The sequence below is a fragment of the Sinohyriopsis cumingii genome, chromosome 6, assembly GCF_028554795.1.
Source record: "Sinohyriopsis cumingii isolate HCF-2022 chromosome 6, ASM2855479v2, whole genome shotgun sequence".
Taxonomy (NCBI): domain Eukaryota; kingdom Metazoa; phylum Mollusca; class Bivalvia; order Unionida; family Unionidae; genus Sinohyriopsis; species Sinohyriopsis cumingii.
The window spans coordinates 73974091-74046179 of record NC_142966.1 but is presented as its reverse complement, the minus strand read 5'-3'; the positions used below and the strand labels follow the sequence as shown (position 1 = coordinate 74046179).

General features: G+C 38.4%; 1 protein-coding gene across 3 annotated transcripts; it reads left to right on the top strand.

Annotated features, from left to right (window-relative positions):
* Positions 1-13880: 13880 nt before the first annotated feature.
* LOC149797213 (uncharacterized) lies at positions 13881-70415 on the top strand. 3 transcript variants are annotated; one of them, XM_089961897.1, is made up of 10 exons: positions 13881-14042; positions 15463-15834; positions 25579-25944; positions 26658-26912; positions 54847-54950; positions 62214-62274; positions 63333-63458; positions 64429-64593; positions 69522-69689; positions 70048-70415. In XM_089961897.1, exons 1-10 carry the CDS (start codon positions 13979-13981, stop codon positions 70251-70253), a joined length of 1887 nt encoding a protein of 628 aa, XP_089818023.1. In that variant the 5' UTR covers positions 13881-13978; the 3' UTR covers positions 70254-70415. The 3 variants fall into 3 exon arrangements, with proteins under 3 accessions (XP_089818023.1, XP_089818024.1, XP_089818022.1); XM_089961898.1 differs by having other exon boundaries at positions 64426-64593; positions 69525-69689; XM_089961896.1 differs by having other exon boundaries at positions 64426-64593.
* The last annotated feature ends 1674 nt before the right edge of the window (positions 70416-72089 follow it).

Here is a 72089-nt window from a genome sequence, read left to right as displayed (position 1 = left end):
GACTCATAACATTGTCCCATTTTGTCGTTATAGTCAGTAATGTAGTGCTAAAGTAAGAAGTGAGAGAACGAAATATCGAATTGAGGGAATGCAATTTACTTACAGACAGGGGGCGGGGGAGGGGGCGGAACGAGGGAGGGTCAATGGGGAACGTAAGTAAGGGACAGACGTTCCCACAGCACTGCACCCCTGACTGAAGTATCAGAAATTCATAGTAATTATGGATGTTTCTCCCAGCATATTATATGCAACACCAAGAATAGCGACCACACTCATTAAGTCTGTAATAGAAAACGAAGATAAAAGTGGGTGCGGTTATGGAAGACTTTCGATAATACGTTTACCTATGCGAAAATAGAAAACGTTGGTGAAAAATGTAAGAACTACAAGACGTTTGAATTTGGCAGATTCAAATGTGCATAGAGTGGCCATAAACGAGCTGACTTAGTAACCAAAGGTATTCAATAATATGACTAACAAACTGAATAAAGAGACCTCTTAATGAGACACTGACCCATCCACCCAACCATCCACACTTTCATGTGAATATTCAAAGACTTTATTATAGGCCAGGTCACTAAAACCTGTTTATAGACACACAACAGTACCATAACATATTTAAACACAAAGAATACAGATACGGTTAAATAGGGTATGACGCTTTAGTTCTTAACAACACACAACATGCATAAGGTATCACGGTACCAATTGTTTTTCCATATACCTCAATGCTAATGTTTTGTGAAATAAATATACTTTCTGTCCTACTTGGGCATGCATGTCACACGCTGTCATATAGAACAATGCTAGATTGTCAATTTGACAATGACATAACCAGGTACTCCATTGCATTTAAGAGAGATAACTCTACTGGAACTAGACAAGGGTAAGAGTTATCTAGTCACAACAAGCACATTTTCAGTCATGTGTACCATATTTTAAAAAAATCATAAAAAATACAAAATATGATCTAGATAGAAATTAACACAAACTCACATGTTGCCAAGAGGCTCAACTTTTTTTTAAGCCAAACAGAAAGTACAAGTCTTACATAATGCACCAATCACAGCTAGTTTTGTTCTTTAATTCTGAATACAATGTTCCATACACCTTAAGCTCCGCCCACCTGGACTTGCGCAATTGGTACCGTTATACCTATAGCAAACCTTAATTTTTCCAATAATCTGTGAAATAGTTCGGGACTGTATAAGTAACAAATATACTTAGTCTCACTTGTGAAAAACAATTTGATGAGGTACTAACCTATGTCTTATATGAATGTGTATAGAAATGTCATTGAGCTGTTTGAACTATTGTTTTCATACTTTTGCTTCACCATCAAAATCATCTTTTGAAATAAAATGAATTCTTTCAACTATGAGTTGTATCTTATTCATATCAGCAATTATTGAACTTCACATAGGTGATATGGGATAAATCACATTATATCATATTATGTAATAACTAGGTCAAAGGTCAATGTACCAAATAGTATGCACCTGTCCTACTTCAAAATGTACAATTCACCTAAAAGAAAGGAATTTATATTTGTTTGGTAGGTGCAGAACTTAACATCAGAGACAGGTGGACATGACCCAATCTTATTATAAAGTATAAGCTTTGACCACTTTACACTATCTACAGATACAAGAGGTCACTAACCACCAGTCCTCACACAAAGGTCCACCTACCCATCCTCTTTGTAACACAAATAGTAAGCTTTCCTCCTTTGTAATGTGAATAAAATTGTTTCAATAAGCCAGTCAGTCACCAAATATAGTAAATCGCAGTTTCTAAGTGGTTATGTTTGGATTGGGAGGTGAAATTAGGGGAATAAAATACAGAAAAATGCCAAATATAAACACTAAGTATAGCACATCAAATGGAGTTAAAAACAGGAGGAAAGTGTTTATCTAAAAGGGAGAGGTAGCTTATGATAAAGGAATTAAAGGTGGCAAAATCAGCAATGCGAAAAATGAGAAGTGAAAGTTTGATGACCTTACCTTGGACAAATATATGGGGCAGGGCCCAACAGGTCCAAGGACAGCCCAAAGGCAACTGTGCTATAACATCCCTTACAGGACCCAAATTTCAAGTGAAGTTGTGTTCATTTCCATCTAATATAAAAGGGTGAATAATTTAGATAATATAGATACATATAAAGTATATTTCTTCTACATAAGAATTTAATAATAATTGGCATAAGATAGAGAGAAACTTATCTCAGAGCCAAGCAGAACATACCTTATCAGTTTTTAAACTTGTAAACTTTACTGTGAGAAATTATCAAATTGCTTCTACTTACATTTGCATCAAGATTGAGGGCTAATATAATACTTCACAAATCTTCTCTTTATTTTCATAATCAGTCACTGAAAATGTGAGATTTTATTTCCTTGAAATGTTATGACTGGTGTAAGGGAGATAACTGAATGATATACATAAGGTGTGGTAACCTTGAATACATTATCCATGTAATATAGATGAGTTCATCAACAACCTGTATTAACTTCATTGCAATTAAATTATCTCAAAATACATTACTGACAAAGTGAGAACCTAACATTTAGACTCCTATGTTTAGTGGAGACCTCAAGAGTCATGTAATTTTAATTTCTAAGATGACGCAGCTCTTTCATATCACATAGTTCATATTTTCTACAATGCCGGCATGTAGAGTGCAGCCTTCCATAACCATGCAGATATCATCTCATGCCAATTTGGATTCTTGCGATGGGATGCAAAGTTTCAAGAACAGTGTGGATTTGAATGGAATGAATACGCACTGTGTGACTAAAATGGTTATCATTCTGTAATGTTGGACCAAACATGGAAATTCCACAGGAGCAGCTTGACAGAAAGAAATAGGATTAATTGAAAGTCAATAGTAGATTATAATTGGGCTTATACAAGTGCCAATGGGAAATGCTGACTTAAGGAAACTGTTCTTGTTTGTTGGTATTCACTGCTACTTCAACAAAAGGGAATGCAAGAGAACTGAACTAACTACATGAACAATTTCAAAGCAGGAGAGTGTAAAAAAAAAGGGACAATTAGAGCAGGACAATTCAAATCAAAATGGGAAGGAATACCAAATCCTTAATAAATTACCTAAAAATTACTCATGCCAGAACATCCCACATGGTACAAGTGATCTATCTACAAGTGTACTTAGAATGTTCTCTATCCTGGTTTATGGCATGCCTTACAAGAACAAGATAGTTGTTTTTGTACACATGATTTTTCATCTTTTGCAGGTACAATAGCCAATATTTGGCCAAAATCAACTATATTATGTTTACATAACTTATTTTGTTGCATGCATTCCAATCTAGGAGGTAACAGCACATACATAAAGGCATCAGGTAACACAAGTCTATATCTATCATAGCTATAGTTATCAAAAGTCCCCATCCAAAGCCATCTTGTGCTATTTTCTAAAGATTTCATACATTTTATTCTTAAAGAACTTTCAATATTTGACCAAAAGTGTTCAGCATACATTTGTTTTCCTACATCAAACTAGTATAGTTCATAAATGCCGCCCACATGTATGCGTTTCTATGGAAACACTGTGAGGCTATTCTTTCCTTTAGGTATCACGGTACCAATTGTTTTTCCATATACCTCAATGCTAATGTTTTGTGAAATAAATATACTTTCTGTCCTACTTGGGCATGCATGTCACACGCTGTCATATAGAACAATGCTAGATTGTCAATTTGACAATGACATAACCAGGTACTCCATTGCATTTAAGAGAGATAACTCTACTGGAACTAGACAAGGGTAAGAGTTATCTAGTCACAACAAGCACATTTTCAGTCATGTGTACCATATTTTAAAAAAATCATAAAAAATACAAAATATGATCTAGATAGAAATTAACACAAACTCACATGTTGCCAAGAGGCTCAACTTTTTTTTAAGCCAAACAGAAAGTACAAGTCTTACATAATGCACCAATCACAGCTAGTTTTGTTCTTTAATTCTGAATACAATGTTCCATACACCTTAAGCTCCGCCCACCTGGACTTGCGCAATTGGTACCGTTATACCATAAGACACAAATGTGCTTTTTTTGTTTTTTGTGGCACATATGAAACGTATCTGTCCGTATTTTAATGTTCTGGTTGGCTCAGAAAAGGAGACGCCAATAATAGAAGGGGTTAATGCACGTCACACAGGATCACTAAAACAAATAAAAATCAACCTTTGGTTTACACGAGAAGGACATCGTCTTCGTGCCAGTATTAGTTATTTTGTATATAATTTATTTTCACTGAGTAAGGCACATCTCACCTATGCTTCAGTAGCCATCATTTGGTATTGTTTAACAGTCCAATCAGTTAGGAATTCCTTGGCTTAAGCATACCACTCAAACACACCCAACCACCACATGCATATTTACTCACTGAATTAAATTCATCGCTTCCGATTATTTGAGATTTAGTAATAATTTGTTACATCACAGGCGCCAAGAAGGAGGTCATTTGATTAAACGTTTCATTTAGGATCTATCTGAATAACTTAACCACTATAAAACATCGTACACTTCAACAGTATTCAGCAAGACCTCTTTTTAATATCAATCTCCTGCCAATTTTTTGTGTGCACCGTACGGCATCAATCGCGAATAAAATGCACTAGACAGTGCATACAGTGCATATCTTTAGAAACCAATTGTCTTAGAATGGATTACTTCGACAGCGCGTCATTTAGTTCAAGTGATCATTCACATACCCCATCAAAGTAAATCCTCTTTTTAAAATAAATAATGGAACGTTGTCACAACTGGCAGATTCAAGAATCGATCCTGAAACTAAAAGCAAAAACAAATCATTAGGAAACCTCGTGGGAGTAGCTCTTAATGCGGTTTCATAAATAGTTCCCTGTCAAAATTGTATCCTAATGCCGAAGCTAAAATAAAAACAAAATGCCAAATCATCCAAACGACGGTAACAGACCCAAACAGAAGTGCCGTATGGTCACAAGTTCACACGAGAAAAGGAAGCCCGAGGAAGAAAGGTTCCAAGAAAAAAAAAAAGTACATATCCTGCTGGAAAGAGTGGTTCTACTGCAACGACATGTACGTGTTTCAGAAAACCCTGGCCGCTCCCTGACTGTGTCTACTCATTCAGCCACTGTCGATATCTTTGCCTTTTAAGATGTTGCCTGCTAAAGCTGATTAAACATCCGTATCGCTATTCCCAATATTATGAAAAACTGCAATCCCATCACAAAAGGAATTTCTCCTTTTCAGCTTCGCCCAAGACAAAAGCCCCATACAAAACATGAATGTTACAAAGCTTACTGGAGTTCTCCAAACACAAATTGTCACAGTTTAATTAGTTAAAAAAACGTCATTGTTGAGTGCTGCCCTTAGTAAAGATAATACGACGTGATGACACTCAGTAGAGAAAATTCCATTATAAAATGAAAGTGGGATATACGATTCGCTTCAGTGATATTGTTCCTGAAACAAACCATGTCACCAAGAAAAAATGCATACAAACCTCGTCGTCCCAAGACAACCTTCTTCCCGAAAAGTGAAAAGAATGGGACTTCCTCCTCGTTTAGCCTACATTTTGATGTTTTGTCGTTACTGACTTTATTGAACCCTCAAAAAAAAATCAAAAAGGGCAGCCAAATTCTGTTGACATTGTCCCCAACTCCAAAAGGAGAAAAAATGAAAGCATTTGTCAAACAGATTATATCGACACCTTTTTCAGCAAAAGGAAAAAGAAAGACTGGAAGACAGACTGAAAAGACATCGCAAAGATAGTCACTTCCCGGCAACGACTCATACTTTTATTCCTCGAAAGACATATCAAGCCTCGTCTAAACCAAACACCACAAACATCTAAGAGTATTTTCGAAGGGTAACTTACTGAGAGTTAACAACAATTACAGTTACACATATGACATAAATACATTCGCTAGCATTTCCATCTTCACGAAACATACTGTCGAATACAAACATTGTATGGTTCTGGTAAACCCAAAAATGTGTTTTTACCAGATGTGCGACAATGGTTACAAGACCAATCGACGTATAAGTTCAACAAAGCCATTGGCCGAAACTTTTCAGAAGTCAAACCAAAGTAGCTGGCATCGATCACAAATTGCAAGCAGATTTAGCTGATGTCATTCACTTGGCAGCGTGCGATCGTGATTAAAATGTTTGTTTGGTGTTAAGACGTTTTCTAAGTCATCTTGGTTAGATCCTTTGACTTCTAAAACAAGTTTAGAGTTAGTACTAGGTTTAAGCCAGCTTTTGAAACAGTAGCATTCACGTTGTACGATGGCAAGCAGGCAAAGGCAACGAATTTATGAACCAAGCTTTTCATAAAGAAATGAAAAGACATCCTTTCTCGTCACTGAAAATCCTGACATCAAACTCCATTGTACCGTCATAATATCGGATGCGCACCCAAAGAAGCGAACCCTGAAAACAAAGTGATGGGGTTTGAAATTTGTTTGGAACGTAACCTACACCCTCCAAGAAAAAGAAGTGGCATTAAAGACCGGAGATTGCTTTCACGCTGGAAGAAAACTAACGTACAATTAACAAAGGTTATTTACCTAACTAGACAAGATAATTGTTTGCGTTACTGGCAAGTGCGTGGACCGGATTAGTCATTTAATCAAAACCCTGGAGAAAACTCGCAAAAGCGTGCTAAGCGAGTATCATAACATTGCCCATTGTCTTAAAATGCATTTTGCGGATTGTAGATTAATCCTCATTACTTTATGTCCCGATTTGCTTTCTCTTTTGGGTGATACCCGACCAGGCTACCCTGAAAACCATTCACAACAGCAAATGATTCTACTAGTATTTTCGTTACGCTGTGCAATTGAATGAAGAACTTAGTTTATTGCTCATGAACTCAGACGTGGTGGAGTACATCGTGGTGGGAAACATAGTCGCTCCGTTACTCTGAGTAATTTCTTTTTAGTGTGGATTCTGTAATCGCTGCTTACGAGGAAAACACAAACAAGCATAACGCATCACTTGTAAGATGATATTGTACATCTTAATCCTCCTACTCTCCGTAAATCATATTTTGATAGTGTCATCATTATTATCAAAGGAGATCTTGGTCAAAATACTATAGTGTCGAAGGGAAAAGTCACAGTCATACTACCATTTCGAAAACGATTCTCTAGTTCAATTGAAAAACAAACGTGTCCTGTGTCGCAGTGAGTCGCTTAACATAGAGGACAAGGATTAGGAGATATGTTAAAATCAGCTTTTTGCAAGGGTTAATCTATATGTGGTGACTGCGTGATTGCATGCTTTAAAAGATGCCACTTTGACGGAAGGAAAATTACTTCTTCAAAACGTCCTCATTGACAAAATCCCAAAGAGGCCTTTATGACAGCTGGAACAGACGTCTTGCTTGAAAGTGGAGATAACAGCTTGCTATTCCGAGATATTCCTATAAATTCACACTTTGGGCCAAGGAATTACTACTTGTATTACCCCAAATCAAGGACGAGGCACAGAGAGAGAGAGAGAGAGAGAGAGAGAGAGAGGTTGCAATCATTCAGATCTCATAAACAGGTTCAGAAACATTATATAAAATGAAGAATAACAAGAACCGCTCATCAATTCGATTTTTTATTACTAATTGAAAAAAGAAGATAATATTGATACACCTAGATTGTTGCGAATGTTCAAAGTCAGATCTCTTATTATAATAAGAATTATTGGTTTACTGACTCAATGTTTCTACATGCTTTCACATGACTCGTAAACAAGGTCTGACTGGGATATTAAACAACGTCTTGATTACATCTTACAATGTTAGATAAAAGTCAGGTGTGCCAAGCTCAATCAACAACAGCTTATCAAGGATAAAAGTCAGGTTTGCAAAACTCTATTCAAACAGTTAATCAAGGATAAGAGTCAGGTATGCAAAAGCTCAATCAACAACAGTTAATCAAGCATAAAAGTCAGGTATGCAAAAGCCCAATCAACAACCGTTAATCAAGAATAAACGTCGAGCACACAATATAAATGAAATAAATATAACAAGAGTGCATTCAAAAAGATGTTTGAGAGACAGCTGTACGGTTTCCACAACAGCAATCACCCGAGTATTAATCACAGGTAAACACTGAAGTTCAGAAATTTAAATATTAATAACAATGATCTTCAGAGTTTGCCGCTAAAGTACCTAACCGTGAAAAATTAAAACACTATATACTAAGTCTTAGCTACCCGCTACAACACAACAGGGTTACATCTATTATTCCGTGAGTGAACTGGAGTTCAAACAATACGACAGGATAATGTTATATTTCTAAATTTATAAGTTTTATAAGACTGTAAATAAAGCATAGAACCCTGAGTGAGGAAACTATAAAACAATCATGAAGATTTTTCAATATACATTCAAACCATTTATTGAATTAATCCCGGAGTGATGCAGCATGTCGTTGTAAGTACAACAACTAGGTTACATCGACGATCACGATTTAGTCAACGAAAGCATAATGTGATGTGACATTTTATACACCAATCACATCAGGGAAATCTCATAAACTCGAGATCACAATTGCGTAGTTACGCGTGCATTATCCTTTCCCAAAAATTTAATTGCGACCATTTGGGCAGTGGGGGTATTTCCCGTGAATAATTTGTTCGTGTTACCGGAGGGTGATGGTGCAACTTGGTACATGGTTGAACTTTTCACAAGGGTGTACGACATTTAATATATTAAAAATGAGAAGTTTGTTACAGACTGGCAAAGATTTTACTATTTACATACGACTACACTGATCCACACTCATCTGTGGCATTTCGATTAAATGTACGCCTACAGCAGTTAACATCGCATGGTGTTGCTGAAAAATAATTAACTGTTGGCCTGAAGATAAAAGCGGAATTTACCCAGCCCAAATATTTATATGATTACATCTATGCTTGTATCAACGATTGTATAGTATTCCTACCGGGCGAAAGATCTAATAAAAGAAATTGTAAATAGTCAGAAAATAACTCCCCACTCATTTTCTGCTAAACATCATAAGCTAGATTTGAAACACCGCCAAATCATTATATGCCTAAAGCTCTATGTCTAGTCTTCACACTCAATAAATTTATGCTGAGAAGAAAACAACTAAAAAAAAAACACCTAGTCAATTAAAGAGCCATTCGATACACACACACACACACACACACACACACACACACACACACACACACAAGGTGTTTACGGACTTACTCAACCCAGCATACGATGACCGATCCGAATGACTGGTCGGATGAGATCAATTAGAAGACCCAACGGCCATGTAGGCGGTTCAGCAATGCACTGTTGAGTTCAGAGGCTATGTCCGATCACAAAAGAACGATCTAGTCATCAACTTCAGCCAAATAATTTTCCAGCCATAATGACTTATCTTGCCACTGGACTCGGACATCTGTCGCGGAAGGGGTAAGGTTGTTCAGCGCAACAGCTTCTTCACCATAATCACTTACACGCTCAGGTTTTTTTGTGTGTAATGTTCTTCACTCAAATCCCTGAGTCCTCCTTCTTTCTACTCTGCGCGTCTTTAAAATCCAACGGCGAAGGGGGAGGGACGAAGCGACAGGTAGAGGTTAGTATTGGCAGTCGTAGTTCCAAATCTACACGGATGCGGTCTGCGGGCAAGTTGTGGTTTTTCGTAGAACCAGTTGAGCAAAGAAGTCTGGGTGCATACCAGTCGACTGAGCAGTCCTGTTTAGGCCAGCACAGCTCACCATAGTAAGGGAAGGGTCTAGGAAATTTGCCTTTCCTATAAACTAACTGGATGGCTATCCACGATTGGCAGTTAACCCTTAATTCGGTCGACACCAAAAAGCATAAACAAAACAAAGACATTCTCGGTACATGGAACGTACGCACATAAATGGACAAAGAAAACACATTCTCGGTACATGGAATGTACGCACACTCATGGGCAAAGAAGATACGCCGAGGCCTCATAGAAAAGATACGCCCAGGCCTCAGAGAAGAACAGACCTGATAGCCAGAGAACTCGGCCGATACAAGATTGACATTACCGCTCTTAGCGAGACATTTCTAGCCGATATATGATCTGTCGGTGAACCCGAGGGTGGCTATACATTCTTCTGGAATGGGAAAACAAAAGACGAACAAAGAATCCAAGGAGTCGGTTTTGCCATTCGTACTGCACTTCTGTGTGGTTCCTACACATGCGAACGAACGCTTGGTGCAACTCCGCGTCCCCCCCTCTCTATGTCACGGTATATAACCATCATCAGTTCGTATGCCCCCACGTTCATTACCAGCGAAGAAGACAAAGAGGCCTTCTGCGAAAGTTTCAGTGCCCTCGTAAAAGCTACCTCAGACAGCAACAAACTCGCCGTACTCGGCAATTTTACCTCCCGAGTGGGCCACGACTAAGAAAGCTGGAATGAAGTATTGGAACAGCATGGAATCGAAAAAATGAAAACGAATGGACTGCTTCAACTGTAGATGTGTGCAGAGAATAATCTGACTATCGCTTACACACTCATTTTCAGAAGAGCAAGCAAAAAGCGACTTGGTTACATCCCAGATCCAAACAATGGCATCTGATCGACTATATCATTAGAGATGTCCGCGATGTACGGATAACAAGAGCCTTGAGGGGAGGCGAGTGCTGGACGGACCACCGATTAGTCAGGGATATCTTTGATCACAACATTTTTACCGCCACAGCGCAAAAAAAGGCGAAGCTCACCCGAATCAAGTTCAACACTGCAAGGCTAATTCAGCCTCAGGTGAGACAGCAATATAAAGCTCACCTTGTAAACCTACTGCGCACAGATCTCTGACTGATGACCCAACCTCAAAGTCGAACTAGCTCAAGGACATGTTAAGTGAGTCTGCGAAGGTCATCCTTGGACCCAAAAGAGTTCACCAAGATTGGTTCGACGAAAATAACGAAGCGATCAGCATCTTCCTTCAACAAAAGCGAAAGGCTTATAGGCTTTTACCAGTTTACTCAAGGACAAAGAGAGTATCACCGAATGTTGGAAGGAACTCTTCTCCTACCTACTTGACATGCCTTCTATCGGATGCTCTGTAGCCTTAGACGCAATTGTCCAAAAGCCAACTATCTCGGACCTGGACTTGCCCCGTACCCCAAAAGAAGTCGATCGAGTCATCAAAATAACCAGCTTTGGCAAGGCATCAGGCGCAAACGGAATTCATGTTGAGCATTTCAAAGCAGCTGGCCATAAGGGACTTAAGGCACTTCACAGCATCCTGGTCAGCATTTGGGAAGAGGAATACATGCCACAGGAGTTTCAAGACACAATTGATTGTCACCTTATTCAACAAAAAAGGGAACATAGCTGACTACAGAAACTATCAAGGCATGTCACTCTTATCGATTACAAGCAAGATGATGGCGCGTGTCTTCCTAACCGTGTGGTCGCTAATGTTTCGGTAGCCATACTGCCGCAGGCCTAAAGTGGCTTCAGACCAGATCGGAACACGATAGACATGATCTTCACAGTGAGACAAGTACAGGAACAGTGCGTTGAACAAAACATGAACTTCTAAGGTTTCTTCATAAACCTCACAACGACCTTCGATACGATCAACAGAGATGCAACATGAGTCAACTTAGCACGACTCGTTTGCCATAGGAAGTTCATTAATTCGATGCGACTTTTCCGCGACAGCATGACATGAATCGTTCTCTACAACGGGAATGTCTCCAAGGCATTCAACGTTTCTAACGGCGTGAAGCTGGACTGCGTTCTCACCCCAGTATTATTCAACCTATTCTTCAAATGTGTCCTGAACCTTACTACAGGTGATCTTCAGAAAGAAGTGTACATAAAGTACTGAACGGATGGTTCTCTCTTCGACCTTCGTTGACTGAATGCCCGGTCCAAATTGATGGAGAAACTTATTTTTGAAGCACTTTTCGAGGATTATTGTGCTGTCATGGAACACACGGAAGCAGATCTCCAGATCATCGTTGCTCGCTTCTCCGCAGCCTAGAGACTCTTCGGACTCCCTATCAGTCTGAACAAGACAGAGATGTTTCACCATCGCCCCCCGATGGTGACTATCGAAGACACACAACTGAAAGTTGTCGATCATTTTAAGCAGCTTGGAAGCATCGTATCTTCCGATGGATTGCCAGACAAAGAGATAACGGCATTCTTCAGCAGCACAAGTCTATCATTTGGACGTCTCCGCTCTCACGTGTTGAATTACAGATATATCAAACTGTCCACCAAGATAAAGGTTATAAGGCGGTAGTGCTAATAAGCCTCCTATATGGATATGAGACCTGGGCCACATACAAGAAGCATATCAAGCAGCTTAAGCGCTTCCACACAAGAGCCGTGTGTGGATTACGGGTATCAGATGACTTGCCAGATGGACAAACCTAGAAGTGCTGGATAGAGCAGGCTTAACCAGTATCTAAATGATGCTCATGAGAGCCCAATTCGGGTGGGAGGGTCATGTCATCCGCATGAAGGAATCCCGAATGCCACGTCAGATCATATACATACATACATACATACATACATACATACATACATACATACATACACACACATACATTCATACATACCTACATACGTACGTACGTACATGCATGCATGCATGCAATCCCGCACTCACGGACACACACACACACACACACACACACACACACATACATACATACATACATACATACAGAGAGAGAGAGAGAGAGAGAGAGAGCGAGAGAGAGAGGTTATTAGTGTTTGTTTCTTGCCAAAATTCCAGCGTTAAAGCAGTGGGGTGGGAATGACGGTAGAGTTCTTTCAGTAGCTGACTCTTCAGTATGTATGTATGTATGTATGTATGTATCAAGTTTAGAAAATCGAAAGTCTACGTTTATATCAATATTTTGTATATGATTATGTGCGTTTGCATGTATGCAATTATACCTACACTTAAATCATTCTTATGAACCGTTTTGCCTTTTGAAAATGGTTAGGTAGTTACTTACAAATAATTTCAACATTACTTTGATTTTGTGCAGTTTTAGATTCTTAAAGTTTTAGAACTTTGCCTTTGACTTATACCATTAGTTCAGTGTTGAACTTATGTACCTTTAGGAGTTAATACATACATGCATCTTAAGTGTTTGCGTATGTGTTGGTTTGTATTTTGGAAATTACTGTGATTATTCACAGTGGTGTATTTGTCATGTTGACAATAAACTAGGCAAAGGTTACAACACCCCTTTCTATAAACCCCACCCCAATCCTTATAACAATAAAAAAGACTGAAGATTTATTCACCAAAGAAAGACACTAGCCTGGCTTATAAGGATAACAGAAAAATGGCAATTGCGATTTTAAATATTATGAATAAATTTACTCGAACTAAGTATGGAAGAAACACACACTAAAGACTACATCGTCAGTAATGTCCTGATGCAGATAATATATTTGCCGCAAACAGTGATATATAAATTAGATAAGAAATACATCTAGAACTTACAACATATTAAGGATTTACATGATCGAACCTTAATTATTTCTTAGTCCATATTTTGAAAGACATTGTTTAATAACGTTACTACGATTCATTAAGTCATGCTTGCGATTGAAACCATATTTGTACGTATATCGAATACCAGAATATGATTTTATGTAATTCTATAAGAGTTTCCTAAAAGCATTGTATTCAAATAAAAAATTAGTAATTCACGTATTAGAGGAAGGTTTTGTCATCAAGCACCGTTGTTCATAGCCCAAGCAAAAATGAAAGTTATCACAATTCTTATTCTTAGAAAACGTAGGTAATTGAGACAAATCACCCGTAACGTCTATTGTCAGTATTCTACCTTAGCGCGTATTCCATAGCGATAAAGTATTTATCCAACAGACATGACGATGACACGTGACATTCTTAAAAAGCAGGGATAGCGACCGAAGGGACAGTCAGTATTATGGATTATTTATGGAAGAAATAAACTGATAATGGAAAATGCACGTGGAATTCTCATTATGTTCTTGTTGACGACATTTCTACAAAACTCAACAGGTAATAATCTTGAACTATTTGTTTAAATTTTCCTAACTAATTTCGATTCTGGTTACCGTCAAAGGTATTAGTATGTGATTTTGAATCGGAAGGAACAGCTTGTAAGAAAACGCAATAGTTGATATAACATGCGGTCTATTGTAACCATAAACACAATACACACAGCTGAACAGTAACGTAATAAGTGTGTGTGTGTGTGTGTGTGTGTGTGTGTGTGCGATTTGGATTGTTAACGTAGCTTTAACAATGATTCACTCATATCGCTATGATGTCTACAGTGTGGCCATTTATAGGGATGCCTAGCACTGGGGCATCATGCCGCAGACATGTAGCATGATTTCCCACCCAGTCACATTATCCTGACACCAGGCCATCTAATCCTAACAGTAACATCCTTACGCTTAGCGCCTAGAGAGGCAACTGGTAGTATCATTTTTATAAGTATTTGGTATGAGTTGGCCGGGGTTCGAACCCGTGACCTCCCGCATCGGAGACGGACGCTCTAAACACCAGGCCATTGGAGCGGTCCAATCCACATGATGATAATCCAATGAGAAGATATATTTACAGTTTCTACATTTAGACAAGGTACACGTAACAAACGATACGTTAACCTAAACGAATAAGCCATCAAAGGGTATAATCATCTAGGCATTCTGCAATAAATATCTTATTAAAGTGATGAGAGATAAAAATAACAAATACAATTATTTGTGGTATGTCAAATTAATAGATTAACCGCAAAGTTGAAGAGAGGGTCAAACCCGCCATGACAGCAGTGGCATACTATGGGTAAATGACGACCTGGTCGTCGACGTTGTCCCCGCGAACAATGTTCATCAAGTTTAACTTTATCAGCCGTTTTGGAGCCCCAAGAACCATGACGCCCCGGGCAAACCCTCACTTTCCCTCTCCTCTACTGCACGGTGGCAGCTCGTCACAGTTTTTAACTTTGGCCGTTCACACAATAAATCAATCTCGGGCAAACTGCGGCCTGCGGGCGGCATCCGGCACGCGATCTGATTTTATCCGCGCCTTGGAGAAATTTTCGAGGCCTGCCCTAGGTAAACCTCAAAGTTAAAGTTTGAGATTAACCCAATGTTAAAGTTTCATTTAGCTAAATATAAGCAATAAATAACGACATATACACCCACCCAAACCAACACCCAACACACCCACACACCCACCCACACACACACACACACACATATATATATATATATATATATATATATATATATATATATATATATATATATATATATATATATATATATATATATATATATATATATATATATATATATATATATATATATATAAGGTCATTCGACAATATACGGATTATTTTTTATTTACCGATACAGTTGCAAATTAAGTCATTTGCACCATTCAAGTGTCAAGTTTGCCTTTTTTCTAGGTCAAGTTTTGTCGGATGAAACTTTATTTCAACAGAATTCCTGCTATGGAGCTAATGCCGATTTTTCTATCGTTAACGCCAACTGTTCTGCAGATAAAGTAATAGCCGTAAGTAGAGTTCAAGCTGGAGCTAAATTAAACAACAGCAGTTGCCCTATTGTACTGGATGAAAACACAACCGTAGACTTTGAGAACTGTTGTAAGATTACTGCGGATGACTGTGTTGTAAATGTATCGACGACGATCTGGCACACTCTATGCTCAGGGAATGAGTCTTGCTTAGCAGCACAGGCTGTTAACATTCCGTCAAATTGCACATCGATGTTCCGATCCAACACAAGCAACATGCAACTCGACTATTACTGTATTAACAGTAAGTATACTAAATAATTTGCATATATAATATCTTCATAAGTTTCATATCTCGTATACTGAAATCAGTACATCTGCCTTGATGATGTTTAAATGCCACAAAAGACACTTTGCTATAATATTTGCTTGAGTTTATTTGAAATCCCTGCAACTTATCCATCATTAGCATTACCAACTTGTATCATCATAAATTGGAACATAGTAAAGTTGTAGATCTTATATCATTATGTCAAGTAAGCTAGATCCATGTTCATATTAAAATATACTGTATAAATTAGCCGACTGAAGATGACTGTGTGTAAATGTTTCCGCCTTGTCAGATGAAGACAGTATGAAGGTGGCGGCTCGTTTCCAGACCACTGTCTAACATAGCCAAACATTTTACACAGAAAAATATGTAAACACTTGTATATTACCTAGGAAAAATTAGAAAATGATCAGATAGCAAATCAGAGGTACGAAGCGAACAGCGGAGCAGTTCCGTATATGATGATGGTGTGGGGAATAGCTGCAAAATCAGAAGTGCAGATGACAAATAACTTTGTATCAAGATAATTGTAAACTATTAATAGACTGCTCTACTACAATTAGAACTATGCTGACGATATGCTGATTGAAATAAGGGGAAACAACCATGCCAGATAAACCAGTTGAAGGGACTGATAATGCGAAATATTGAAACACACGAAGACCTTGAATTAGAACAGTAGAATATGGCCTCACGTGTTACCATTTTGTCTCATAATGGTGTGCGTTTGTTATTTCAATTTATTTACTTTTTACTTCCATCTGATCTAATACACTACAATACGACTGGCTAGTGTGTGCTACTGTAACTAAACTTCTGTTGAGTGTTTATGCAGCAATTATTCCCTATTACAATACTCATCAATTAAAAATGTAACCGCAGATATCTAAATCAGGCAAAGGAATGAACATATTGATGTTTCTTGACGCTTACATAGCTCAGGATTACTGGGAGATTCAAATTTTTGTTCAGTAATACAATACAAACGTCTAAATTTATTCAGGTTGTAATAAAATCGATATGTGCGTTCTGCATGGATGTTTGGCTGATGTAAACCCTTCTCTTAGTTCAGTAGTAAAATAAAATAGACTATATTGAATTAGGTTGAAACAAAATCGACGTGTGTGTATGTGTGCTTGTGAACATGACAAACTAATGCAGCTATATACCTTCGAAGTTATCTGAGATTAATTGAAGTTTACTCGAGACTTCCGTAGGGTTCCATGAGATATCAGGCCTCAACATATACAACCCGAACTATTGTCGCATCTTTGTCGAAGACATATGTTTATGATATTTTACCTTGTAAATTATCACTTCGAGTGTATGTAGCATCTGTCAGGCTTTAAACAGAAACTGAAACGAAAATTACCTAATGAATATTAGAATCAGTCAATTTCTTTTCTCGAAAATATAAACAAGGAGTAGTTTTCAAATTCTGCATTCTACGAATTCACTTTGCACCATCTCTATAGATATTAGACAGCTTCTTTTTGCATCGGAATGTATTTTAGACTTGCTGACTCTCCAGTTATTCTGAGACATTGATGCAGTTTGTATATGCTTGGATTCTAAAAATAATATTTTCAGGCAAGATGCGATACAATCCCCGGTCCAAGTTGTGGCACTGTTTTGGCAAGGTTATTTGTGTCTTCTGCCAATTTGGGACCAATTGAGACAAGTCTAATCCTATCCCCTCCTTCTTGGCTGAACGCGCGTGAATAGGGGCCGTCCATTTAGTACGTACGCATGGAGGGGGGAGGAGTTAACCCAAATGCATACGCTTGCGTATGGGGAGCCGATCTACTGATGATGTACGTACGCATAGGAAACGGGCTGGGTGGGTGGTGAAACCTCGATAATAATTTGTCTAATACGTAACGTGTTCGACTGGGTTCAGTCGTTGTTTGAATTTTAGCGGACACTTGACAAACTTTGTAAAGTTACGTAGCTTATTTCTTTGATGCAGCCAAACATTCAGCGTCGGTGGACTGTCTGTTTTATTAAACACGTTAATATCAATAATCCTTGACCGTTTCGGCGTGGATTAAATATAAGCCGTTCTATAAAATTCGGAGTGGGGGTGGGATGCGTCAAGCGTACGTACACAGGTGGGGTGTAAAGAAGTACGCATGTGTACAGGAAGAGGTCAAGTTTGCCAGATTTTTGCGTACCTATTAAATGGATGGTCTCTTAAGGCGCCTTCTGCTCTGCTTCACGAACACCCAACTCAAATTACTGCAATCACTGCATCAGCAGTTTTCTTCAGTCATACCTTAGGATCGAAGTCTGTGCTTCCAAAACTTTGTAGGCATTCTTAATGAGAGAGAGAGAGAGAGAGAGAGAGAGAGACAGACAGACAGAGACAGAGAAAGAGAGAGGCTATTTATTATGAGGATGGTTTTGTCGCCTGCATAAGATTTATTATAAAATGTACATCAATGTTAAAAAAACAACAATATTAATATTTGGTATCAGTACAATCAAACGTTTCTATTTTTTTTAAAACACATCACTTAGAAATATAGTCGACGAGATCTTACAGTAATCGTTGCTTTTGAAACAGAAGGATTCCTTTTGTTTCGCCACTAAGAGAATCACTGCTGATGCTGAAAAGAAAACACTGTCGTTCAACCATTTTTTATCCGAAATTAAAGCTGTTATATTTAGGTCTAAACGTGTTGCTGAAGAAATTATTTCAATTTCAAAAATAATTGTTGATACACTGTTACATTAGGTTGTTATTGGTAGCTTCACCTATATTTCAGTCATATCGTTATGTGGCAGTTTAAATTAATGTATAACACCGGGGCATCATGCCGCAGACCTGTGGCATCATGTACCACCAAGTCACATTATCCTGACAACAGGCCTATGGAGGGGGATTATCGCCATAATTATATGCATGTATTTCCTAATCTTCCTTGATGCATTATTGTAAATGGCTGCTTGCAAGTGCTACTTTCATAATTCTATCGATGTATATTGTATTCTTCATTGATGCAGCCTGTACGTGGCAGTTTGCAAGTGCTACTTTCCTTCTGCATTATTGTAAATGGCTGCTTGCAAGTGCTACATTCATAATTCTAGTAATGAATTTTCTATTCATAACTGATGCAAGCTGTAAATGGCTGCTTGAAAATGCCTAGATCTACTTTCGTTCTGTGTCATTGTATCTTGCAATTTGCCAACAACTGAACTGATTCTGTAGTTTGTCGTAATTCAAATGCTACGTCAGTTATTACAACTTTTAACATTCTATTTATAAACTTGCTATATCACAAGTTACACAAATTGCACCTTCCAAAATCATGAATATAATGTAGCATCAAGCACGTTGCAAGTTAGAATCAAGGAAGTTAGCATAAAATAATGCTTCATTATCACAACAGCTGTGACACGTCAATTTGTTACAATACGACTACTCCCCTGACCCTAGCAGCAAGAGGTTATACCACTTTACGGCATGTTTGGGCATCTTATTTAACATATCGTAGGAATATAAGTACACAACGTTATATTTCCGCTGACCCTTCCCACCCCATTTTATTTGAATATTTTGTCTGTTTAATTTACCGCTGCCGCACGGTGGCAGAATAGGGTAGCCGCTTACAAGCAAGATTTAAGGCCCTAATTTGTTATCTATTCTCATTCACAATGTTATCAGTTTGGAGCATATTTATTACTTTAGAATGCAGTGCAAATTCTGCTTTTTGTAGCAATAAATACCTCCTAAGGTTTGAGTGAATTGTGGATAATTGCACCTCGAGGACATACTTTCCTTTCTCCTTTATTCACGAGAGAGAGAGAGAGAGAGAGAGAGAGAGAGAGAGAGAGAGAGAGAGTACAGTACAGAGATGAAGATTCTGTTTTGTAATTAAATTTTACTGTTAATCTGCAGTTTGCAATGGCAGTTTAATTTTATATATATATATATATATATATATATATATATATATATATATATATATATATATATATATATATATATATATATAACCAGCTAAATTTAATATTATTATTACTGCTACAATACAGTACCAAAAGTGCTTGATACATCTGAATACGAAATTAATGTAGTTGTTTAAAAATTGTACAAGTATCTTCTACATATGTGATTGTTTTCTGTTAGAAGAGTAAGACCTCCCCCCCCCCATCATTTTCTTATAAACTTGTAAAGTTTGAAAGGCTACTCACAGCACAGGATGTTGTAGCATCCACCACCCTACCACCCCACCACCCTACATAAACATCTTCATTTGTCTATGATTTTATCATTATTTTATCCTGTTTAAAATATAAGTTAATATTGTCATGACACAAAAGTATGGTCACAATACCAATATGCAATAAAACAAAATAAATAAATAAAAATAATATACAGTCCTATGTTTAACTTTGCACAGGAAATATAAGAAAGAACAAATAGTTTAATTTAAACTGGCATCCATAAAAACAATATTGTTAGATGAATTAGTCTGAACAAAAGTATCCCACGGGTAGGCAATTATAAGGAACAAATGCTTGGATTGTCTTGTTACATTGTTCTTATGTATTTATTTACCAAACCCTTTTGTTTTTCACTTTCACATGAATAAAACATGAATGAAGACACGCTTTTCACACAATCTTGCTTTTGGATTGGACATACACTCATCATCGCAAATTCTGATGAATTAAAACTGTAAATTCTGGATTGGCCAAGACACATTACCTTTTGTATACCACCTACATTTGTAAATTATGACCCAAGAACAGTCAGGTAATATCCCCTAGTGTCTGTTGCAAGAATTAATCCCCAAACACGTTCCATTACTGGATCTGTATTCAATATATACACTGTACAAAAATGTTCACTTTTTGGAGATTTGATTTTGCGGGCCATACAATAATGTTGTTTGCACATGCTATGAGCAAAATACCATGAAAAAGATTATATATTGTTTGCTAATTTGTTTTTTCTGATATTTTGACCTTCACAAAACATTTATATGTATGAACCTGAGATGAAATTTTAAATCTGGCCTCTTATCCTTAATGTATGTGCCTTGGAACAATGGATAAGATAAATTCCATAATTGTAATGTCCTAATCACTCAGCAGAGAGAGAGAGAGAGAGAGAGAGAGAGAGAGAGAGAGATTCTTAAGTAGTTATTTTCTTCACAGAATAATAGAAACCACTAGCCAATTTCTGACTGCAGTTGTAACATATCTGAGCAGAAAGTAACAGCTACTTTATAAGCATGCAAGTCATTTTAATGTGAGTTATAGGCCCCCAAGTACTATTCCTCTGAGAGAACACAAGACTGGGTTTTAGAAAAGAAAGCCACACACTAAAACCAGCTTGTTACTTTGTGAAAAATGGGGTCATTATGAGAAAATGGAGACACCTGATGTACCTGCTGGTGATGAGTGGCCTGTGAGCAATCAAATTGTTGTTCCTAAGTCATATAGACAGGAAATGTATAGTCAAGCCCATACAACTCATTAAGCTGGTCATTTTGGTGTCAATAGGACTTATCACAAGATCCTGAATCATTTTTATTTGCAGAAAATTAAAATTGATGTTTTTAAGTACCATAGATCTTGTCACACTTGTCAAATGGTAAGAAATCCCAATCAGAAGATATCTAAGGCACATCTGCAACCTATTCCTGAATTTGACCATGTGACAAGCCAGTTAACAGAAAAATGGTAGACTGTCAGTTCTTTACCTAATACCAAGTCAAGCAACCAATACTTATTGACCATAATGTGTGTGTCCTCAAGATTTCCAGAGTCTATTGAAGAATATTAAAGCAAAATCTGTTCTAAAAGTTCAGGCAAAGTTTTTAACACTTTTCTGCCGCTCCAAATCTGTCCAGCAAATTTTATATTTGATTATTTCCAACAACGTATGCATATTTAGACATCCAATAGTTTAATTTTTCTATAATGTAAGTAATGGGGCTAGCTCAAGACTGTCCGACAAAAATCTCACCTACCCAGAATACATTTATCCACTTACAATAACTTAATGAAATATGCAGTTTTGGTGCATTCTCTCTCTATTTCTTTCTCTCTCTTTCTTTGGTCATAGATACTTCACTAAACTACTTTCATATTGCATAGAGCAGAACAATTAACAAGTCAGAATCATGCGTCACTAGATTCATAGTTCAAAAATTCGTTAACGTTGAAGCATTGTTTTAAATCTTTAATGTGACAAAAGAGCAGCTGAATAATTAGAACCTAAGGGTGATATATTTATATTTTAAAATTCTTGAACCAAATTATTAATTTTAATTGGTTTGATAACGGTATGAATTGCAGTAAATAAAAGAAAAAATGTCCTGTATTATCTTTTGTCTCTAGTTCCACTTTTAGAGACATACGTTTTAAAGGATTCAAACCAGTTTTAAAGCTATTGTTTTTTGTTGTTTTTTATATATATAAATACATTCGAAGGTTGAGAAACTGTACATTAACAATGCAAATTAAGTATTGGACAACAGTAGTACACTAAACATAATACTTCTAATCGCAAGTAAACATTTTTATAATGATTTTCCACAGTTTGATCATTTCGGTTTTAGCGGCAAAATATCTTCCAAAATGAAGATCGTCATATAATGAAGAACACCTGTGAGGAATGCTTAATTTTTGTAATGTCATTTTACCTATAAACTTTTTTATGTGCTGTTGATGTTGCTCTGAAATATTTTATTTTCGCTGGAGTTTATGTACAAGAAGAGTACGAGGGAATATATCATTGTCATTTCTGATCCTTACTTTGCTAAAATAACTAATGTTTCCAAAGTAATGAGAGATATCACTAAGAAGTAGATTTCTTTAACGGTGAAGGTAAATACTGAAGTGCGTCAAAACTGGGGTTGAATAGATGGACCACCCTGCTGTATGTAGTGTGTGCGTTTTTTGTTTTCGTAAAGTGCTATAAATCACTTAGATGTTCGAGAAAGCATATGGTTTAAGAGAGGATTAAAACGTTGTTGCTAACGTACACCTTAAAAATAGGACTGAAAAATGTATCGACACAAAATGAATGCCGTAAAGCTCCGTGGGGAACATTCATTATTTCTGGTAAAGGAAAAACTTTAGAAATTGAGAGCGCCGTTTGTTGTCATAATGCCATGATAATCTCTAGTACGACATTATGACAACAGATGGCGACACGAGTTGAACAAAAAAGACGATACTGATAAAACTTGGTATTTACATTGTTGAAAGGCCAAATCAGTATGAAAACAGCAGTTAGATTGATGTAATTGTAAAATTTATAAACAGAATATACAAAACTTGTAATAACTTGCATAGAGTTTGTCGAACGACAAACTACAGAATCAGTTCAGTAGTTGGCAAATTGCAAGATACAATGACGCAGAAGGAAAGTACATCGAAAAACTTGCAAGCAACCATTTACAGCTTGGATCAATGAAAAATAGAAAATTCATGACTAGAATTATGAATGTAGCACTTGCAAGCAGAAGGGAAGTAGCACTTGCAAACTGCCACATACAATTTGCATCAATGAAAATACAATATACATCGATAGAATTATGAAAGTAGCACTTGCAAGCAGCCATTTACAATGCATCAAGGAAGAACGTAATCACCCTCCATACAGGCCAACCAGTTCTAACATCAACCTATAAATGCTAAGCCAAGCGAGACAACTTATAGTACCATTTTCATAAATAGTTGGTATTACTCTGCTGGGGTTCAAACCCGCAGCTTCCCGCATCTTAGGCGGACGCTCTAACCTCTTCGGCCACCGAAGCGGTAAACTGATAATTTAATTGATAAGCCTAAATTGACACTACACTTTAGTCCTGTTCTATTATAAGCGCTCTAGCGTTTTATAGTCTATCAGTTTAACTAATGAGAAGTTTTGTAAAGGCTGCTGTATTAGTAATATACAATATTGTTTAATAAATGAGAGAGAGAGAGAGAGAGAGAGAGAGAGAGAGAGAGCAGTACTAATCTAGAAAAATAAACTACTTGTTTGCTAACTCTTCTATATGTATTTTCACCCAAAATACTCGTACATCACTATTGTGTTTTCATATTGTGATTAATTGGACTGAATAGTAAACTTTCTTGTCTTTGTCTCTTAATATATGTTTATAGGTATATCTCACCTCTAAGACAACAAATTTCAGAATGAGTTTCGCCTCTGATAGTTCACAATATTATATGCAACAAAGAATCATTTATGAATGTTGATAGAGCACCTGTTGTTTCGAAAGCGGAAAGATTACATGTGCTAAAGTCTTTCTTTTGTTTAGTGCCTGCAAATTTTCACAGAATCTGCAACCTTTGATATTGTCTGATAGGTAATACGTTGTGTATTAGCGCATGCGCTTTATCAAGACAGCTGTTTTTAATTTTCTGACTGCATTATCAATACATTGATCATATACCTATATATGTGGCAATGTGAAATAAAATCACAACGAACCTAATATTGCTTTAAGTAAAAATTATCAGACATATTCAAGAACGAATCACGCCCTAATATTTCACAATATATTTTAATCTGTTTTTCTTATATTGCTTTAACCGGCCGTTTTAACACATTATTGACCATATTATGGCCAGGAAATGGGAGCTTAGTGCGTTTTAACACATTATTGACCATATTATGGCCAGGAAATGGGAGCTTAGTGCCTTTACCATGGTATGGATACACAGAGGCAGCCGATCCGGACTGGCATGGGTTGGTATCGGCCCCCCGACGCTTTACCAACTGAACTCCCTCAGATATCTGCTCCATGAAACAGAAGGCTGAATTTAACTTTCTGTGTTTTGCACCTGTATAATTTGTCGTTAAACCACATGGCAATATTCCTGGTAAACACACCTAGCTTGCCTTTGTTAGACACTGTAAAGCCAGTATAACTGTAGAATCAAATTCAATGGACAGTGTTGTTCAGTATTTCTGTTTGTTCAGTAACGTATTTCGCAATTGTGCTCATATCGCTATTCAAATCGTTAAAATAAGTTGACAAGTAATTACATGTTTTGTTGCTAGGGCATTTATACGGGCATCCGAGTTTCGTTCACATACAAGGGCAACTACATATTTTAAAAGATTATGTTCTCCGCGGAGTTAGGAAAATATTATTAACTATATATTGTGATGGAAACAATTGCTCGTAGAACTGTACACCATTACACATGGTCTAAGTGGAATATCACATACTTTGTTAACATCTCTTTCAAGCATACGTGAAAAAGGTAGCCTCGCTTTGAAGAGGAAAAATACATTAATATATCAGTCAACTTTAATTCATTTATTTTCTGAGTGAACTTTCATAGTCATTTATACCACATGAATATAACGGTAGTGTACAACAGTCGAGTTGTTCTTTCGTTCTTTTACATGCAATTAAATGTGTGTGCTAAGTTAATTGTGAAATTGTACAACTACATAAATACATATTTTCAAAAAGCCATGGCTTTCACGTAAATAGCGGTCAGATGTAAGCCAAGCGTGCGGATTGGAAGAAAAGCTGAGTCTCCAATCGATTCTTTTTTATTTAGAAAACTATGTAAACGTTGTGCCATCTTATTTTCTTTATAGAGTTGCAACGGGATCCTTTAGGAATGGAGTAAACCGTGTTTATTTTCAGCGATTTGAAGGACAGTGTATATCTTTACTTTGAATTTAGTTGCATAAATTAGTGGAATACATAAATTTTCAATTTCTCTTTTTAGTCACAAGAATTGGTTCTACGTGCACTCAAGTTAATATGACAACGACTGAGAACGCACTATATTTATGGAATACAGGATACTCCTACGGTGTAAACGCAGATACAGATTGTGTCTGCTCGATACAGGTAGATTCCTGTGATGCCCATATCGATGTTACAGCAATGCGGATTGACCTGCCTGATGACAATGGCACGTGCATACAAAACATTACATTTTCAGACAGTTATGGGAATCCTGAAATGGTCATTGACTGCTCGAAGCAGTATGATATAACATTCTTATTTACAAGCACAACCAATTATCTATCAATGAATTTCATCAGTGCCACAAATAATACTTTTGGAAAATATTGGATTCGTTTCAAAGGTAGTCTTTTCTTTGGCATCTTTCCCATAATACTAGTCAAGAAATGAGGATGCCCATAAAGGCAATCCTAAAACTATGTAATTTTGCATTGTTAGATGTGTAAAATTATATATATATATATATATATATATATATATATATATATATATATATATATATATATATATATATATATATAAAGAGAGATAAGGAGAGAGAGAGACAGATTCTAGCACATACAACGATTTACTTCTTTAAACTGTTTCACTCGTCCTCTCGTACAAAAACTTGAATTATTTCAGTGAGTTCGTGCATTTCGTCTATGAACACATATACGAATATGTTTTGTCAAAGTGAATGTGTCTTGACAATCAAAATATTTACATGAATTAAGAGAGCATAGATACCAACATAGTTCATCTAGGAATACAAAATTTGAGACACTTCCTCTAGTACAATATTTCAAATCATGCATCAATTACAATTTATATAAAATGTTTTATAATGTTAGTGAGGTTCGGTATTAAATAGGTTTCGATACTGAATATAAGTCAGGTCCCTAGTTCTTGTTCTTCTCCTCAGTTTTAATATCTTGCGAAAATAATTTATATTTTTTTCCATGAAAAAGCTCGTCCACACTATATATATATATATATATATATATATATATATATATATATATATATATATATATATATATATATTGAGTTTATTTACATACTTTTCCACTGCAGCAACAGAGGCGAAATCTAATCTTCAGGTTGATTGTATCTCTGCTGAACAGCAAATGTCTTGTATAACTACTTCTACTAAAACAACATCGTCGACCACAACTACTACTACTACTCAGAATACTACCACTGCTACAACTCGGACGACTACTACTGCTACAACGCGGACGAATCCCACTACTAAAACTCCCACTCCCCCAACCACAGCAGCTCCCACAGTTACAACCAAGAAAATCTCCACGACTACTGGAAAAACTGGTTTGACTATTCTCTCTCTCTATCTCTTGCGCTTCCTTGATTGTTTATTTGCTCACATTCATGGATTAAGTACATACAGAATGGTCAGCTGATAATTTGTATCATTATTTCTTGTTCATAAGTAAAGACTTTAGAATAAAGAACCAGCCTAAAATTCACATTATAAGGTTCACGCAATGTTCCAAAAGTCTGGAATGACTTTAAACAATGGTAAAACAAATCATAGTGTATGTACTGAAAAAATATACATCTTGCAAAAGTGTATAATGTATCATATATTCAAGTAATTTGCTTGTAAGAGGCAGACGCAGTTAGTTTCATTTTTCTTCCCAAGAGATATCGCTCCTTTTTCTAGTCATGTAGTTATTTCTTATATTTGTCGGTTCGTTTTCGTTAGAATACATATCTTCGTTGTTCTGGATAGTTTTGTTTCTCTGTTCCAGTGCAAATGCTGATTGTCATACGTGTGTGTGTGTGTGTGTGTGTTTATGTGTTGCTCCCTGGGGAAGATCAACCTAAAGGTTGAAACGTAGGGAAAAGAACTTATTATTTACCCTCCCCATTCTTCAATATATGTGTCGTTATATGCAACACATCCAAGCTTTGAACCAGCAGATAATTAATACACTAAAATGAATATATTTGAGGATAAACAAGTCGTAAATGACATATGTTTTATATATATTTTTCTTTGTTATGGCTGTTGATCATTTCATTTTACATCAGACCGCTCCGTTCCCCTATTGGTTAGAGCGTCCGCCTCGGATGCGGAAGGTTGTGGGTTCGATCTCCGCTCGAGTCGTACCAAAGACTTACAAAAATGATATTAACAGCTTCCTCGCTGGGCGTTCAGCATTAAGCGGTTAGTGTTAGGACTGGTCGACCCGGTGTCAGGATAATGTGCCTGGGTGGGTCATAATGTTACATGTGTTGCATGATGCCCCAGGGCTAGACATCACTATAAACTGCCACATTGCAGACATCGTAGCGATATGACTGAAAAATTGTTAAAAACTACGTTAAAAATCCAAATCACATCACATCACATCACAAATTTTGGCATGAATATATTTTTTTTTATCCAGGTAACAATCATTTGATTGAAAATTGTATTTTACCTTCTTGTGTCCCTAACCTCCCATGTTTGCTTGCCACTAAGTGAAACCTCTTTATATCAAACAGAAACCATCCTACACATGACATACAAGCAAGCCTAATTTCTTCCTTAAGTTTCGTAATTTCATGATATGTGTTTTTGTAATCTTGTCGTTGTATATGTTTCTCTGTTATCGAATATTGCAAAGTTCGTTCAGCTTCTAAAGATTAGGCACTGTGCTAGCCCAATTTAATTATTATTATCATTTTTATTATTATTAGTAGTAGTTGTAGTTATAGTAGTAGTATTAGTAATGTTCATGTTATGTGGCTGCAACAATCAAAAGCCTATTTTTAAATTATTACAGCTAGATCTTATAAAACTATTTAACAGACTTCAGTTTGCTGAACAAATGCATTACAAACAATAAGTAAGACATTTTTATACTTCGTAATTCGTTCTATTGTGGGGACTGCGCGATGTTTTCTAACCATATCTAACCTTATATAAGGCATATCAGCGTACATTACTAACTTTCAGGGCCAACAACAATAAGGCGTGAGGCATGCATGGTGAAACCTGTCCTTTCTAGTTTTCTTTGAAAAATTAATTATTAATTCCTTGTGAAGTCCATTGTAATATGGATTAAAAATTGAAAATTATATCTATCTTATAATTTCTCACTAAACCAATCAATCTCAAATTAAAAACTTTACTGTTTTAATATATTATAATTGCATAAAAATCTCAAACACTGACATTAATTAACTGTTCTCTAACTGATAAGATTTAATATTAAGGAAACAATTGTTACTTTTGATGCTTTGAACTGAAGCCCATTGTTGTCAGCCAGGTCAACCTATGTTTGCTTGTTTAAAGACGTTAATACATTTAAAGAAATGTGATAACAGTATAAAAATAGTTGATATTAGCGAACATAAATATGGAACGAGTTACATTTCTTAAGGTGCATATTGTGCTACCATCATAACCGGTAGTATAATGGTTTTCAATGTTAAATAGTGATAATGTGCCATTAATCCCATTGAGATGAAAGAATTATTTTGCATGCACTCACTGCTACATTTATGCAACGTTTTTCAGTATACATTTGGCAGAAATAGATGATATTTCATTTTCAAAATATCCTGGTGATGTTTTTGGATCTTTTAAAAAACTGGTTAGAATTGAACACAGCTGAAAGAATATTACAACACGCGTAAATCGGACTACTGCAGGTCCTTAAATACAAAAGTTAAGCGAAGAACACATGTGAAAATGTATCTTTCTCAGACTTGTAGGATTCATATTTTGACTGCCCTTTGTAAACAACCCGTTTAATATCCAGTTAATATTTATTTACCAAACGTACATTTGCACAAGAAAATGTTATGCTGATATTGATATCACCAACTTAAATCTAGTAACGACGATTTAAAAAATTTACATGTACGACAGAAGTCTGTTGATTAGTAAGCAGTGGCAAGTTTTTTTTAGTTTTTTATATATATTTTTCTTTGTTATGGCTGTTGATCATTTCATTTTACATCAGACCGCTCCGTTCCCCTATTGGTTAGAGCGTCCGCCTCGGATGCGGAAGGTTGTGGGTTCGATCTCCGCTCGAGTCGTACCAAAGACTTATAAAAAATAGTACTAACAGCTACCTCGCTTGGCGCTCAGCATTAAGAGGTTAGTGTTAGGACTGGTCGACCTGGTGTCAGGATAATGTGACTGGGTGGGACATCCAGCTACATGTCTGCGGCATGATGCCCCAGTGATAGACATCACTATAAACTGCCACGCTGCAGTCGTTGTAGCGATATGATTGAAATTTTTTTAACTCTACGCTAAAAATCCAAATCACACACACACACACACACACACACACACACTTATTTTACACCAAGGAAGAACACATAACTTGCTTCATGCGAAAATCCACCTCGCTCTCATATCATCCGTGTCCTGATTTCTCATGACTATCTTTAAAGTAGCATATATATATATATATATATATATATATATATATATATATATATATATATATATATATATATATATATATATATATATATATATATATACCTTAGCCTCAATGGGAATTAGCATTACAGGACCCCTTGGGATCGTTTAGCCTCAATGGAAATTTAACATGGGGAAAAATCGTGGGATCGTTTAGCTCAAGGGGAAATTAACATGGGTGGGACTGTATAGCCTCAAGGGAAAATTAGCATGGGTGGGACTGTATAACCTCAAGGGGAATTGAATATGGGAAATGGAATAGAGTCGAGACCCTATATTAATAGGGTCCCGACCTGATAGATCTATGGAAAGGGAACAGGGGAGAGGGATATAAAACACACACACACACACACACACACACACACACACACATATAAAATAATAATTTGGGCTAGGCAATTGAAAGTCAATCTCTTTTCGAGAAATTGGAGTGGCCCTGAAAAGGGCCTTTGGGTTTATGTTAATGTATCCATTAACATAAAGGGCACCGCATTGGTCTTCTTGTCCTTAGGCTGCGCCTCACTGTAGGACCGTAAATCAGGACTCTTTTCAGGCATCCTTGCCTCTCCACGTAAATCCTACGTATCCATAGGGTGGTGTCGGTCCTATGGACAACTGTCCACTTGGACCGGACATACATGGGTATGTCCGTCCGGAACATCATTGTTGACACAAGCGTCGAAGATTGAACGTCGGTCCACATCTTGAGGTACAGAGTAACATGTGAAGGAATCCGGTGAACTGCACTTATTTATAGGGAGAGAAAGGATTGAAACGGATTGAGTTCGTTGACCAATCCAAACACGAGTTTGAAAAACCGATCCCGAGTTTAAACGTCTCGTGAAAAGTTACCAGTTGATGGACCCCCTGAACCCGAGGGATAGTTTGTACGGAGGAAGGACCAATGCCACCTGTTTGATGTACCAAGCCGACGAAGAGAAAGGAGAAGAAATGAAATACTTGGACGTGTGTTCGCTGTATCCCTACGTGTGCAAATATTGTCGCTTTCCTGCAGGGCACCCACAATTGTTGACGGCTTCCCAACCACTTTACTTTGCCGTATGGACACGTTGGTATAAAACATTGGTTGTAAGTGGATAGCCACCCACCAGAGGCATGACTTCACCACAGCAAGAATCGAGTGAGAAAACCGATGAGAACTCCAAGTTCAAACCCTACCCTATTCCAGTCTTCTTACCTGACTATTGTGATTGTGCCCGTCGATTGGACACGTTTCACAAATGGCCTACGGATAGGGAAGGATTACCTTCTTCGCATGTTTAAGTTAGAACAGGAATTGTCTACTTGGAACCTGAGTCAGGATTGGGATACGAAGTACAGTGTTTCGCTTGCGGACTGAAGTTACGAATGGATCTATGTATCTACAAAGATTCAGCTATTCTGGAACATACTCGATGGTCTCCGCACTGTCCTTACCTTTCTATGGCCTTTCCACCCATGACACTACGGTACAATGATGACGGCACCTTAGAGACGGTACCTTCCAAAACTAGACATAAAAAACATAAAAAGGGAACGATGTACAAGCTTGAGACTGCATTGCGACTAGTATAAAAAGGGGCTATGGTCAAGATCGATAGTTCATTGTGACTACCAAGACCGAGCGAACAAGATGAATACTTTCAGAGAAACACAAAACAAGTTCAGACAGGCACAATTCAAGTTTGGGGACTCTAAAGTAGAATGCGATTGTGAGCCTTGCGATGGGAACGATGCTGTACGCTGTGACCTTAGCGATGCCGTAAAGCATCATGGGGACTTTGTTTTCACTGCCCCTATCATGGAAAGTGATGCTGTGCGTGCCAAACCTGAGGGATGCGAAAGCGATGCCACTCGTTCTCTTGGACACTTTACTGGGTTTCGTTTTAAAGGTGAATGTTCACCTTCACGTTTACCCCCCTACGGATGTCATCCAGCCCTGAGCAAACTCCTGTCCATGTCATCCAACCCTCATCGAAACGAACCTGTGAAAGACGAATATTCGTTTCCCGTGCGTTCGTCGGAATACTGCGACTTTGAAAATCGTCTTCAATCGTTCAAAGGAAAATGGCCTAAGTATCTGGGAGGACCGACCCCCGAAGAATTAGCCAGAGCCGGATTTTTCTACTTGGGCGAAGGAGATAAAGTCAAGTGCTTCAGTTGCGGTGTGTCACTTCACCACTGGGAGCCACAAGATTCGGCCTACGTAGAACATGCTCGATGGTCACCGAATTGTCATTACTTACCCTTAGTGGGACCGAGACATTGAAGTAACTTACCATAATCTGTTTATGGATACTTTACAGGAGAACATTCGCGCTTTGCCTGTGTAGTTGAGAGAACGCATTTACCGAGAGCTGGTCAAAATACAAGTCAAATTTAAAGAACAGATGCATCCGTTACGTCACCAGATCTTTAACCACTGGTACCTGAATGGTATAAGAGAACTGATTCGTCAGAAATTGTTTCAGTGGTCAGACCTTGTTCAATACTTCCGGGGCTCCGATGATCGACGTGTTGATTATTTTGGTTACTTAGAGATTCACCTACAGCAACACATTGAGGAAGACAAGTTAAAGGATTACCGACATATTTTACGTGGAATCTACTTAGCGGAAGATGAAACTTCTAAACGAACTTTTGACGTTTCGGTTAAAGCATGGAACATTTAAATTCCCCACTGGAAAATGAAGATCTCTGGCTAGAAAGTACGTGTATTCTTTCCGAAACAAAGAGACTATAAAAACAGGCTGCCATACCACGACTTTTATCACATGTAATCCAACAGATTCCGTGGAAGGAACTCAGTGACCATATTCAAACCGTGGATCATTACCATCGATTATTACAAGAACTGTATCCATTCAATTTGGGTCGACAAGTGGTGTGTGTCTTAGTGACTTGTTTTCTAGGATTTCGTTTACCAGCCGATTCCTTGTGGGCTCTTTACGATCAGTACTTACCACACCCCAATGGCCTTAAATGGTCACGAAAGACTCCTTTTGCTCAAAGCCTTGCGGTTTCACCTGGATACTTCTCGACCTCGTCGGGAAAAAAAGATTCGTCAACTTTTATCTACCCAAGACGTGTATGACGATGTGTGTGTAGCTTGTGACTTACACCCCCATTGGACAGATGTCCGTGCCTGGAAAGAATGGGATTTTGAGGCTTGGACCCAAGAAGTGGCCCAGTATGCACGAGAGTTGTTCAAGGAAAAAAGTCACTTTCCAACCTGTGTTAGTGACGGTGCCAAAAAAAACCGTCACCCAGTACAGGACTGTCGTGAACATACCTGAAAGACCCTTTCGGGAGGACACTTGTGTGACCTTACCCCCTATAGAACTGGTCAGAACCTTACCTAAAACGTGTTGTACAGACACTTGTTTCTATTCCGCGTTGATCATTTCGATGTGCCTTTTATCGTTGTACTTAAGTCTTTGGCTTTTATGTATTTTTGTCTTTCGTATTCATGTTTAAAACATTCAATAAACGTGTCCTGAAAAAAGTATATAAACTCTTGTCTTGTTTGTTTTCGTGTCACAAGTGACATTCCTCACACTATGGCTACTTCTGCTCCCTCTTCCTCTACTGTCAAAGTCATCGACGAACACTTAGATCGTGTCAGTTGGGAGGCTTTGTATCTTCGCCATCCCTTTAACATGCTCATTGCTGCACCTAGCGGTTCAGGCAAAACCGAATTCGTCAAACGTTTGATCGAACATAAACATCATTTGATCGATTGTCCACCTCAGCGGATCGTGTGGTGTTACAAAGAGTGGCAATCGGCGTACAGTCTCTTGCGAGAAAGTCAAGGCGATTCCATCGTGTTTGTGGAAGGCATTCCTAAAGAAGACGACGGCATCGTCTCTGACTCCTGTCAAACCCATTTGGTCATTTTCGACGACATGTTAGGAGAAGACGAAGAAGAAATTAAACTGTGGTTCACGCGCAAAGGGCATCACCGTAATGCCAGTGTCGTTTACATGACTCAAAATTTGTTTCAACAAAGTAAAACCCATCGCACCATCAGTCTCAATGCACATTACGTGGTCTTGTTTAAAAGCCCTCGAGATAAATCGCAAGTGCAAGTCTTAGCCAAACAATTAGTAATGCCTTGGCTGACTCAGGCGTACGACGATGCCACTCACACTCCACACGCCTATTTACTCGTCGATTTGAAACCTACGACCCCCGAGGATTTGCGATTTCGTACCCACTTGTTTCACCACTGGTGCCAAGACGGAGGGCCTGTCCTGTACACGTCTCCGTCCTCGACTTAATTTCACTCCAAGAAAAATCTATAAAAACCTCAGACTCTTTTCGTCGGTCTCACACAGTGTGAACATGACGTCCCTTCAATCCCATCTTCCCGTCAAATTGATTCGTGCCTTGTATGGTATCAGTCGAGAAAAAAATCCACAAATACGAGCTCGTGTCTTAGAAGCTAGTCTCAAAGAAGTCTTACGATGGTTCACGGTGACGGCACGTCAATTACTCCAAGGGATCATTCAGATTCCTCATCAAACCAAACGCTTTTTCGATCGAAACAAAGTCGCTTTGACCCAACTGGCCGATCCCCGCATCGACACTCAAACCAAAAAACAAATCATTTTGAAACCTGGAGGGAGCGGTACTCTAGGAGGGGTCATCATTCACTCTCTCTTAAGATGGGATCCTAATGCTCCCAAAGTTCTCCCCAAGACAAAAAAAGAAGTCAAACGAAGCTCCAAGAAGAAAACGAAAAAGACCAGATCCCCAAAGAGACCCGTGTCTCCAAGAACTTCTCCAGTGGCGGGACCCTCCTCTTACCAGACACCACCCGGAAAAAGAAAAGTCCCCAGAAAAAGAAACAGAGAAAAAGTCCCCTGAAAAAGAAAAGCCCACAGAAGAAAACTAGTCGCAAGAGAGGCACTTCGGCCAGGACGCAACCGTACACTCGCAAACCACGACCTGCCACGGCGGTGACCGCGTCTCCGGTAGCCTCAGGTTCAATCACTTCTCCGTTGATGTCACCAAGAAACGAACAGTACTAGGAGACGTTGATCACACCAAGAACTTCTCCGTTGATGACCCCAAGAACTTCCCCAGTGGCAGGGCCCTCCCATTTAGCGGCAGTGGACGCGGCTCACAAAGTACCTGCTCCCAAAGTCAAAGTCAAAGAAAGATCGGGCATGTTACAAAGTTTACTAGATTTGTCCAAGCAAGAACTGGCTCGATTTAGTCCGTTGCGTACCCCTACACGACGTGTCATGCCTGTCTTGAAGTTGATACGACGTAAAGACAATCAGTGGCGACGCGTTCCAGTATAAAAAAGACCTGTGGCTAAGTAGGGGTATCAGTGTTTTTGGTGCTGAAGACTCAAAGATGTCACCCTCCAGAAAACATCCCTCTTCTAAAACCCAAGGAAAGAAAAGGAAAGGACTGCCTCCTCGTTTAGTCAAACATGGGGTCATGTTATCTGTCCTGTCCAAAGCTTCTCCACCCCTACGAAAAAAACTCATTCAAACGGCCTCCAAAGAGGTCATCGATACCGTGTGCGAATGTTGTTTGAACGTGTTGAAAGACACGATCCCTTTGTCCAAACACCAGAAACAATGCTTAGGTAATTATCGTCACGTTCTGTGTCAAATGGTTCAAAAGAAAACCCCCCTCCGACAAAAGAAGAAGATGTTGGTCCAACGTGGAGGAATTTTACCCCTCTTGTTAGGTCCCTTACTGAAAGGGGTCTTGGGAACCATGTTGGGATGACTGATGGGAGCAAGATAAAAAGGACCTCTGGAGTCCCAAGATCTCAAAATCGACCCTCGACATCGCAGGAGTTCAAAAGTTGTATCGTGCTGCCAAAACGCGACTGAAAAGTCTCCGTTTACCTCAAGTGCAACGATGGTTACAAGAACAAGCTACATACACTTTACACAAACCCATTCGACGCAAGTTTGCCAGAAGTCGCACCCGAGTGGAAGGCATCGATCATCAATGGCAAGCCGCCTTAGCCGATGTCTCTCATTTGGCCAGCTACAATCGCGGCTACAAATATTTGTTTTGTGTCATCGACGTCTTTTCCAAATTTGCCTGGGTCGTGCCGTTGACTTCCAAATCGAGCAGCGAGTTAGTGCGAGCCCTGCAACGGGTGTTGAAACAAATCGGTCGTCACCCTCTTCGATGGCAAACAGACAAAGGTACCGAATTTCTGAACCAAGGTTTCCAGAAAGAATTAAAGAAACGTGACATTCATTTTTTTACCACCGAGAATCCCGAAACCAAAGCCAGCATCGTGGAACGTTTTCAACGCACTTTGAAAGAACGCATGTGGAAATATTTTACGCATCACCACACTCTGAAGTACATCGACATCTTACCGCACCTGGTGCAAGCATACAACCAATCTTACCATCGAAGCATCGGACGTGCCCCGCAAGAGGTGACTCCTGAGAACGAAGTGTTGGTGTTTGAGCGCCTGTTTGGTACGTCCCCGACGAAGGCTGTCCCCAAGAAAAGTGGAATGTTGGCCATTGGAGACTGGGTGCGCATTGGCAAAACCAAACGCACTTTCGACAAAGGATACTTACCTAACTGGACCACCGAATTGTTTCGTGTCACTGGACGAGTGCATGGTCGTGATCCTGCCGTCTATAAATTGGAAGACATGAACGGAGAAGTGCTCAAAGGAACGTTTTATTTGCCCGAGTTACAACGTGTCACCAAAAAAGAAGACGACGTCGAAAGCATTCTCGAACGCAGAACCCGTAAAGTGGGCAAACGACGTGTCAAAGAAGTCAAAGTACGTTGGAAAGGATATCCACCCAGTTTTGATTCTTGGATCGACGCTTCGCAAGTCATCGACTATAAAAAGAAGTGATTATCATGCCCTTTCACACAGACGCAGCTACGTCGACCACCCCGTCACCCAGTTCTTCCCTGCAAGATTTACAGAAACAACCCTTGTGTGTGTGGTGTGGAGAACGTGTGCCTAAAACGCAAATCGTCTTTTTCTGTCAAATCTTCGTGGTGTATTGTGTCATCGGGGCAACCATTGCCAATTTGAGTTTGTAACAAGGAGACAAACAATTGTGGACCATTTTATTGAGCAGTTGCATCGGTTATCTGCTTCCTAATCCCTCCCTGAAATTCACCTCGAACGGGAACAACGGGAACCTTGTGTCCAGTGCCAGTGCCAGTCACCATTCCAACAACAACAACCCTATTTTGGGTGGAGACACGCCTCTGACGTCCAGTAACCCCTCGGACAGCCACAGAACTCTGGAATTATGAGCCACCAAAACCAATTTTACTTAACCTTACCTAGTGATAGTTCTATGGAGGTGTTTCCCAACAACACGTTGTGCTGTTACACGGCCAAATTACCTCAATCCATCCCATTAGATCACGAAGCCCATAGGGAAGTGGCTTTAGTAGAAATCATTCACCCAACCCAAGTCCTCAATGTCCTTCCTAATCAAAATTTTTTTACGGTGGAAGTTCATGACGAGCCAATGCAAAAGTACTTGAGTACCCATGTCAAATATGATCACAAAACCTCTGATGACAAAACTCAAAAGTGGTCCTACCACTTGTTCGTTCCCCCAGGCTACTATTTTAGTGGTCAACATTTGGTCAGCACCATAGCTTCCAGATTTAATGTCGTGTTTCTGAAAGCTTTGGAAAGTGTCAGAAAAAGTGTCACCATGGAGTACCACAAAGGAGCTCGTCGCTTCCTGATGAAATCTGACGAGGGTAAAATCGTGTCCATTTTATTTTGTCCTGAATTGTTTGACATGTTGGGCGGAGACATGGACATGAGAATGGCCATGATCAAGAAAAAAGAATTGCCAATCATTTACGACAACGATTCTTTTAGCAAGTTATTTGGTTCCCCGGTAGAACTGAACCAAGGACTGAATTTGATGTTTGTGTACTCCGATGTGGTGGAGTACAACGTGGTAGGACACACCTCCGTACCGTTACTGCGTGTCATTCCTTTCAAAGTGGATTCTGCCACGGCCGCTGACGAGGAAGGTGGAAACACTTACCACATCCACCGCGAATTTGTACATCCTCACTATTTACCTGTCAGCAAGTCGTATTTGGACACGGTCAACATTGCTATAAAAGGAGATCTGGGACAAAATATTCCATTCACCAAAGGAAAAGTCACGGTGAAACTCCATTTTCGAAAACGGTTCTCTCACGACTCGTAAGTCATGTATCCAGTGTACCGAGGGGTTGCTCGACAGCGAGGACACGGTTTAGGAGATATGCTAAAATCGGCTTTTCGTTCGGTGGCTCCGGTGTTGAAACCGATGGTGACACGCGGATTGCACGCCTTGAAAGATGCGGCACTGACACAAGGCAAAGAATTTCTCCAAAATGTCATCATCGACAAACAAAACCCCAAAGAAGCTTTCTTGAGGGCAGGCAAAAATGTCTTGCTACAAACGGGTAAAGACCTTTTGGGTCGACGAGAAACACCTATAAATGCCCTGCCCTGCAGGCATTCAGCAAGGACAAAGCAGAAAGAGACGACGAAGAAAACACCCTTTCACCAGACTTCACACGTCTAAAGCTAGAAAGACAAAGAAAAGAAGAACCGTTCGAGACTTAGACGTTTTCGATTATTAAAATATTGAGACACAGAGAAAAAATGATGCACCGAGAGTCTTGCGCTTGTTCCAAGTCGGAACTGGATCTGTTTGCCATGCCACCCACCATGATGACGATACAAGAATCCCAGTGGGTGGAATTTCATCCCGTCTCCTCTTTGACGGATTCCGCACCCTTCGAGTTTGACATCAAAGGTCGGCCCGAAGATTACATCGATCTGAATAGCAGTTACCTGTATTTGAAAGTCAAAGTGATCAAAACGGACAACACCAATTCTGGAGCCAATGATAGGGTAGCGCCCATCAACAATTTCATGCATTCCTTGTTCAGCGAAGTGGATTTTTACTCGAATAACAAACTGGTCAGCAGCAGCATGGATACTTACCCGTATCGTGCCTACCTGGAAAATCTCTTGACGTACGGAAAAGAAGCCAAGAATACTCATCTGGATGCTTGCGTGGTATAGAAACCTGACACCGCGGGTGATAACACGTTTAACGATACAGCCCTCACAGCAGATGACGATCCTCACAATGTGGGGTTTAACACACGTAGAAAGAAAATTCTGCAAGGACGTAGTTTAGAACTGATGGATCGTTTGCATTTGGACATGTGGTTACAAGAAAAATATTTACTGAACGGAGTGGATATTCGCCTGAGACTGAATCGTAGCAGTACCGCGTTCCATTTGTTGGCTCATGCTAACGAGTACAAAACCATCATCCAAGAAGCCAGGGTCTAGGTGCGACGCGTGGAAGTGTTACCCAAAGTGGGAAACGATATCAGTCAAACGTTGAGCAGAACGACCGCCAAGTATCCCATACGACGCGTGGAAGTGAAAACGTTCACCATTCCTGCTGGACAGCGATCCATGATCGAAGATCATCTGTTCCAAGGCCAGTTACCCAAGCGTTTCATCCTTGGTATCGTCAAGAATTCAGCCTTCAACGGAGTCCACAACGAAAATCCTTTCCTGTTTCATCATTACAACGTAGCCAAGATCGAAGTCAGTCGCGATGGCAAGACACTGTGTACCCGACCATTTGAGCCTAAGTTGGTGACAGAAATTACTTGAGGTCGTACTTGTCCCTGTACGAAGCCACCGGATAGTTAGGAACCAACACCAGTCACGGCATATCGTACGAGGATTATACAGGAGGCTACGGTTTGTGGGCCTTTGATTTCACTCCAGACCAAGGCAGCGACGAGGGACATTTCCACCCTATAAAATCCGGCCAGATTCGTGTGGAACTTCAGTTTACTAATCCTCTACCTGACACAGTGAACGTCCTCCTGTATGCAGAATTTGACAATACCATAGAAATCAACAGTTTAAGAGAAGTCATTCTAGATTATTAGAAGTCATGGAAGACTGTTATCCCTCTTTACCTAGTGAAGAAACTTTGAAGATGGAATGTGAGGAGACCATGGAAGAAGAAGAAGAAGAAGAAGAAGAAGAAGAAGAATCCCAAGACGAAGAAGTTATCATGATGAAGTCAAGATGGCCAGAACAAGAAGCCCATTTAGTCTCCTGTTTTGCTACATTCCTGACAGATGTAATGAAAGAATTGATCAAGGAAGAGTGCTATGGATGTCACAACGATCATCCCAGTCAAATTCAACACGACAAATGTCTGATGTTGAGCCAAGAAGAAAAATTGGACGAATATCGGACAAAGCTTGGGGTGTCATCGAGATAGAATTCGTGTTGAACGAGTGGTATAAAGGCTTGGATAAACATTCTTCTCCTCCATTAACGTATCTGGAGGGCCGTCGCATCGAATCTCTCTTTGACCAGAATAAGAAGTCGGAGCCAAACGCCTTTTACTTGTTAGACATTTTCAAGGAAAAAGTCAGGATCGAATTGATCACTTATCATTACCTGTGAAGAAAAACCCACACAAATCAATGGATACCTGGGAACTTTATTACAATTGAACCACAGTTCGTACACCGCTTCTTGGAATCCTGTCGTCTGTGCTAAAGATGAACTTCCTCATCGCAAACCTCAAGACCATCTAGCTTATGTGATCAACACGGACGACAGTCATCTCCCAGGAACCCACTGGGTAGCCGTCTACTTTCCTCAAGAAGGATGTGTGGAATATTTCGATTCGTATGGATTGCCTCCTTTGGAAGACGATATCATCGACTTTATGAGAAGAAATGCTCAGACGACCCGATTCAATAATGTGAAATTACAAGGCACATATTCCTTGGTGTGTGGACAATATTGTGTGTATTTTCTGCATCATCGCAGCCTGGGCTATTCCTTAGAACATTTAGTGACTCATTTTGATCCTCGTTCTTTTTCTAGAAACGATGTGAAATTAGATCGATGGTTCTGTGACCAGTATGCTTATCTTTGTCTCTAGCTAGGAAACGTAGTGTCCATCAATGGCCTAATGACTTCCAACAGTGGAAATCATAATTTAATTCACAACGTTGTCAGCTCTGTCCAAAATAATGTGTAAATTGAAAGAAAAAAATGTTGGATGTTACATTGTTGGATTAGTGTTAAAAATGTTAGAGTTGTTGGTTAGTGTTAAGTAATTTTGAAAAAAAATGTTGTGTTTTTGAAAAAAAATGCCTTTGTCTTTTGTTTGGCTATAAGAATTTTGATTCATGCACTTTGACTTCTCTCTATCTCTCTCATGACACTCATTAAACGTTCCGGCTCGAAAACCGTGGAGGGATGTTTCCCTTCACGTCCGCGCTTTGACTTTAAAGCCGGGGGAACCTCCAGTCTAACCATCCATTGTCGACTCATCCTCCTACGAAGATGTGCTCCAAACTAGCTAAGCTAAACGAAGCCTACGTGAATTTGCATAGGGTCAGACACAGTCTGATACCGAAGCCTGAAGAGATAGAGAATGTGAGAATGTTGAAAGTCACTGAAGACCTGATAGAAGAGCTCTTCAGAGAAGAAGTGAACAGGGAGAAAGAAGAATGGACAGAGAAGTACAGACTTTAGAGACAGCAGCAACAGCAGCAACAACAGCAGCAGCAGCAGCAACCTGAACCTGACAGAGGCTTTGTCGATTGTCGTATCGACACCAAAGAGTTCTTCTTCTCTTTCCGAAGAAGCAGACCTATCGTCAGAAAATCTATTCTCAGAGGACGTCGCATTCTTAGAAACTAAAAGATGGCCCTAGCTTCAACTTGACGCAAGCAAAAACAAAAAAAAAAAAAAAAAGCCCTTTTCAGGGCTACCCCAATTTCTAGAAAAGAAATAACAATCGATTTGCCAGTGTGTGTATGTAGAGTAGTGTGAATATAAACACGCGATATTTTGTGGTGTGATTGTATAGGTTAATATGTGTGAATGATTATTAGTGCTCAAGTAAGTTTGTGTGGATAGTAGATTATGATCATGTTTTTTTGCTGTTTGACGTGCTTAAATAGTAGATTTGGTGTTTGTTTATTGCTGCTTCACATATGTGGATAGTATATTAATGGTTTCATGAAGTTATTTAGAATAGTGATGGGTAGTATAAAAAAGTCAGTGAGTGCTTCTTTTATGTCCGCGCGTTGTTTGGCCATGATCTAGGTGATATCAATTTTGTTTTGGGGATGTTTTCCTTCACGTCCGCGCTTTTAGTATAAATTAAAAATCGCTCGTCAGTCTAGCTACCCTTGTTGATTGATCAACACCACCAGAATGAACACCAGACTAGCTAAACTGCTTGAACTTCATGTGCACCTGGAATATGCCAGGCACATACTAAATGAACTGGCCGCGGAAGCCATTGTAGAAGAGGGAAGGATAAAAGAGGAGGAGAGAAGAAACAAAGAAGAGGAGGAGAGAAGAAACAAAGAAGAGGAAGAAAAGGAGAGAGGAAATTTCAGAATCCCAGAGACAGAAGACTTGGGTTCTGAAGCCACTTATCCCGCCTCTGCTCTCCCCCAAAAAGAGTGAAAGGAGACTGGGGAAGAAGATGTATGTGTGGTGCCAGGCCTGGAAGGTGCCATCATTAATCAGGTGCCATGGAGTTAAAAAAAACAGCCCTTTTCAGGGCTACCCAAACATTTAGAAAAGAAATAGTAATAGATTTGCCAATGTGTGTATGTAGAGTAGTGTGAATATAAACACTGACTCTTTTTAAAGTGTGTGTGTGTGTGTGTGTGTGTTTGTAAGCGCTCACGTACGTTTGTGTGGATAGTAGATTATTGGGTTATGTAAGAGCTTAAGTTGGTTTGTGTGGATAGTAGATTAGGGTTTCATTTTAATGCTTTGCTTGTGTGGATAGTAGATTTGGGGTTTGTTTATTGCTGCTTCACGTATGTGGATAGTAGATAATATGAAATGAGAAAAGTAAGGGATGTTTTCCTTCATGTCCGCGCGTTTTAAGTATGATCTAGGTAATGTACATTTTGTGTCTTTGGGGGATGTTTTCCTTCACGTCCGCACTTTAACTATAAGAACCCACAAAGTTCGTCATTCACACCATTCTGCAAAGAATAAAAAAGAAGATGGCTTCGAACCACCTTGATAAAATGAAAAAATTGCAAGACGTCCTGGACAATTTGGGCATGATGGAGCAAATGTTAGTTAGGCTCAACGAGGATCACTATTCTTATAGTCCCCATCCAGTGAAGATGGAGATTAACAACTTACATAAACTAAAGGAAATCATCAGTGCTCTGCTGAAAGAAATAAAGGAGGAGAAGGAGGATGAAGAGGAAAGGATAAGGATGAGAGCATGGAATGAAAAAATTGAAAAGGAAGAAGAAAATGAGAAGAGGAAGAAAGAAGAGGAGGAGAAGCAGAAAGAAGAGAAAAAGAAGAAAACGGAGGAAGGAAAGAAAGAGAAAAGAATAGAAAAAGTGTTGGACAGAAAATAAGAAGCTGGTGGAGAAATAGAAGAAATTAGAAGAAGAAGAAGAAGAAGACCAAAGGCCCTTTTCAAGGCCACTCATAGGTCTCGAAAAGAGATAGACTTTCAATTGCCTAGCCCAAATTTTTTTTTTATGTGTGTGTGTGTGTGTGTGTGTGTGTGTGTGTTTTATATCCCTCTCCCCTGTTCCCTTTCCATAGACCTATCAGGTCGGGACCCTATTAAAATAGGGTCCCGACCCTATTCCATTTCCCATATTCAATTCCCCTTGAGGTTATACAGTCCCACTTATGTTAATTTTTCCTTGAGGCTATACAGTCCCACCCATGTTAATTTCCCCTTGAGGCTAAACGATCCCACGATTTTTCCCCATGTTAAATTTCCATTGAGGCTAAGCGATCCCAAGGGGTCCTGTAATGCTAATTCCCATTGAGGCTAAGGTATCCCTATTTACTACTTAGATATATATATATATATATATATATATATATATATATATATATATATATATATATATATATATATATATATATATATATATCTTAGACCAGGGATCTCAAAGACGCGGCCCACCGGCCGCATGCGACCGGCCAGGCCATATCATATGGCCCGCAAAATGATTGGCGTCACAAGGTGTCATGAGAGATAACAAGGGTGGTGCGGCCCCTGGACCATCAAATATGCCCTCATGCGGCCCACAGGGTGGTTTGAGTTTGAGACCCCTGTCTTAGAGCATGAATAACATTTTGTCACAATATTTACACAGCTTTGCCTTTAATGTTGTTTGAATGAACAAACATGGTACTTTATTTATTGTACATTGTTTTACGCATACATATTAAAAATGAGTAAATCCCGTTGCAGAGAGAAGCGGGTGAAGAAGCAGCCAAGTGGATAGCGGCGATGGGCAATACCCAACAAAATGATTTTGGTTAATAACTGAATGAACAAAGAATCCGACCTTGTTGAAATAAGTCCTCATCCTGCGCCAACCATTAAGTTTCGTCAAAATTGTCGAGCATGTGCCCAAGCAGCCCATATTTTGACCGAATAAATCTCTATAACAGCGAGATGTAAGATGGAGTAGAAACATATATAACGCAGAAATGTGTCGATCATCTAAACGTCTGACAGCTGGATGTTTACTGCCAACCCTGTAAAAATGTAACGGCGAAGAACGTTATCGATCGAAACAATAGACCGTGTTTGCATCTGACGCTTTGAAATGCAGATTATTAAACCTTTTTAGATTGGAATTTGTTTCCATTTACTAAGTAATTTTTTGCACATCCATGTCAAAAGATTGCAATAACATCTTAAACAACACTTTACATTTTAGTTTTTTGGTACACCCTGTTTAAACCATATAAATCTGTTTTTCAATATTGCTGGATACTTCTATTAATATATCTCTGTCATTGCTGGATCCGCCGTTTTAACCTGTCTCTTAGAGGTATCTCACCCATTGCTGGATCCGTCGATTAATCTGTCTCTTATAAGTATCTCACTCATTGCTAGGTCTGTCCATTAATCCATTTTTTATGATGTACCTCACTCATTGCTGAATACGTCAATTAATCCTTCTCCCAGAAGTATCGCACTCATTGCTGGATCCGTCCATTAATCTGTTTCCAAGAAGTATCTAACTCATTGCTGGATCTGTCCGTTAATCTGTTTCTAAGAAGTATCTAACTCATTGCTGGATCTGTCCGTTAATCTGTTTCTAAGAAGTATCTCACTCATTGCTGGATCCGTCCCTTAATCCATCTCTAAGATGTACATCACTCATTGCTGGATACGTCAATTAATCCATCTATCAGCAAGTATCTCAGTCATTGCTGGAACCGTCCATTAATCTGTTTCTAAGAAGTATCTCACTCATTGCTGGATTTATATCTTAGAAGGCTTCAGAGAGAGATAATCGATGGTTTAAAAGTGGAAGTTACTCCTAAAGTGGTAAAGGTTGAGATATTCACAGTTTGATAGGAGTAATTCAGTTTGGTTGCTAAATGGGAACAACTAAGAGAAAATTTAGCAGTTGTATCTAGCAGCTGTAAAAACGTTGAGCTGCTTTAAAAATATGTTCTCAGACAAAAGTGGTGTGATTTTTCAGCTCATTTACCACCATCTTCCACTGACATAACATGCATCGGATATGTGCAGGCCCTTAACGAGCAATTTTTTTTAGAAGGGTAAGGGTGTTACTGCCTTACTCAATTTCTACCCGTCCACAAAATAGACAAAATGTTAGATATATTAAGGTAATTGATAATATTATTTTTATTATTACCTTTTCCTGATTATTATTATTATTATTATTATTATTATTATTATTATTATTATTATTGTTGTTGTTGTTGTTACTGTTGTTTTTTTTGTCCATTATCCCAATACAAAATTATCTTGACATCTTTCGTACAGAACCTCCTTGCATAATTCTACTGGAAGATAATTTCGTTACCTAATCCAGTACGTGGCGTTCTACATGAACGCCCTCGTCATTTATTTTTGCACAACTCTGCATTGTTGTATCTCTTGTTGGAAATTGCCCATAGCGATTCTAACATGCAGAAGTCCGCGAGGTTTCGCATACTTTGTGTTAAGCGTTTGCTTTGTATATATTAGTTGTTTTTCCCCTTACGATGAACTTGTTTTGCTCGAAACGTGCAGAAACAGTTTTTAATTTGCGTCGTTATTTAATATTCTTCTCTCTCTCTCTCCTTTAAATTTATGCCACTGTTTGCAATTTTCAGGACCCATACAGATGCAATTGTAAAGGCGGGACCACCTGGATGGTATGGGAGGTGGTCAATCCAGATTATACACGAATATTAGTAGTATCATAATGAGAGGTATAGATTATGTGTACCTATATATTTAGAAGACTTCCATACATCATGACTTCGCCAATAATTCACTGGAGTTCGAACTACACCTGTGAACCCGAATTAAGCTACGACACTATAGTGAGCCTCAAATAAAGGTTCTGTACCAGGTTAATGTAATGCAAATATGCTGTCAGACTGATTACTATACAATAGTAAACTATTATTCATTTTTATCTGAATGGAAATCAATGACATTTTTGTGAAAACTGGTATATGTGGTCGGATCCATTTCCGAAAACGCGGTTTAGACATGATAAGTAGTTAATCATCGGTAGACATCTAGTACAGCGTGTTAAGTACATTGAAACTGATTGGTGGTGCAACAATAATTTCTAAACTGACACGCAAAACGCAACACACAACGCCTTGATGTAATCGTATCGAAATTATTTCGCCAGCACCGCCTGCATATTGTCTACTATCAGTATAGCCCGACAACAATTCTGATTGGTGTACCTATACTAGTTGGTGAGATTGCACTTTCCGACATATCAAGCCCAACGGAAGCTGCCTCATTAGACCACCCACGCCCTCAATCGATATGAAAACCTCAATGTGTTTTCTTCGAGTTATTGTCGAGAATATATTCGATGTTCTTTCCATCAGTTAAATAATGTACGCAGCTAAACAACACCATGATGACAGTGTCGGCAAATCCAGGTCGGGTATTATCTGGATACTTGAGATATTCATCTGTTTTGCATTAAATTTCTATAAAGTCTCCACAAGGAAGAAAAAAACCTAGACGTGCCCTGCACATGTAAATTCAGATATTACTTCAGTGTCCAACGCAGGTTCAGATGTAATAGATGTGGAGAAAGTTACCTTGAATTCTGATTTCGCAGATGAGATTGTAATGATAGAGATGAATCCCGGGGCTGTATTTACAACAACACGTTGCAATTCAGCATTACGTTCACAAAGTACTGCTTCATAATTCATTATCGGGGTTGTATACAATTCGTACATCAACAAACGAGACGTACCTAGTTAATGATGTAGTTGATAATCAATCATTACAAAATTGATGAGGCCTTATTAACGTCATCTGGTTCCTCTTTGACCCTTTAACATAACCCACTAATGTTTGGAGTAAATACGCAAGATCGTTAGCTTTCTATTGTTCCGCAAACAAACATTTAAGTCATGCGGTTTCGATCTCTGTGTGGCTATACTGTTCTCAAGTAGATTCTTCCACCACCCACGTCTGAGCCGCTTCCTACAGATTGTTGTTGTTTTAAGTCCGGATGGACGTTTATACTGTTGCATGCATTCATACCACAATCTCTTGTCCTGTTCATGGTTCCCAGCCATGATTTCATTGTAGATGTTCTAAAGGAAATGCACTTCTCGCCAGTGGCTTTTGTTTCCCCAGTAACCTCCTTCAATACCATTTACAACCATTGTATGTTTGTATCAAATGCCCTAGGTGGTATTCTTTCCAATCGGCCGGTCTGTAATCAGCAGCCCCATAGGATTTGCAAGTATCCACTGGCGAAAATTTCTTAAAAACGTAGACGATGTTTCCATCATTGAATAATACTTGCGTAGTTTTCCATTGGAAGATTTCTAATTGCCTCTTCGACTCTCCCGTCAAATTGGCCCTGCGTGATCCACCAGTAAAGTCGATCGTGTGAAAATAATACGGGTCCAGAGTTATGTCAGCATTAATAATACGAATCTCATCCCGCGATTAGTCAGTGGAACACGAATTCCAATAAATATTTGCAAGACAGTGCTCATCAATGCCTCAAAAAATATCACAACAGGGTAAGCTGGCTCGGATTAATTCAGGCGCGATTGCGTAGCGTTGTGCAGCATTCAAAAGCTAACCATTTAATAATTAATCGCATCATACTTTAAAAAAAAAAACATTCTTCAGAATGTCTATGTTTAATACATGCTATAAAGTATGTGCTATCAATAGGCACAGTAACAGGCAGTTACAACACAGTAACAGGCAGTTACAACCGTGCATTGACCTCGTATAATAAATGTACTAGAGGCTTATCACAAGAAAAGGTCACTGCGGGTTCACGAGTGTATATAAGGTTAATGTCATGGTGTATTGTAGGCAATTATAAATATCAGTAACGGAAAAATAAGCACTTATAATACTAATACTATTTTTCCTCAACATATGCTACATTTTGCAATTATTTATAAAAATCGGATTATTTTCCTCACCTTACCAAATCCAATGTGCTTTCTACGTCCTGTCTTGGATTTTATTGTGTTCCTAAAATGGTTTGGATGCTGTCAAACGAGTGATTATAGGAAGGATTTTAAACAAAAGTCGCTCACAAAGATTATATGTGCGTGGGTAACATCGACTACAAAAAAATACCTTTTATTTCTTCACATGTTTACAGGTTGATTGGATGCTACAAGCGTTTCATCCGCACGTAGAAAGCAAACTCTACTTACGGTTCCTCGATAAACATTTAGACGCGCACTAAGCGCAGGGGTGTTTTGAGAGAAATAATGTCTGTGGAAGTGGCAGAGCTAAATTCATAAGTAAAATTAAGATCGGTAGAATGTAATAGTTTCTTGAGTGCATGCATGTTCTAATAACAGCAGGGAATGGTGATGATGTTCGGCTGCATGTCACGTTCCCGTCAGGCGGAGGTATTTCTTTCACCAATCTCAGCCGAAATGTTGAAACAAAATAATTAAAACGAAATCTCTAGAAGCTCTGCATCAGTATAAACTCGTGGTGATCACTTGGTCTATTGCCAATGTCACAGATAGAGTTTAATACAACATACATTGTCCGAACCAGCATTTACGCGGTCATAAGTGCGAGCATATGACCTTGCCCTGAGTTCTTCGTAACACTAACTATAGTGTTTTCAGCGTCTTTAACTGTACGATGCAGAAGGCCTCATGTTTGCCAATTGGTGCTCAATCTTGCTGTGTACGTGTGGGATAGTATTTTGTTCAAAAGCAGCTTTCATGACATATTAAATAAGCACGTGATCGAACCCATCGGGATCTAGGTGAAAGCATTTTGTAATTCTTCTGGAGCAGAAGGCAGGATCTAGTCTTTGCAGAACCAGATAAAATTTGCCTTTTGGTGCGCACCTTCTTGTTGTGAAGTCAGCTTCCGCGACTATCTACTATCTTCGAGAATAGGCGGGCTGTCTGAGGTGTTTAACGGTATTTATCTGTTCCGTTTTTACTATGATGTAAAAATAATTCTAACACAGGGTGTTAAGGTACCCTTTCCTTAGCAAACATGCTGAACGCGTATAGCGTATAGCGAGAGATTCTTCAACGGGTTGATTTTTTTGTGGACAAACACTCTGAATAGTAAAAAACATGAAGCCGAAAGAAAGGAATCCACTCACAAGCCTTACATGGTATCCATCGTGAATGCGTTTGACTATTTAAAAGACCATGTGACTTACATACCTCTAGCAATGTGTTGAGGCTAAAAATGGGTTTGTGAATTTTATAATCTGCATGTCCCAAGGAATGCCGCTATAGAACTTCTGAATGAAAGTGGATAAGTTATCCTCTGGGAGTTAACTTTGCTTTAGCGTGTTAATTATTTTTGGATACAGTTAGGTCGTCGCATCTAACGTTTTGTACATAGCTTTTTGTGTCGTGTTTGTTTGAAAACTTTGTCTTGTTTTGAGACTTCAGAAATTCGGTAGCAGCTATCTCATTGAGCATTGTAAAGAAATGCTGTAATTCACAATAGTTTTGAGTACAACCGTACATCAAAGCACATGGGTAAAATACCCTGGCAGCGCTATCGTCAAAATAAAACTAAGTCTAAATCGTGAAAGTAAATCATTTGTGTGTTGTAGGTGACTGCAATGATCAATGGCTGACGAAAATAGAGTGGACTAATCCTGTCCATTAGGATATAAAAATCTAAAACACAGTTACTGTACGTGTCCAGAAGCCGCTTCGTCAAGCCGTTGAACTTTGCGATATCAAATCCTTACACTGGTCTGGTCTTTCAGACCTCCTCACCACTGTGTTGACGCTCAGTGATTATTCCAGGGTCATCAGATGTACTAATAATGGAGCGAAGTACACCATGAGCAAATTCTCTCTATAGTTTGATGGCATGCCCACGCAGAACTCGCTTAATCAGCAGTTCATGGTAACAAAAAGTCTTCTACACCCGAGTGTTGTGCTATCGTAAGGTGGCAGTAAACAAGAGAGACGATATGTGGAAGAGTAAATTAAACACATCAGCGAAAAGGTGATAGTCATATCCGTAGAGGCCATGAAATAAGGAATGATTTCGTGATCTGTACTAAATAATGTTGCAACCACTTTTATCGGCGGGTGACTTACGGTGTCCCGGAACAAATGCATGTGCAGGGTCAGGAGCGATGCAGCCGTGGGAATAAGATCTAAAATAATTTCTAGGAAGTGTCTTGAAGATGCGGATCTTCCTTCGATTGATGTTACCACCTACCAAAATCTGTTTTCCCTCGTCATGGCCGTAAATGTAACGGAGGTCCACATGTTTACTTGGCCAGGAAGAGTCGTCGACAAAGCCTCATGCTGAAAATGGAGAAAACGGTTAAACGTGTACTGATATCTCGCCATGGACCCTCAGATCAACATAGAAAATATCCAGTTTGTGCCAATCATATGCTAGCCTCAGGAAAAGCACCTGCTGTCACCGCCATTTGAGTTGCGTGCAAGAGTTCTTCGTTAGCTTACGCCTGTCTTCTCCATGATCGGTGACCATTGTGGCTGTAGCAAAAGCGTGCTCTCCTACGAACTGCATTTTCAGGCCACCTCGATGCTCTGGTGAACGCTAAACGTTCAAGGTAATAACCACATCTGTACTGGCAAATGTGACTTTTCCTGGAGTCCTGCATAAGGAAACGGCTTTTACTAAATGTGCCTGTGTTGGGTCGCCATGTTGACATTAACATGAGGGTCATAACAATAAAGTACAGTGCCGCTTCAGCAACTTATTAGAGCTGACCTGAGGGGTAATCTTCAATTGTAAAAGTGGAGACTCAATTAGAGACATAATGAGACAAAAAAGATGCATACGAACGTCTTAAAAAGGGCAGATTCGGCAAGTCACTTATGTATTAAGCAGCTTGTAAAGGGGCGAACACCAATCCGGAAGTCACAACAACGACTCGATCAAGTGAAACACAAGCACATCAGGGACCGCATCACTGAGTTAGTGACTTCTAGAGCAGCGAAGGAATACATAGGCGGACCTCGTACTGACTGTGTGATTCAAGGCGATGACCGATGGAGTAGCAAACACCTGGTGGTCAAGATTATTGCTTCCATGGGTTTATCTGCTAGCTTTGTACCCTGCACGTGTGAGCTACTTACGATCAATATATCATCATAAACACCTTGCGTCATACGTATAAATGACCCTCTGATCTATACTATTTTAACGTGAATCAGATGCTGCGCCTGATCCTAATTCCATAACCAATTGCTACTGGTAAAACACTTTTTATGTTTATAAAGGAAATGTCAAAAACAAAATAAACAGTTAGTGAGACAATGTAGCAATGGCAGAAGGTGGTACCCTCTCAGAAAGTGATGCCGGTTACTATGATTCAAATCCCAGGTAGAGTTGACTCCAATAGGAGATTTGCTTAGATGATACGTCAACACCATGCTGACAAGATAATCAATCCTATCCTGGACCCGGCGACGACAGTACGAGCACATTATAAACGCGACATGTCATAATTTGTTCCGGGAGTTGGAATTTCTCTATCGGCTGGTCTCGCGTACGTATTATCCTGCTAGAGCTCGTGCAAGCTCCTGCCGACACTATTCAAAGATCGACTCCTTTGATATGGAATAGCGAGTATGCGAAAAGCAAATTGTGCACAAAAGATGATTGCGCAACGCGTGCGTAAAAATAAAGAGACAGACCTACCTTGCCAGCCTGGACGTCGAAGACGCAGAATAAATCATTACCATCACAAAGCCTAACCTTTGGATTTAAGTAAGCAGGACGTCATTATTGCCAACGTAATTACTCCGCCTAATTGCAACGATTGTTAAAATGTTTGGTGCCACAAACTCTATCTATTCCGCAGCAAAACCAGGCTAACCCCAAGAGAATCATAACTACTTAGAAACAGTATGCCAGTGCTGTCCCCGGTTAAGCGATTTCCTATAGCTGCAGACGACAAGCACATGACTTGTTTCACGTGTGATTGTCACCATCACCAACGCATGTGTCCTTTTGCCTCACTGGGTCGAACTTGTCTATCACTGTACACCCGTCCGCATTCCGGCTTTGTGCGATAAACTTAACGTGGATAAGGTATTCTCTACCAGTGTCAAGTGCCATGGGGATGACAGCCGGGTGTGCGTATCAAATCTGGATCTCTCGGATCATGCAGTTGACTGGCACTTTGTAAATCTAGGTGAGGTCGAACTCTTCGATCTCAACTGGGTCAGCTATTTCACCGGAAATTGTACTTAACACGTACACAGCATCGTCGAACTGTGCATTAAGGCGTTGTACATGCCTTAGCATGCATAATAAGATGAGCATATAATAGAAAACATTTTTCTCTGTGGCAGCAGTAAACTTTGTTGCACACGTACATTCTTCAGCAGGGTGGCGACCACCAAACTGTTCTGTCGTTTAGCCTCTTTTACCTTATCCTGCAACTAGGCTCTTAGCCGCACGCCAGGCATAACTCATCTCCTTGTAGGCTTCCTTTCCTCAGAGTCAGCATGGCACTTCTAACTCGTTTCCTTTTTGTAACAATGCACCTTGTATTAGTCCAGTTCGAACGGAACTCCACATGCTACATTCCAGGATTAGTAACTTTCCTTTCGTCTGTATATAAACGAGATACTATTTGGTGCACAAATTATTTAAGTCCTGTTAGGATCGTGGACCGTCACGCTTCGCTACCCAACTTCCAGCATGGCTGGCCCAACCGGTCATTTACTCATCGACAATTAATAAGTCTTCCACCGCAGCAATCAGTACTGCTTTTGCTCGGATATCACCTCAGAACTGACGGTTGAAGTGTTTTCTGTTTATATTTGTATAGTCTGTTAACTCCTCCTCCTTCCACTCGACTGCTTTGTGTCTCTCGAGGTTCAGAACTGAATAATATTATTTCGCTGTTACCAATAAATATTTTCCTAAACTAATTACATACAAAATCATTGGGGTTCCGGGTGGCCGAGAGGTCTAAAGTGCTCACCATTACTAATCACAGCCATCTCACCTCTGTTTGCAAGGGGCTGAGTCTCGGATTCGGCAAATATGAATGTATGTGAGAAAGCTTGCCAGAAGCTTCACGTTGGTCAGAGGTACTTTCATCAGGTTTTCACGGGGTTTTCCTCCACCATTTATGCTGGCCGCCATGTATAGCCTAACTTGTGCTGATACAGGCGTTAAACCATACACCATCTACAACAACAACACTACTTCATGTAACATTTTGTATTACAAGTATCAGTTTAAAAGCAAAATCACATATAATTTGGAATGCATTATTTGCCTGTTCATACCTGATCACAAGAATAATTTAGTGATGTCCGTAATAACGGGCTAAACGATCCCTTAAGCAGTAAAGCATTTGATATATATAACTCAAGAAGGAGTACATTATATTGCATTTCTGTCTGATTAATAAAATGTTTTATACACAATTCTCTTGCCAAGACGGACTGCTCCGGTGGCCGGCCTAGTGATTAGAGCGTCCGCATCGGATGCGGGATGTCGCAGGTTCGAACCCCGAGTGAGTCATACCAAAGATTTATAAAAATTGTACTTACAGCTGCCTCGCTAGGCACTCAGCATTGAGTGATTAGTGTTAAAACTGGATGGTTTGGTGTCAGGATAATGTGACTGGGTTGGACATCATGCTGCATATTTGCGGCATGACACCCGACTGCTAGACATCACTATAAACTGTGGGCATCGTAGCGATATGACTGAAAAATTGTTAAAGCTGTGTTAAAAATCCAAATCAGACACACACATACACTTGCCAAAACGAGTTATACAGAATCATGAAACGTATTTGTATTCCTCCCATCTGACCGCCTCAACCCTCCACATTTCTCTATCTCGCTGCGAGCGTTGTATTATCGAGAACAAACAACGATCATTTAATTGTACCAAGGGAGAAGACTAATGATATTCATTGATTTGAGGTCGTACAGCAGAATGTATTTGATATGCCATTGGAGAAAATTACTGAATATAGTCTACGTGAAAAATCAGAGGGTTTGAATAATATTAAATTTATTAAAATGTGAGAGGTAAGAATTTCTTTGTATTGTATCAATAGCTTTGCAGAAAGACAAAGCCGTGTATTCTTTTACACATTACTGGACCTTATTATTAAATTTTTCAACTGACCATATCATGTTAATTGCATTTCTATGTCTCTATATTGAGAATGCTCTATTTCATGCTCACGGTAATATAACTCTAGTTTTAGATACGCTTCAGCGAAATCAATATCTTTCAAATCATTCATTTTTTATTGTTCCAGAGAAAGGTTCACAACAGAATCTCGAATACATTGTACTAACTGCTCTGTCAGTTCCTGTTGGGATTGCCATCTATTGTCTTTTACGCAAGAGGTCTCGTGTGAAGGTATGTATTTTTTATAAACATACCGCTATTTTACATTGATTAAGGTTGCCTTCGTATATTTTATGGACCCTCAATTAAAGGTAATACGATGCGTTTCACTCAGACGAAAGATTGAAGGCTAACAGGAACTAAAGAAAACAAGAGAAGACCAAACAAAAACGCAAATTTATTAACTATAAAACGGCTCTTAAAATTTCTGCATTTACCTGCTTTTTATGCAGCATTAGCCTTGCCGGGCGTGAACTTAAATTAAGACATAATTTCAACAAAAATCACTTTATTTCTGTACTGGGCGCCCCAAGTGGCCGAGTGGTCTAAAGGGCTCTTCGTTACGGATCACTGCCATCTCACCTCTGTCTGCGTGATTTCGAGTCTCGGATTCGACTAATGTGGGTATGTGAGAAAGCTTGCCAGTAGCTTCTGGTGGGTTTGTGGTTCTTTCCGTGGTTTTCCCGGGTTCTTCCTCCACCATTAATACTGGCTGCCATGTATAGCCTATCGTGTGCTGAAAAATGGCGCTAAACCCCACACAACAACAACAACAACATTTCTGTATTAATTACAATCATATAACTGATAAAGTAAACAACAACCACATCCATCTGACAGGCATCTTCGTCGTGGTCGTCATCATCATCATCATTATTATTATTATTATTATTATTATTAATCGGTTATGAATAGGTGTGAGTATGTTGTGCTATTCGTTGAGGCCTAAACATTTTTTAATCTACATTCACAAATATTATAAGCTGGTGCATCTTAAGAGAGTAACTCAGGCGCACCGAAGCAAGGTCACCGTGTCACAGCTGTCCCGCTTGAATTACTTTTATATTTTCGACTCATTCTTTACCACTCATGTTGTACAGTCATGAACATTGACTTAGAAAAAAAAAATAATGCTGTAAATAGATTAGTGTGACCAAGTTGTCACGCTTGATCAACTTTAATACTTTAAGCTAATTCGTCCATTATGACTCACTAAGACCTAATTTCACCTTCACACATGAAAATTAGTATATGATGCAACTCATGGATTTGAGACTCAACGATACAAAGAAATACGTGACGCTTGTGTAGGTTTTGCATTTGTAGCCTACTTAATTACTACGTCTTCTGCATTTTTAACTCGAGTCCATCTAATTAAACTTATTGTTTACATTTTGGTAATAATGAAACTTTGTGTTATAATGAGTGTATAGTACAGTTATATTTTATTCTTCCGCACGTTTGTACAGACTTCTCTATTCACGCTACAAGAATTTAAGGATACTTCTCAGTTTGCTTGCATCCCTGTTTACTTACGAATCTATAGGACCATATCGAAGTGTCCGGTTATGATCAAAAACAAAACGTGTGAAGTTTAAATGTCAGGAATCTTTTGACACATTAAGGTCCATATTTAAAGTACCAGCCATTTCTTTACCAAATTTCAGTCCATTATTGAAATCGTCTGTTGTTGCTAGTGATGTATGGATTAGTGGAGTATTGAATCAAAAGGATAAAGATAGAATGCTCTTTCAGGATGTGATTTTACTTTAAAACTAAAGTACTAGAAGGCATGTTTGGCTTTGATATTAGGTTTGCAGCGTTTGAAAGTGTATATAAATCCAGCTCTTCATCTGTGTGTTGTATTCGATTGATCACAATCCTCTCATATACATAAACATAGTAAAATTAAAACTCAGAGATTGTCGAGGTCGTGTTGAGAATACTGAAAAAAGCACAATGGTATTAGACATATCAGGGGAAAATATAACACGATTACAGATGCACTCTCACGTGTATAGAAGTACAATATTACCTAATTGTGTGCAATTATGTTGCGTAACATTCATGGAACATCTCTGATGATAATTATTATAGTAACATACGTGTATTTGATTAAAATGTGTAACTGAATGTTTTTATATATATACAAATTTACCTTTTCATGAGGGGATGTGTTATGACGTTTTTGTTTATATTGTGTATCTGACTCTCTCCATGATCACAAGTCGTAAATGAAGCTTTTGCCTACCTGACTTTTGTAAGTCTTATAAGTTGTAAAAAGAAGACACTCACTGATGTTAGAGTTCAAGGTCTCGCCTTGTTTGTGAGTTATTTAAATTGTTCATTAGTTTTCCGGAACATTCTTTTACGTCGTAGGTCAAGCTGGGATATGTATACAATAATGGTTGGTAAACAATATATTCCATTTCTGTATTAGATCTATCAATAAGAAACTAGTGTGCTTACAGTTGTGATCAAATCTAAAATCGTTATAGAGGAATTATTTGTTTAAGACATTCACTTGAATTACTAATTTTGATTAATGAATTATTTCAAAAACATCCTGGATTACATCATTGTTATATCAGCACATTCAAAACTATTGGTATATCAAAAGATTCAAGACAATTGGAATTATTTCGTAAAAGTGTATATATGATTAGAAGACCAGCTTCAGATTTCACTGTACATTTAATGCATCGCATAAGTGATAAAAGTAAAATATTATGACAACCGGTATTTTGAATGGGCAATCTTATATGCGTTGTATTCAGCGAGTGATAATACCGACCATACTCGAATATTAGCAATATCTATGCGAACTTAAGTTGATAACATTGAATTTGTTGTTCAGGTTGCTGACATTGTCAGCAAGTTTCAACGACTCAACTCAGACATTGCCGTCAATGTGGTTGGTTGGAATAATAACACAAAGCCAATTCGATTATCCATGGTGAAATGCGCACGGACAATATAGATTTGTTATTATTAAGCACATGGGTGATTCAGTGATTGAGCATCATTATGTGAGGATATAACATTTCTCAGGAATGGTATACTGGCATAAAAGGCACAACGATAAAATATTCCACGCAGGCGTTGCATGCATGAGTTTAATACACAAATGTTAGTTGATAATCATCAATTTTATTGTGGGGGAAACACTGAGAAACATCATCGGATAATAATGAAAGAACACGGCATTTTTTTTTTTTTGGTTCAAATTCTGTTTCACAATCTATGCTTGTGTGGTAGCTTCTACATAACGCAAAGAGTAGCAGCAGTGTTAAATAATCAATAAACGCTAACCCTACACACGATGGAAAACACACGTTAAATGCACCAAAAACAGTCATCCCGTATACGAATAAAAATACACACAAAGTTTTAACTGGTCAAGTGCATTTTTTTGATTCACTGCAGTTTATCAATTCCATCCTTGACAAACTGAGTAACCTCTCAGAGAATAGTAATGGTCAATATAGTATCAATTGTCCATACGGTGGTACCCTTAATGGTGGAATACGAAGTTTATTCACCCGCAAAGGAATCAATCACTACGAGTAAATGAATGACTAGAACATGTTTGTTAAAACTCAGATACCACCAATCGAGTCATTCCATTCATTGTTGTTTTACGAACGTACTTCTGTCAACAACGTACATACAAAAATGTGGTTGGTTGTCATAATCTTGGTATCTATAATGATCTGTACCTGCACACAGAAATTATGATAATGGATGATGTGTTTGAGACATCTCACCCCCTACCTTTCGTCATTAGGACTGGCTTGGAATTAGCTACGGTCAAAAGCCAGGGTTGAACTGGTGCTTTGAGCAGGCATTGACCAGTGTCTGTTTGTCAGGTGTAGAATCCGCTGAAGAATTTCGACGGCACTCCATCAATACGCTTGAGGTAACATCCCGAAAGGATATTATCCCTGTCCCAAACATTTGTATGATGTATCGTTACTGCAAAAATCTTCATGAATGGGTTATTATGCAGTCCATTTATGTTGGTGGGTTATAATTGACTGATTCTGAGAACATATGCATTCACATACACGCATATGAGTATGATCATAGCAACGACCATGGATACCTCTTTGAAGCTTATCTGGATCCAGGTAAATAATTTCTTGGAGCCGTTCCTGTGTTGTTATCAAAATATGGTGTTGGTTACTGGGCAAGTTCACATTCATCACGACCAGGCTACTGGCTTACCAGCACATTTGTCTTAGAATTTTCCTTCTACATACGTGCTGGTTTTACTAAACAGTGGATGATCTTTTGAATATTCGCTAATGTCAGATTCATTTAATAAACTCAGATTAATCATATTCAATAACACGTCCTCAGTTGTGGTGTGCATCAAAAGTAAATTTACCTCGCTTGGATCTTTTCGTGGCTTTTAGTAGTGAACTTTAATACATATCTTCAGTCGCGTTTGTGAGCCTGGATGAATCTCTGCACGTCAACGAATCTGCTTCCTTCTATCCGCTATCAACATTTACCATAGTTACAACCTGTTGGTATGAACTTTCATGTACTCGATCATATGGGAGAGGTATAGGATCAGTCTGATGAACTGATGAACTTTGTTGGGCGTTCTCACATAGAAAAATCCAATGAAATATGTTATGGTCCGTGTGGGTAAATCTGCCATACCGCTTGTTTAGGTAGCCACGTTTGAGCAATCCAATGTGTGACTTTCGCGTGGTCGCTAACCATGCAACAGCAGCTTCAACTTTCTAATACTACCTCGGACTTTATTATATTTCACATAAAGTCTGCATATCAATTACTCTTATATTTGTTATGTTTATTTTTTTGTAAAATTATTATATCAATATATTTTACCTCTAATGGGTAGACTTTTTTCTGCAGTACGTCGAGTACTAATGCAATCATAGCCTTCATAACCCTTTGATGTCCCATCTGGTGCTTCTTGCTCCAAATGTAGGATGAATTGCATTGAATGAATGGATGGGATCCACATCTGTAAATTGTGGCACATGCATATCATAAGTCGTATATCCAGCCGTGTTCAAATCGCAGAGTGGTTGTATTCATGATTGTGCTTTTCAGCAGGGCATTTGCGTCGCCTTCCTCGAGTAGTTTTGTTAATGTAGAAACAATATAGCAACTGGCGACCTTCATAAGAACGTGAACCTACTTGCTCCACAGCGAATAAAACTTAAAAGTGATCGCGGCTATACCATTATAGGTCTTTGAATTCAACTTGGATTTCAATTACGAGTTCAATGCGGTGTCTAATAAAATAGTAAATATGATTGTGTTGCACAACACGTGATTTTCACCATTGCATCAAAAGAATAGAAACGCTCTGTGTTTCCGTCATTCTCCGGAAGAGAAAGTCCAAACTAAGCAAGCACAATAAATGTTCCAAAACTCAGTTTGCGCACTAAACACTGGACCGGCTGGATCTGGGAAACCTAAACTGTTGCTGAATATGATTGTGATATGGTTAACGTATGATTGGTTGTGCATACTTCCCCAATTGGCTTCGTTCCTATAGTCGACAAAACTCTGACAATTGACGACTTCGATTTGAGTAAAGATAATCTTGTTGTGTACGATGATGTCATGCTTGAACACCCAGATAAACCCGCGAGAATATTTTCCAGTGGCCAACAGGACACAGACATGATCTGTATAACACATCGATACATACAAATACCTAACGTGGTTCGGGGCAACTGTAATATGTTGATGATGGTTCATGACATTGACGTGCATGGACTCGCAAACATTCGTTAGACCTGATGTGATGTTGATTAATCCTGTGATAAATTTCGGAATATATGTTTGCCCAGGAGCCACATAGTTTTTTTCACTACTAACTTGACTGGTGGCTCAGTCAACGTTCGAGCCTATTTGGGCATGATAGTTTTAACGATTATGATACATATAATACAAACAAATGACAGTAAGATCTTAGCACATTATATGGAGTGACGCCGCAAAAACTGATGTGAATTTCATCAACTGACCGATAATGTTATAGCCGGCATCAGAAGTATCAAAGATGTGTTACAGTCCCGAGAAACGACGCGGAAATATCTCACGAAGGGTGCCGAACAAAGGTCTGCACCATTGCTCAGACAAATAATTGGAAGAAAATTCAAAAAGCCACGCGTGCAACCACAGAGGAGGCAGAAAGATTCATAGAGGCTTGTGCTTAAAGCCAAGAAGACATCGTGGAACTTGTAGGAACTGCTGCTGTAATCGCAAAAGTCAACCACGGACTTGATGAAGACAATAGAGTGACAACTGAGAAGCTTACACCTCCATCAGTTTCCTAATCAATGATGAAAACACCATATCAACATGTTAACTAGCGTTGTAGACAGTGGATCTTTGACAATCCTATATATAATGTTCTTAAAACAGCACCTGAATGGAAAGAGCCCATATTAAAAAGAAACAGAAAAAACATCAGGATCATTGGCCAACAAATGGCACAGGTTTGTATTTTATGCCAGGTATACACAATCCGTTCGTGAGGCATGGGAATATTGTAATGTCATAATCGATATATCTCTTTCTAGAAACGTAAAGTAAGGCGAAGAAATAGTTTTAGACGTTATGAAAATATTGAGGGGAAACATACGAAACGAGGACCAAGGCGGCGAGCACATTAACGCAAACCCGAACCGAAAGCCGAATTAACATACGCATTTGGACCGAACCTGAACCTATACCCAGCTTCATCCTCAGAAAAATTTGGATTCCCAATGGCAAATTACTTTAAAGACGTAGAGCTAAGAATGAAAACAAGATAATGCACTTCTGGGTATATTTGACAATCATTTTCCTATAACTGTGAACTATTTTATGAAACAGTCGAACAATGCAATCCTTCTGTTCAATGGAGGCACCAAACATATGAACATAGTCTATGACCAGTCAAGTTGGTGATTGCTGCTCTACATGGAAACATAACGTCTCAATGGGTAGTTACGTTTTTATGTAACAATTAAATGCAGTGTCTGCAGAGAATGAACATTAGTCGCCGGTTATAACAGTGATTTGTTTTCCTATGAAGCTTTCCATTATACAACTCTTTTATATGATCGTTAACTATAGTTATTTATTTTATTTTGAGAACAATTGTTTTCCAACGGATTAGAAGTGTATCCTGAAACCCCTAAGGAACTAAGAAGTTGTTTCCTTATTAATTCCCAAATTATAGATGGATGGAACAAATTAATTGTTAACATGTGTTTTTTTTTAAATAGTAACAGACACATTCAATAGTTACCTTTGCGTATATATTTGTGTATAAGACACCTATGATCTTTAATTTTTAAAATACATTTTTATTGTAATTTAGATGAATGGACCATGTATTTTGAATATAAAGACGTCCTCTTCATCATCTTCTTGTTGCTAATTTTATTATTATTATTGTTATTATCATTTTTATTATTATTATCATCATTATCATTATTATTATTATTATTAAAGGGACACGACAATCAAGTTGCTCCTCTTAAGGATGAACTAAAGAGCATGACTTCAGAACCAGGTAATACACATATCAGTTTAGTTCCCAAAATACAAGCCATCACCGTATCTTCCGGAATTGTATTTGTAGATTCAATTGGAAGAAACAACGAATTGTGTAATTCTCTACGAAAGGCAACCCTCTTCAATAAACTTAAAGCTGGTGGGCATGGCGTTACATTTCTCCTTCATTAATCCGACGTTAATGGTAAATAGTTCTCTAAATGGAGCATCATGGGTTTTGTTTGGCTAATTGTTGGTTGTTCCTTGATTATTGAGATATGAACCACACTGCACTTCATTTTAACGCGGCACAACTTGTATCACTATTCTGTGTCCCAGCATGTTGTGTCTGCTTTGCTTATCGGTTGGATCAGACTGGGAAAACAATGCTGATATCTTCATTTCTGGTATCTATTTGACCTACTGATCAGTATTTTATGTTTCACATTATTGTCTCCGATTATCTCCGTAGCATCAGCGATACGGTTATTCAAATGTGTTTTCTGGACTTACTTTTCCCTCTGCTGGAGGTAAGAATAAATTTTGTTATACATATTGTGTGGGTACAAAGAATAAAAAACCGAGACATTAACGTAGATCTCCTTTTAGTGCCGTTTTTCGCATATTTTGTATCAATCAGACAAATGATAAATTGTTGACTGCAAACTGTGGTGCTCTTTCATGTGTGTGTGTGTGTGTGTGTGTGTGTGTGTGTGTGTGTGTTTGGAGATAAAGAGAGATTGAGATAGGAAATCATACATTTTGTCCGAATTTTCCTCCAAAATTGATACACCAGTTCTGGGGCTAATGAATTATGGATATTAAACTAACTAATCTAGGAGTAAGAAGTTTTGGACAACTCTTACACAAATACATTTTCAATTAATGGCTAAACGACGATTTATATAAAAATTGTCGACTGTTAGTGAGATTCCACATCAACTGGTTGCAAATAGGAGGCTTTCCTTCCCGGTCTTGCCACCATGTTTAATAGCTTAAAAAATAATTAACGATTATTTTGAAGGACGGAGATTATCTACATATTTAAAGTTTTAAATGGTGCGTTTCTATAATTAGAGGATCACCAGAGCGAAGAAGGATCATCTTCCTTCACTGATGAAACGTCAGATTCAAGTACAACATCCAGGACGACCACTACAACAGCTACCTCTAGATCCTCAAGCCCACAGACTTTAGTATCTGGTTCGACTGCTCTCTCTCTCTCTCTCTCTCTCTCTCTCTCTCATATCCACTAATTAATCGTGTCGATGGTACATGTCAAATTGTCATCTGGGTCTCTAAATCAAAGTTATTCCTTAAGAGAAAAGTCGTGCTTGTCGGTTGGCACAGATTCGGAAAACAATATTTTCCATTGCGTCATTACTAGTTATCTTTCCGACCTATGGAGCAGCCTTTTTATGGGTCACAATATTGACTTGAATGTCGATCAATCTCCGGAACATTGGCGATACGGTTATTCAAATGTATTCTCTGTAATTTATTTCCCTTTGCTAGATATAAGGAACATTTTGTTAATTGTGCGTTGTAAAGAATGATAAAATGTGACCTCGATGCAAAGCACTTTTTGTATCGTTTATACCATATTTTGTATATGTTAGACAAAGGATAAATACCGTCATTGTTTACTGTAGATTGTGGTCGTCTTGCGTGTGTGGATATGTGTGTATAGAGAGAAAGAGATAGGAGTTCTTACATTTTGTCCGCATTTTCATCCAAATTGATATGCACGTTCTGAACCTTTACTCTTCTGGCAGTAAATAATCTTAGTAAAAAATCTGAATAATTCATCAACTTTCGTAAACTTCGTCTTATATGAACACCAAGAATAAAATCTAGTTCTCAAACACTATGCACTTTGATAATTGAAGCATTTACTGGGGCTAATGAATTATGGATGTTAAACTATTAATTTAGTAAAAGGAAGTTTTAGACACCTTTAAAATAATTATATTTCCAAACGGTAGCTAGACGACAATTTACATAAAAATTGTCTACGGTTGGGGAGATTCAGCAGCAACTAGATTCAACAACTGTATTTCCTTTCTTGCCATGAAGTATAATGTTTGGAAAAATAAACAAAAATGATTAATTTGCACGATGGAGATGCTCAGTATTTATTAAGTTTAAAATGCTGAGTTTATATAATTAGTAGATCAACAGACCGACGTAGAACCTAATCCTAATATACCTACATCAACTGTTGAGAATGCGATTCTTACACCGCCGACGATTCCAACAACCACATCAAAGACATCTTCCACGACGACTACTACACCATCGTCCACTAGATCCCCAAGCACACGTCCTATAGTATCAGGTTCGACTTCTCTCTCCGTGTCTGTCTGTCTGTCTGTCTGTCTCTCATATCTCCTGATTACTTCTGTTGATGGCTTGTACAGAAATATTCATCTAATTCGCTATATCAAAATTATTGGTGGTGAAGAACTTAGTCTAGAAATCCGAGTGTACCGTCGCGCTTTTACTAGGAGATCTGAAAGATCGGTGACTTACATCAGTGGTATTATAAGGCATTGTGTATGTATGGAGAGAGAGATGATGATGATATTCTTTTATTCCTCCATTTTCTGAAGATTTTAAGACAAAAAAGAAATGCATTTAAATACATAGAATCACAAAAATAGTAGATTCGTTACTTATTGAATTATTTCCAATAGCAAACGAATAAATAAATTAAAATCATTACTAATCTAGATAGATATATATATACGATAAAACATTTGAAAATGTATCCTCACAACAAAAATAGTTTCCTACTCTCTTTGCAATCCAGTACAAGTATTTCTTTCCTTATATTTTGAGTGAGTTCTCTATTGAATCGAATATATAATATCCTTTATCTTAATGAAATACTTGGTAGATAGTCTGATCATATTTATCCATGCCTCAAATTCTAAACCTTCTGATATATCATTTAAACCACCAAGTAGTATAATCAGTATAACATCATCGATCTGATCACAGAAATCACGGTAAATCACTGGAGGCATATACGAAAATAGACTTTCCATCAAGTGGTTTCTGTCGTCTGAGGTTAAGGCACAATTCATCGAAATGTGCAAAATACGGTCATGACTCATTTTGCCACATAGGGGACACAGTCCAGGTCTTGCTTGCATTCCTCCAATACGAATTAATGTCCCATATTCCATTTTTCTGCTTGAGTCAGTGTAAGCTATTTTCCATAGATGATGCATTTTTAATCCTGGATTAATTTTTAAAAATCTACCGAATCCCTCTGATGGATTTCTGATACTCATTTCATGTTTTCTCTCCTCTAATATCTGTATTCTTGTCCCAATTAAGTTTTTCCATGTTATTTTGTCTGGAACTTTTCCAGTGAAAATAAAGTCGTTGAGATAGTCTTCTAAATCATACTTTTTTAGTACAGTATTTACATCATATATAAAAGAGTTGTAGCTATGTTGGGGGTCAAAAATAAAATTTGCAACAGCCCAGAGGAAAACCTTTTTAGCCGTTAAATTTGCTGATGTTCTACACATGCGACCAAGGAATACGAGTTTTTGCTTATCTATGCGAGCTTCCATTGATATCATCCCCAAGCACGATGTCGTAGATCCAATAGGCGATCTTTGAGGGAAACCTTGTACTCTCCGGGCGAAATATCGTTGTATTTTCTCCATTGATTCAATGCCCTGATATGACATATTAAACCAGAGTTCTGAGCCATACAAAGCAGATGGCAATATAACTCTTTCCCAGACTTTCACAGAGACTATAGGATTCATTCCATTTGCATTTAATCCAATTGAGTATAGTGAGTTTGTTACACGTTTAGCTTTATCGTAGGAATAGATTATACGATCATTAGTTTTCATTGATTGCGAAAAGGTAACTCCTGCATATTTCACTTTTTTTGCTCTAGGAATATTCTGTGATCCCAGAGTAATTCCATTTGATGAGTACACTTCCTTTCTTTTACTAAATATCATCCAATTACTCTTGTTAGAGTTATATTTCAATTTCCACTTCTGTGCATACTGATAAGCTGTATTCACGAGTATTTGCAATCCATTCAGCGTAGAGCTTAGCAGAGTAGTGTCATCTGCCAAAGGCATGCCAGGTATGTTCATCTGATTCACTGTTATCCCGCAATTAGTCATTACTATCTCATTCAATAGGTCATTTATGTACACGAGAAATAAAAAAGCCGACATTACACGCCCTTGACCAACGCCTCTCCGTAATGGAAATGTCTTAGATATACATCCTCTACACGCTACACAGGCACTTGACTGTGTGTAGGAATGGGCGATTATTCTCCATATTTTTGCATTAATTCCTAATATTTTTAGTTTTTTTAATAGTCCACAATGCCACAGTCTATCGAATGCCTTTTCGTTATCCAGAAAAACAGCATATACATTAGAGTTATGATTATTAAAGTACATCAAACATTCTTGAAGAGTAAAAGCAGCGGAGATAGATCCAGCCTCCTCACGAAATCCAAATTGATAAGGATGTGGAAAGCTTATTTTGTCTAAATACTTTTGAATTCTAGTCATCAATATTTTTTCAAACAATTTTCCCAGACAAGATGTCAATGTTATACCACGATAATTCACTGGATCCTTTTTATCTTTACCATTTTGTTTGTATATCGGTATAATCATCCCACATCTATATACATTAGATAAATACTCATACTGGATCATGTAATTAAAAAGGGCAGTTAAATGTCTGATTAAATATTTTCCACCATACTTTAAGTGTTCATTCGATATGCAATCAATGCCTGGTGATTTTTTTGTTTTTAGAGACTTGATATGCTGCAACACTTCTTCCTCTGTAATATTATTACATTTTATGTTATCAGTCTCTAGTTTGCTTTCTTCGTACATATTCTTCATTTTGACACAATCATTATGTTCCTCATCTGTTGTACCACTTAATTCAGAAAAATATAGTTTCCATAGATTGACACATTCATCCAAAGTATTAGATTCTACTCCTCGAAATGCAATATTACCAATGTCCGATTTATCTTTTCTATTTTCCCGTATGACTGCATAGAATTCGTCTATTCCCATTTCTGCACTCTTTTCTATCTCTTCAAATATGCACTCTTTATATACCTTTTTCTCTTGCCTATGTTTCTTTCTAAACTTTCTTTTCGCGTCCTTGTATCTTCTTTTGATGCTACACTCTGTGCTTCTATTTATTCCTGCTTTGATCCATTCTCCGCGCGCTTTTCTCATATTCTGATGTAAATTTTCAAGCCCACTTTTCTTCCAATATGGTTTCAAGTGCGATTTGAATTCGGACTTTGGAATATATCGGTCTGATGCAGTTATTACACTCTTAGTTATCAATTCATTATACTTCTCTATATCTTCTACCTTTTTACACTCATAGGTGAAATTCAAGAATGCACTAACATCAGATTTATACATGCTCATTTCTAATGGATTTGCCAAGTTCCATTTCATTCTTGGAGATACACATGTCTTTTTATTTTCCTTCAGTATATCTTTTGCAAGTGCCGCTGTAATAGGTAGGTGATCCGATATTGAGAAATCAATTTTGTCATTTACTATGTGTCTTTTTACAGCACCTCTAATTATTTCAGGTATTAATATATAATCAAGTGTGGAAGTTCGTGACATGTCTTTTGATCTATACGTGATGTAATGTTCATGTGGTTTTATCACCAGCGTAGCAACTATGTTTCTCTCTTCTATTCTTTTTTGGAGAGCAAGATCTCTTCTTGATGGATTTTTACACACAAGATCTGCATTCATGTCGCCCGTAATTATGCATATATTTTCAGCAGAATACCTATCATACACATCAAAAACATTTTCACAAAATTTGTCATATGCATCATCAGTTCTAGTTGTCGAGGGAAAGTAGGTTGCAATCAAAATTATAGGTTCCAAGTCTCTCACTAAGATTTTCACCGCCATAATATTTGGGAACTCATTTTGTAAGGTGATTGCTTTGCATAGTGATGATCTATAAAATACGGCAACCCCGCCACTACCTCTATAGCATTGTTGTATCTCTTCAGTAGGTAGCGCAACTACTTTGAAATCATCATGTAATTTATCTAAATACGTTAGATTCTTTGTACAAAGCCAATGTTCAGTGATAACAAATATATCTGTGTCTGGTAACAATTCAATTAGATTCTGCGTGCTAGACATTATACCACGTACATTCCATGTTGAAATAATGATCATAATTATAATTAAGAAGCAATTACTAGTCATATGGCTATGCTCATTAGGAATATATTTTGTAATTCTCATGCGTTTCATCAAGTAAGTAGCCTTCTCTCCATTTTCTGTTTGTTATCCATTCCCTACATTTTATTCCAGAACTCGAAAATGATTCATTATTCATCATCAGTTCAAAATCTTTATCCAGTACATTTAGTCGAAATGTATATATATTTGATCCATCCCAATGGGGTCATTACTAGTTATCTTTCCGACCTATGGAGCAGCCTTTTTATGGGTCACAATATTGACTTGAATGTCGATCAATCTCCGGAACATTTGCGATACGGTTATTCAAATGTATTCTCTGTAATTTATTTCCCTTTGCTAGATATAAGGAACATTTTGTTAATTGTGCGTTGTAAAGAATGAAAAAATGTGACCTCGATGCAAAGCACTTTTTGTATCGTTTATACCATATTTTGTATATGTTAGACAAAGGATAAATACCGTCATTGTTTACTGTAGATTGTGGTCGTCTTGCGTGTGTGGATATGTGTGTATAGAGAGAAAGAGATAGGAGTTCTTACATTTTGTCCGCATTTTCATCCAAATTGATATGCACGTTCTGAACCTTTACTCTTCTGGCAGTAAATAATCTTAGTAAAAAATCTGAATAATTCATCAACTTTCGTAAACTTCGTCTTATATGAACACCAAGAATAAAATCTAGTTCTCAAGCACTATGCACTTTGATAATTGAAGCATTTACTGGGGCTAATGAATTATGGATGTTAAACTATTAATTTAGTAAAAGGAAGTTTTAGACACCTTTAAAATAATTATATTTCCAAACGGTAGCTAGACGACAATTTACATAAAAATTGTCTACGGTTGGGTGATTCAGCAGCAACTAGATTCAACAACTGTATTTCATTTCTTGCCATGAAGTATAATGTTTGGAAAAATAAACAAAAATGATTAATTTGCACGATGGAGATGCTCAGTATTTATTAAGTTTAAAATGCTGAGTTTATATAATTAGTAGATCAACAGACCGACGTAGAACCTAATCCTAATATACCTACATCAACTGTTGAGAATGCGATTCCTACACCGCCGACGATTCCAACAACCACATCAAAGACATCTTCCACGACGACTACTACACCATCTTCCACTAGATCCCCAAGCACACGTCCTATAGTATCAGGTTCGACTTCTCTCTCCGTGTCTGTCTGTCTGTCTGTCTCTCTGTCTCTCATATCTCCTGATTACTTCTGTTGATGGCTTGTACAGAAATATTCATCTAATTCGCTATATCAAAATTATTGGTGGTGAAGAACTTAGTCCAGAAATCCGAGTGTACCGTCGCGCTTTTACTAGGAGATCTGAAAGATCGGTGACTTACATCAGTGGTATTATAAGGCATTGTGTATGTATGGAGAGAGAGAGAGAGAGAGAGAGAGAGAGAGAGAGAGAGAGAATATTTGTCGATTTGCCTTTAAAATAGGAATTGCATCAATTTCTTGTTTTAAATTCCCTCAATATTTTTTTTAACACTTGGACAGTACTCAGGAGTAATCAGCCATCACCACCACTCTGTGCATGTTCTTACTGCGGTCAGTGGGGAAAACATTACCATCCGATCGCGAGCAGCAGCAGGAAATACAGGAAGAAAAAGCATTTCCGATGTCGTTACTGCGGGATTTACTGGGAAAAGATTACCAGCTTGCAATTGTACTCTCCCTGCTCATTTATGTCAAATCAGTATTAAAAACTGTGGTATAGTAAGTAATTCGATATAACGGTCTTTTAGCAGCAACGGACAATATGGCTGTATAATTTTATGCATACGTTTTAGATGCTTTACATGTCAGTAGTAAATGGGGGCACCCTAGCGACAATGGGAATTAGCATTACAAGACCCCTTGGGCAACTCTAGCGACAATGGAAAATTAACATGGAGAAAAATCGTGGGACAATCTGGCGACAAGGGAAATTAACATGGAGAAAAATCGTGGGTCACTCTAGCGACAAGGGGAATTTAACATGGAACTATAGTGTGGGTCTGTCTAGCGACAAGGGGAAATTAACATGGGAATAGAGTTTGGGCTTGTCTAGGGACAAGGGGAATTGAACATGGGGAATAGAGTTTGGGTCTGTCTAGGAACAAGGGGAATTGAACATATGGAAATTGAACATGGTGGGTCTGTATAGCGTCAAGGGGAATTGAACATGGTGGGATTGTCTAGGGACAATGATGGTAGAGGGTCAAACACAACAGAGACAGAAACATACATACACTAGTACAAGCGTGAGATTTATATATAAAGCATTACCAAGACCTGAAATCTTGCTGGGGTGTTCAAAAATTTGCATAATTGTAATGATGCTATAAATAGCTATAATCAAGGAAATACTCAACGACAAAATGGATGTGACTAAAAGTAACGCTAAAATGACGAAATTGTCGCAGAATTTAAAGGAAAATAAACATATCCCCGAAAATTAAGTTACAATGGTGTAGACTAAAATGGATAAAATTAGTAACTACTTACAATATCAACTTCTGTGACGATCGTGAACAAATACCTATGTATCTATAATCAGCTGAAATTCCTATGAAATCCCACTATCTATTTATAGCTCCAACTTGTGGGTTTTTCCTTTGGAAAATCCCACTATCTTTTTATAGCCTCAGCTTGAGTGACGTTCCTGTTTATGAATTCTAGTATATATGTATAGCTACAAAATGTGGAAATGCCCAAGTCGATATTTATAGTCTCAAAATTTCCAGCGTCAGTGACGTCACTGTACTGAACACTAGGGGATAAATGTCAACAGTGTTGCAAGTGGCTGACCTGAATACACGCTACTGCAGGTAGGTAGGTAGAGTGTATCTGATAGGGATAAAGTGAGTTTTTATAGGGACAAACAGAGACCAATACACACACACACACACACACACACAACGTACGCGCGTAGACATACGCACACACACACACACACACACACACACACAGAGGGAAGAGGAAAAAACAAACCACAAATATACTATCAACACAGAAGGGAGATAATACAAACCCCAAATAAACTATCCACACAAACGTACGCGAACGCATACAAACCCCAAATATACTATTCACACAACGTCGCTAACGCATACAAACCCCAAATATGCTATCCACACTCGGGAGGAAGAAGAAAAAAACAACCAAATATACGATCTACACAACGTACGCGAACACACACACACACACACACACACACACACACGCACACACAGAGGGAAGAGGAAAAAACAAACCCCAAATATACTATCAACACAGAAGGGAGATAATACAAACCCAAATAAACTATCCACACAAACGTACGCGAACGCATACAAACCACAAATATACTATCAACACAGAAGGGAGATAATACAAACCCCAAATAAACTATCCACACAAACGTACGCGAACGCATACAAACCCCAAATATACTATCAACACAGAAGGGAGATAATACAAACCCCAAATAAACTATCCACACAAACGTACGCGAACGCATACAAACCCCAAATATACTATTCACAGAACGTCGCTAACGCATACAAACCCCAAATATG

Bases quoted from the DNA above. Each gene is read 5' to 3' on its own strand.
- LOC149797213 (XM_089961896.1), top strand. From the start codon at position 13,979: ATGGAAAATGCACGTGGAATTCTCATTATGTTCTTGTTGACGACATTT. The intron at 54,951-62,213 runs GTATGTATTTTT...TTATTATTAAAG, and splicing joins GCAAGAGGTCTCGTGTGAAG to GGACACGACAATCAAGTTGC. The intron at 63,459-64,425 runs GTTCGACTGCTC...TTATATAATTAG, and splicing joins CCCACAGACTTTAGTATCTG to TAGATCAACAGACCGACGTA.